At 41.8% G+C, this 69,969-nt stretch overlaps 6 protein-coding genes and 1 long non-coding RNA gene across 8 annotated transcripts in view; 2 read left to right on the top strand and 5 right to left on the bottom strand.

Moving 5' to 3' along the window:
• The window catches only part of LOC118242710, a 2,979-nt gene extending 2,787 nt beyond the window's left edge, over positions 1–192 (bottom strand). Inside the window, exon 1 of one of the 2 annotated variants that reach the window (XR_004776996.1) lies at positions 81–192. This is a non-coding gene — a long non-coding RNA (uncharacterized LOC118242710). Of the gene's footprint in view, positions 1–25 lie in introns of both variants that reach the window. The other variant, XR_004776997.1, reaches the window with a different exon arrangement.
• Positions 193–663: 471 nt separating this feature from the next.
• On the top strand, positions 664–6,788 carry ildr1a (immunoglobulin-like domain containing receptor 1a). Its single transcript, XM_027010002.2, has 8 exons — positions 664–880; positions 1,870–2,040; positions 2,972–3,121; positions 3,388–3,507; positions 3,667–3,813; positions 4,360–4,488; positions 4,870–5,597; positions 5,884–6,788. The coding sequence occupies exons 1-8, from the start codon at positions 832–834 to the stop codon at positions 5,920–5,922; spliced, it is 1,533 nt and encodes a 510-aa protein (XP_026865803.2). The 5' UTR covers positions 664–831; the 3' UTR covers positions 5,923–6,788.
• Positions 6,789–8,223: 1,435 nt separating this feature from the next.
• tmem39a (transmembrane protein 39A) lies at positions 8,224–18,538 on the top strand. The gene is made up of 9 exons (XM_035534777.1): positions 8,224–8,509; positions 9,768–9,972; positions 11,830–12,052; positions 13,351–13,434; positions 14,027–14,181; positions 14,991–15,318; positions 16,109–16,296; positions 16,577–16,697; positions 17,232–18,538. Exons 2-9 carry the CDS (start codon positions 9,860–9,862, stop codon positions 17,472–17,474), a joined length of 1,455 nt encoding a protein of 484 aa, XP_035390670.1. The 5' UTR covers positions 8,224–8,509; positions 9,768–9,859; the 3' UTR covers positions 17,475–18,538.
• A 279-nt stretch (positions 18,539–18,817) lies between these two features.
• On the bottom strand, positions 18,818–23,768 carry LOC113576893 (serine protease 23). The gene is made up of 2 exons (XM_027009245.2): positions 22,252–23,768; positions 18,818–20,855 (listed from the first exon to the last, which is right to left on the bottom strand). Exon 2 carries the CDS (start codon positions 20,839–20,841, stop codon positions 19,699–19,701), a length of 1,143 nt encoding a protein of 380 aa, XP_026865046.1. The 5' UTR covers positions 20,842–20,855; positions 22,252–23,768; the 3' UTR covers positions 18,818–19,698.
• A 27,376-nt stretch (positions 23,769–51,144) lies between these two features.
• Positions 51,145–60,616, bottom strand: LOC113576616 (coiled-coil domain-containing protein 81). Its single transcript, XM_035534517.1, has 14 exons — positions 60,024–60,616; positions 59,801–59,862; positions 59,411–59,564; positions 57,905–58,164; positions 57,389–57,563; positions 57,142–57,250; positions 56,027–56,135; positions 55,587–55,733; positions 55,335–55,442; positions 54,912–55,081; positions 54,757–54,835; positions 53,779–54,005; positions 52,252–52,377; positions 51,145–52,027 (listed from the first exon to the last, which is right to left on the bottom strand). Exons 1-14 carry the CDS (start codon positions 60,097–60,099, stop codon positions 51,889–51,891), a joined length of 1,941 nt encoding a protein of 646 aa, XP_035390410.1. The 5' UTR covers positions 60,100–60,616; the 3' UTR covers positions 51,145–51,888.
• A 76-nt stretch (positions 60,617–60,692) lies between these two features.
• hikeshi (heat shock protein nuclear import factor hikeshi) lies at positions 60,693–63,444 on the bottom strand. Its single transcript, XM_027008833.2, has 5 exons — positions 63,137–63,444; positions 62,568–62,805; positions 62,300–62,451; positions 61,774–61,892; positions 60,693–61,053 (listed from the first exon to the last, which is right to left on the bottom strand). The coding sequence occupies exons 1-5, from the start codon at positions 63,164–63,166 to the stop codon at positions 60,999–61,001; spliced, it is 594 nt and encodes a 197-aa protein (XP_026864634.1). The 5' UTR covers positions 63,167–63,444; the 3' UTR covers positions 60,693–60,998.
• A 236-nt stretch (positions 63,445–63,680) lies between these two features.
• On the bottom strand, positions 63,681–68,874 carry eed (embryonic ectoderm development). The gene is made up of 12 exons (XM_027009743.2): positions 68,619–68,874; positions 66,790–66,942; positions 66,559–66,651; positions 66,152–66,217; positions 65,854–65,979; positions 65,526–65,607; positions 65,355–65,446; positions 64,980–65,113; positions 64,774–64,879; positions 64,526–64,684; positions 64,326–64,399; positions 63,681–64,207 (listed from the first exon to the last, which is right to left on the bottom strand). Exons 1-12 carry the CDS (start codon positions 68,730–68,732, stop codon positions 64,081–64,083), a joined length of 1,326 nt encoding a protein of 441 aa, XP_026865544.1. The 5' UTR covers positions 68,733–68,874; the 3' UTR covers positions 63,681–64,080.
• Positions 68,875–69,969: the final 1,095 nt, after the last annotated feature.

Here is a 69,969-nt window from a genome sequence, read left to right as displayed (position 1 = left end):
ATAAGGAGAGATGCATGACCCTTACTGTTGGCAATATTTGATTGAGGGCAAGCCTTCAAGTGGATAGTTGATGAACCTACATGGAATTGAGGTGAGCCATCAGAATGGTGTTTTGTTTGAAGAACTGCACATCTACAGGAATATCCAGCAGTAAAGCAGGAGAGAGGATATGTAGTGACAGAAGATGTTGTGCGCCATCTGCTGGCAGAATAATGAGTTAGTATAGATAGATAGATAGATAGATAGATAGATAGATAGATAGATAGATAGATAGATAGATAGATAGATAGATAGATAGATAGATAGATAGATAGATAGATAGATAGATAGATAGATAGATAGATAGATAGATAGATAGATAGATAGATAGATAGATAGATAGATAGATAGATAGATAGATAGATAGATATTTTTAAAACTAAGACTAATTTTAAAGCGTAGAATAAACTATAAACTAACGACATACACAAAAACTATTACACAACAATATCCGTGGTTCGAAAAAGTGCGTTGTACGAAATTTAGTATGTTTAATGCTTTTGAATATAATCTTCTATTTTAAGATTACCTGTGCACGTTACGTCAAACGATGCACCTGTTTCGGGGTGGAGTTGAGCACACAACGGAAGCTTATACAAATGCTAGCAAGTGAGGTACTGGCAACCGAAGTATAAACAGGGGTCATCAGAAATAGTGATGACCTCTATTTCAGAAAGATAAATACTGTTCAACTTGTTACTTACTGTTAACGTTTCTTCAAGTGTAGTGCTTATATTTTCTGACATTTCTGGAGATTGAATCAACACATCTTGTCAATAGGCGCTGGAGACAATGAAGAAACTAATACTGCTACAGCTTGTTCTCGGTTTCCTGATCTCAGGTGGGATTGAATTTTCATATTTCAAATTCACTCGTTGTTACCCACTACACAGTAGTTTGATTGTACCGTTTTTATTTGTTTTCGAAACGAAGGTATTGATATGTCTATACTGTATGTAACGTCGTCACATACCGAAACCGAGCGCAAGACAAACCGACCTGGTATCGATCACGTGACCGAAAATTGTTTACAGATGATCCAAAGATGCGTCTTTTTCATTTATTTAGATTTTAATTTATTATTTTTTATTTAATTACTCTTAAACTTTTGCTACTGTATCTACTGTCGTATCTATTGTCAACACTGAGGTTTTTCAGCTTGTGAATGATTCATCAGCGGCCTACCTGTAAAACAGGTTTTTGAAGAGCTAGTCGCTGTAGGCTAGAAAACTCATTTGTAAAATATATAGACTACCATTCCCGAGGTACAGCGTTAAATAACTGCAGAGACACTGTCATCTCCGTTAAAACTAAGTTCCCTAAGTCTTTAATTTTCTAAAGCTTAAAATGGTCCAAAACAAACTAATTTAGAACGACCGATTTGAGATGTTTTATGTTGCATGGGGGAAAACTACGGTCGGCAAGAGGGGCGTTGTAGGGATATACTTCCGGCTTTCTTCTTTTAATCCCTTTCCAGTTCTACAGGTTTTGGTGTTGGTGTTGTTGTGTTTTCTTCAGTGATCTGTCTCTGTCTCTCAGTCTCCTTCTATCGAAAATATATTAATATAAAAGATTACAGAAATTGTTGCTGTTTATATTCCATTTTAAAAACAGCAACAATTTATGTAGTTAGCAGTTCATGTTGAAATATGATCATTTCTTAAAAGAACAGTGCTGTTCTAGGAAATGACCAGTACAGTAGTAAGATGCATTTACTTCTCTATATTTCCCAATAAAGAAACACATTTTAAACACATTTTTAGTATTTTTAGCATATTGTTTTAGCACGGGTCCATCCTAACGTTCTGTGTCCATCTCTCACACACACAGATGTATTGTCTGTTCTGGTGACTGTTCCCATGAGCCAGAGGAGTTCAGGTCTTTTTGTCTCTGTCACATTGCGCTGTGACTATACTACATCATCGAACCTTCAGAATGTGTTGGTTACCTGGGTCTACAAGTCCTTCTGTAAAGACCCTGTTCTGGACTATTATTCAACAGGTGAGAATGCAAACGGGCCAACTGTTTTCCACTGTGTGCATGATTTGGCTGGAACAATAGGTGAAAGTTGAAGGCTCCCAATTCCCAAAAAAGAACTAAAGGAAATGCGATGGTGTCTCAGGAAGGATTCACCACTCTTGGCTCTTTGGGTTTAAATCTTTGTTCAGTTGCGATCATCAGCCAGTTGTGATGATCTAATCACCCTCTTTCCTATTGAGAATACCATGTGCTGAAGCCACAATTAATGGAAACAGTGTGATGCTTATTTTGTTTTTATTTATTTTGTTTTTAATTGGTTTTTAGTTCTGTTTTCAGTTTTCATATAAAATTGACTTCAGTTTTAGTTCGTTTTAGGAATGTATTTTAGGTGTGACGCTTGGCCAAAACTAACTATTTTCACAATACTCACAATTTGTATGCTGGATACTACTGTCTTTTATGTATTACTGCACTATAACACACAGTTTGTGTTTAGTTAATAAATAACAATTTATTTGTGGTTTTGTTATGCTTCAAGACAAAGCAGGATCTTTTGATATTTTCCAGCTTAGTATTTGCAGATGCACCTGGATGTTTTAAAGGGAATAGAGTTGCACATCTTGCAGCTTGAAGTTTTTATGTTGGTAGGATTGTAGAGGCTACAGTTTACAGGCATGCCAGTTCAGCAGCACCACATCCTTCTTGCGTTCAGTTAGGCTTGCATATGCAAGACAAGTGACATAATCTTATTCAGCGGGAAGCCAAAGAATTATTCAACAGAAACCGAATTTGCTCGAGAAATCCCAAGAGGAAGTTACTGAAGTAATGTTGGGCTGGAACTTAAAGATATTTACCCTATCTACCCTCTCATAAATGATTTGGCTGTGAGTGACTGTATATGAATTCCTAGGCATGCTTATGCAAATGGGAAATAACATAACGCTCTATCTAGCCTATCAGGCTGCTCTCCAGCTGGGACAGGACCCAAGCAATAACTGTCCAGACAGCCAGCGGACCATCCGTACCGTGGCTCAGAAACAAGGTTCCAACACAGCCACGCTAGGTCCTGAGTACAAAAACCGCATAATCTCCATCCAGAACCGTAAGTCTGTGCTGGTGTCATTCTTCACCATTCCTCTAGCATAATAAAGTAAAAGCAGACAGCATGACGCAAAACAATGCAGGTGTTTATTTCAATTCTTGTAGCACTCTCCATGGTAATCTGTTAAATTGAAGGCTGTATTAAGGCTGTACTAGTGTGTGTAACATGAGAATATAATTATAGATCTTTTGGATTCCAAGTCAGTTTTGTCTACAATAGTAATGTCATACTGACTGGTCTTGTTCTCTCTCCCTCTTCTCTCTCAGAGGCTGATCTAGTGATCGGTGAGGTGATGTGGTGGGACAATGGTGTATACGTATGCTCTGTTGATGCGCCTGGAGATACAACCGGATATCCTAATGCAGAGGTTAAACTCATCGTCTACAGTGAGCAGTTTTTCAAATACAAGTGTGGTAGCCTTACTGGAGGGGATGTACCATGACATCCTCACTACATACCATGAACAAAGGCTGCAGGTTTTTTAACTGTTTGTATGTTGCAGTCCTTTGGCTTTGTCCTGAGCGAGGTGGGTCTTGTCCCTACAGACTGGCTGACAGTACTCTTCATGATCATTGGGGCGCTGCTTCTCATCATCCTGTTCGCTGTCTGCTGCTGCCAGTGTTGTCCACAGCGGTGCTGTTGCTACGTCCGCTGCCCCTGCTGCCCGAAAACCTGCTGCTGCCCTGAAAAGGGTAGGACTGAACACATACATACACACACACACACACACACACACACACACAAAGATTACCTGCATGCCCACATGCAGTGTTTATTGTCGGATCATCACTGAAACATCACTGTGACTTCAAAATGCATTTTTTGTAGTGGGTTTCCAGAACTGTGAATCACAGTGGGTGACTGACCATGCTTCATCCAGTGTGCTGAGAAGCACTAGAGCTCCACCTTGAGACCACCTGTTTCATTGCAGTTTCACAACTGGCTATCTGTTTGGGAATAACTGCTTGCATTGAAAGTCTAACCGTGCAAGGCATTCTCTTACAAGGCCATTTTAAAATGTTATGTACTTTTTTTCTTTCTTTTTTTTTAACCCCTTTCATGACTGAAGACTCCAAACTTATCAAGTGCTACCAGATTTTAAAGTTTCTTCTTAGTTTTTACAGCTATTTGTTACAACTGGTTACAAATAGAAAGAGGTTGTCGAACATGAACGCAACAGCAAAGCACAGAATGAGGTGGCATGTGGACCTACAATGACAGTTGTTTCTTGCCCTCAGTTGTCATGCAATACCGGATGATGAAGGAGGCTCAGAAAGCCATGAGCTCATGGACGGGCGGCCAGCCCATATATGCCCCGCTCAGTTCTCACAGCTCTGCTTACCCGATGGAGCCTGTGATGTATGCAGGTCAGTCAGTCAAAGCTGCCTTCTCTCATGAAATTTGTGTTTTGTGAATTCTGTCAATTAATGCCAGTCCTAATCATCTTTACTGTGAGAATTGTAAAGTGAAGCCAAGTTTGCCCTCCTGTGCAAATTGGTGTGCTACATACAAGTCCATTTCACTTTGTAACTATTTTATTTGCGGAAGGAAAGTGGCTAGTTTCAGGTTTACTTTTTAGTTTTGTCCCAAAATGGAAGCCTCATTCCAGTAGTGCAGTGTGTCCAAGTTAAGGGAAAGCCTGAAAGGTCATAGCTATTACCTGTAAATAAAGCTTGAAGTGCTTTTGGAGTTCTGTCAAGTCTTGCATCCTTTTTTTTTTTTTTTTTTTTTTTTTTTTGGTCTGTCAGGTTCAGCAGGGAAGATCCCCATGTCCCCAGTTCCCCCCCTGCCCCTCCCTCCTCCTCAGGGTGGCCTTGTCCATGTCGCCATGCCACCGCCAAGCATCCATGGCATGCCGCCTAGCATCCATGGAAACGGTAGCTCTCACGGCACCAATCAGATGTTAGACTACCTGGAGAACCAGATGCGCGGCCTGGACGTGAACAGCCCGCTCATACAATCGCAGCCGCCCATGCAGCACATGCCCCCGCCCCCCCAGCATATACCCCAGAATGTACCCTTCAGTGCTGGCCCCCCTAGCATGCTCTCTGGCCTGGATGACGGACCGGCCTCCCGCCGCCCCCCGCCTAGCTCTCGTGGTGGACGGCCCCCGACTCACTCCAGCAGCTCCTCTAGCTATGGACACCCGCGCCGTGATAACCGCCGCTACCCACCACCATCCAGGCACAACATGAGACGTAGCTACAGCCAGGAGGACATGCTTGACACCCGGAGCAGGGCCAGTGCGCCAGGGTATCGCCCTCGCTCCCACTCCAGGGACGACCTGTTCAGGGACACCCGAGACGTCCCCTCCCGGCGGGAACACGAATACTGGGCTTCAGCTAGTGATGACGACAGCAGCAGCAGGAGGGGAGGGCGCCGTGGAGCACGGGGCGGAGCATGGACCGACCACCCCCCCAGCTACACTGAGTATGAGCCGGGACTGAAGCCGACAAAGCGCCCCGACCGCTTCTCTGTAAGAGTCTAAAGTACCTTTCTCCTGACTATATGACAAGTGTTAAAACAAAGCCCTTTTCACTATCTGATTGGATGAGCCCGTTTTGCTATAATTCCTGGACCTGTACTTAAGCAGTCAGTATCACGGTCCATAACATTCAGATTTATTTTTTTTTTAAACTAACATGACATTCTGCGATTATGGCTATTGACTCGGAATGCTCTGAATAACATGCTTTTACATTGCATAGTACTCACATACACCTTTTACAATGAGCATTAATGGAGACTTCTCTTTCCTTCAGGACAAGAGCTCACGCAGTGGTAACAGCATAGTAATCTGAAGCTTTTCTCCCTTCTACCACTTATCCAGGAGCTACCATTAGACCGTCACCAACGACTGTGCTGAACAATGAACTGAATGTGATTTTAGTAAGAGCTTTGCGGCAGTGCTCGACTGAGCCGGGTCTTTTAGGTTTGGGTTGGAACCAAATTCGGTAAGTCTGTAGATCTCCAGGAGTAGGCTTGCACATCCCTCACCAGTTATGACCCAAATGTCCTCTTTTTTTGTTGTTTTTGTTTTAATTTGCTCAGCCACTTTATTTTAGGTTAATGAAAGAGCCACTGTTGTTGCTGTTGTTGTTATTATTACAAAATTAATTTTGCTGATGGTTTGCCTCCCCCCTTACTCTGTTTAATTTTAAGATCTATATAATATTAATTGGCCAGTGCATAAGCCTACATTCAGGAAGTAATTTTGACTCTTAAGGAGCATATTTTAATTTTTTCTTTTTACTTTTATGATGTACAATGTGTTTAACTGAGAATTTGTAAGTATGCTAGCCTATAAAAAGTATGGAGCCCTCTGGAATGATTGGTACCATTTGGTAAAGTTGGAATGATAGTGGAAAAATAACTTTTGTTCTCAAGCTTGATTTATGTTTTTTTTTTTTCAGTTAGATAAATTGGGAAATTTTATGACTTATAAAAACTTTATATAAAGATGTCAAACTTATTGGCACCTCTGTGTTAGTACTTTGTACACCAAGCCTCCACAAACTCCAAGCTTTCTTAATGCTGAATGAAGTTGGAGAACGTGTATAAAAATGGACCTTTTTGGAAGGTCTTCTGAGCTCCTTCAAAGTCCTTCAGAGGTTCTCAACTGTGAACTCACTAATTTATATTGGGGTTTAGGTCAGGTGACAGGAGTGGCCACTCTGGTATGTGGATCTTGTGTGAGTTTGGAGTTGTGTGCTTTTGGATCATTAAAGATTTCCACCACAAACCACTCTGGCACTTGGCAGGGGTGGGCACATTTTTAAATCTAAAGTCTTTGTAGTTACCTATTTACCCTGTGACGGACCCACCCATAACCACGACACCCCCCCCCCCCCCCCCCGCACATACAACACGCAGGCAAAATGCATATGCATCATTTTCACACAGGTGAGCCACTTCTCCAGTTGTGCCAGTTAGACTTTAATCACCCCCCCACCCCCCCAAATTTCTCTGGGTGCTAATGATGGTGACGTTTATTTGATGATTTAAAAAAAACCTTTTCTTTAAATAGGTTTTACCTCAATAAAAAGGTTAGATTTTCTCCCTCGTATTTTGAGTGTAAGATCATGTCAAAACACCACAGCCAGGTTTTTCATAGCCTTTTTTGCTCCTCTTTACAAAGAGTGCCAATAATTCTAGTGTGTGATTCCTTACAGGGGCCTACTAGAGATTAATGTAGAATTTGTACAGTGTATATAATTGTAATCTCTTAAATTTGTGGTATGTTTTATATATAAAAGCTTTATGGTGATTTTATAAGATGTCTTGTTTACGTCCTTGCATTTAGCTTGTGTTTTATTCTCAAAAATTAATCCTTTCAAAATGCTGTGAGTACACAAAATAATTTAATTTATGATGTTAGAGAGATCAGAATATCACGGTTTTGATTCTGGAGTCTATAAACAACACAAAACAATAAGAAAGTGTAAATGAGTTTCCATTCATTAGCCCATACTGTTTACATTTTGTTTAGTGAATCTTGTGCACAGGTCCTTACGGTCCATTAGACGGTATAGGGCAGGGTGGCAGTTTTCTTATGATAATAGAGTGCATCTCAGTGGGAAAGCGCTCAAGTGTCTGTTCTTAATTTACACATGAATAATTGATTCAAAGGCCATTAGTTTGTAATCATCTGTATGTTTTTTTTTTTTTGTTTTGTTTTTTGTAAAAGAAGATTTGTTTTTACATTGTTGAGCTGTCTGATATGAACTAAATAATGAAAAATCAAAAAGGAACACCTTTTTTTATTTAAAGGAGCGCTTACTGTAGTTTATATCTCGATGAAGGTCATTTCTATCTGCAATAAAGTACTTTTAAATATACTGTACTTTTTTCACAGTACTTGAGTTATAAAAATTGTAAACGACATAGTCTTACCAGTTAAGCCAAGTAGATCGCAGAGCGCAAAGAAATGAATTAACATTAAATAAGCAAGTATGCTACTAGTTTACGAGGCTGCAACAAGTGGTCATGTGATTGATTCGGAGTGCTAAAGGTTTTACACCTTGCCAGGACTGGCAAAGTTATTGAAGTGAACGTGTTTGGCTGATAAGATTGCGCCACTCAGCGCGCGCGTCGCGGAACCGATGACGCAACATGAGGGAGGAATCGGTTTGCCACGTCGGTCTCCGAGTTGAGAAGCCCGTGCACGGTGCAGTTGCTCAACTAGCTGGATAACTTTTCATCTTGTATTTTCATAATACTGGAAACATTATTTCAGCGTTTTACCGCCCATTTTAAACAAAGAGCTGCTCCTTATTAGACGACTCGGACCACATTTCTAGGAGAGAAACAAATGTTCGCTCTCGGCTCATTTTTTCACCACGATTGACTGATGTCTCTGCGTGCACACCATCCGTTTCTAATTGATGTGTGAGTGTTTTTATTTATTTTTGCTCCAACAATAGTTTCTTATGCTACGCTCTTATTTATTCATATTTCGACAGCGAATGTGAAAATGATACACATTTATATGCAAACTGTTGAGGCTAGTTAGTTCGTAAGATATCGGTGCTAGCTAGCTAAGTATCGTAACAGCTAGCTAACTAAGAGTACATGTTTTTGTACTCTTTCTGTATTGAGGATTAATGCACAGATATCTGGCTGTTTAAAGAAAAACTTACAGGTCATTAGTTGCATCTGCTGGTTTTTGCTACATGCTAAACGCGAGGAAGTACAACATAGCTCTAGCTACAGGTTGCATTAACCTGGAGGTAGGCTGTAGGTCTGGCGAAAGTAATGCGAAGTAGCTGGACGGATCGCTAACGCTAACTTAGTGTAGTTTACATTAGGTCGGAGGTATGTTAGGAAGTTCTGCTTGATGAAGTTGTTGTAGCTTGTAGCTGCGTGTTCTAGCTATTTACCTAGCAACGTCGACCGACTTTTGCCATTTTGTTTTAGTAACTAACATGCTATTTATGTGTACTTTAACGTGACAGTGGAAGCCTTCGTTTCACTGCGCATGTTTTCGCGAAGTTCCTCATTTTACTGTACACTTCAGTGGATGGTGAACCGCAATAGACTGTGATGTGATGAATGTCTTGACTAAATGACTATTCCAGTATGGTTAGAAATCCAGCAGATCTAGAAAGCCTACTTTGCGGTGGAACCTGCCTACTGTGTAATGATGGTCTTATTGATTCGCCAGTTTGGTCACTTCTCAGTGTTTCCAGTTCTCATGTTTCCAGTTTTCTTTTAATGTGTATACCGTGATGCCTTTTGCTCTGTTGCCCTCTGGCGTTAATAAAATCGTCTGAAGACAATATGCTTCGACATCATTCATCATACTACTTCTATTAGGTAGAGCAAAGACGTGTATTTTTTGCCTGTATTTAGGCTATAATATTACAAATGTCAATTCTGTCAAAAGCTTTCCAAAAAAGCAATTTCTCACAATAAACCCTCCAACTCAGTCACTTTTTTACTGCATTTTATTATTACTATGTCTAAAATATATTAAGTCTAATATATTATATAGGATGTTACATTCCTTGTTGCAGATAAATGCCTCCTAACGGATCATCCTGGTTGAGTTCGCTCGTCCATCTGATGGCACCAGCTGCACGTTTTGTCCCTATGTCCCCTTTGGTCATAACGTGCTTGCCGTATGTGGGCTTGGCTGTTGTTGCAGTGGCCGGGCCGCGCTGGGCGAGGCCGTGAGCACGTGGTCACTGGGAGGCGCTGCTGGGCTCGTGGTGCCGGTGGTCGCAGTGGGCGCCCGACATGCCTGGGGGCCGCAGGGGTCCGAGTAGACAGCAGCTAAGCCGCACAGCGCTGCCCTCCCTGCAGACACTGGTGGGGGGTGGGCTCAGCAACGGCACAGGCTCCAGGAGCAGGTATGTCCTCACACGCTGTCCAGTGCACCCGCATAGTACCTAAAGCCTGTGATGCACATGGTAGTGGAGTCTTATGTCACCTCTGTCAGTTAAGTATGCAGTATGGGGAAAAAAAAATGTCAACATGCTATGATTCATAGATGGTATTTCTATAAGTACTGACAGTATCCATGATAAGCTAAGAAATGCTGTTTGAGACATGTATGGTAAAAATGGCAACGGCAGAACATTGACAGAGACTAATGTTTACTGTATTTTCCGTTTTTCCTATAATTGTCAATCATCTTCGAGTTCTTGGTCTGTTCATGCACAGTACTGAATATGTGACAATGACAGTGCTGCAAAAGGCATGTTGACATTACTGGGTGTGAGAGCAGCAGCTGGGCTAGACTACTGTTCACAGTGTGGTGGGAAGAAAACCGGTACCCATGAACAAAATTGCAGACTGTGCAGAAAGTGCTTTTATCCTAGAACCCGTACAAAAGCTCAGATTAATTTGTCTGTGCAGCAAAAAATGGGTGCTTGGCTTGTTACTCTGCCTAAACTGATGTAGAAAGACCTGTGTTTCTTTTCTTCTTCTGTATTATTACTGTTCTTGTGCTCATGTTGAAATACCTCCATTTATTTAAGAAAATAATTTATTAAAGCAGAGTAGATTTATTGTCCAGGTTACATGGGCCTATATGTCCCTCTGTCGAAGTGGTGGAAGTGTTTCCTGCCACTGCTTGTTTAGCCTTAGAACTCTACTGAATGTGGCCTTGGTGTTAAGTTTTTGCTGAGCTTAGCGAAAGCTGATTCACAAAGATGGAATACAGAGGATTTTTTTTTTTTTTACAGGAGACATGCCGTTACCTTTAGACATGCTGAGATTTTCACCAAGCTGCCTAAAAATCTCCCAAATCACTGGCTTTGTGTTGGTTATTGACAATAGTTGTCTGCCACATTAGACAAGGTTCATAGGCCTGCATATAGTTGGATGGAAAATCTCATTATGACTGCTTTAGTTGTATAAAAGCTTTGCAGATAACTGGTGATTTGTTTACACAGTGCTATTAACAAAATCAAATTTCAGGTTACTCTAGTTTTTGAATGAAATAAAATAGTAGCAATGGTAACAATGTGTAGTTATGAAATAATGGTTGATTCAATGTACAGTGAATATTCAGTGCAACACCATAGATTTCTGGTTTTCAGGTTTATGAAGGGCAGTGTTTCATGAAGGCTACATGCCCTTGTGTACCATACATAGCCATAAATAGCACACAAGACTTACTGTGCTAGTAAATTCTCATCTCCCTTCTGTGCCAGGCTTATTGTGTTCATGCACATGTTCCCTTGCAACGAAACTGGAAGTTGTCAATGCTTTATCTGGTTCTTGAGTTTTTAAGCTGCATTTCTGAATGAGCAAGGACATCGGAGTTGCTCTAAATGTGCTTTTATTAAAACTCTCCTCCTGGATAAAGCCACTTGACCAGATGTTTGTTCTGTGCCACTTTAAAGTCCGTCACAACGCTCCTGCCTCACGGATTTTTGGAATGTAATAAATGCAGTAGCTTGTGAGTGGTGCAATTCACAAAATCCACCCATTTTCCACATTTTCACCAATCGGTGTGAGTTGCAGAGGCTTCCGTTTTACACACGGACAGACAAATGCTCACCAGAAAAACCATCGACACAGTTTGCACACGTCCTTTATTTTCAGAACTTTGTGTGTAACAGCTTCAGTGTTTGTCACCCAGCAGCAATGTTTAGTAATTGTAACGGACAGAAATGAACAGTAAACATTGGGGAAGTGTCTCACTAGCTCTGAGACACAGTGACATAGCAGCCTCCCATCACCCACCCTCCCTTTTACAGAAGCAGTAATTCAGTGGGTCTCTCAGCCCCACCCCTCACCACGCTGATCACGCCAGAGCCGGTCCGCCACTCTCGCATCCCCGACCTGCCCCTGGACAGCAGTCTGCTGTTCGAGTTCCTGCTGTTCCTCTACCTGCTCGTGGCACTCTTTGTGCAGTACATCAACATCTACAGGACGGTGTGGTGGTACCCACACAGCCACCCTGCTGCCTCTACCTCGCTGGTGGGTATAGTGTGCTGAACCTCTTTAGCCCCCTCTGCTCCTCTGTATGGGCGCTGTTGCCCCGCTAACACCAGGGGCCAGCCGCACCAACACGGCCTAACTAAGACGGTCATAACTAATAAACTGGTCATAACTAAAACTGTTTTTGCAATTTTACACATTTGGCACCAAGTAAAGTCATCCCTAGGCGTGACTAAGTCAAGTCATACCAGTGCTCGTCTATGTGAAACATGTAACAGTGCCGGTTTCTAAGTAACTTGAGCTACTAATAAGCAAAATTGCTACTCGTACTTACTGTGGCAGCTAATCTGCTATTGTCCACTAGTCTACCAACTGTACAGCAAAAAAACCTGCTAAAGTAATTTCACTAACAGTGAAATATGTAAATTAATTTTTTAATTAATTAAATTAACATAGTCACGCAGACCTCTAAGCAAAGCAACACAATAACAAAAAAGCTGTACTACTTTCTAGCTAGACATCTAAATGATTTCTATGATGTTTGCATCATGACCAGATTGCCATTGCGATGTTTAAAGCAGAAAAAGCATAGAATCGTGACTTTATGCCTGCCCCAGGCTAGATGTACATTTTACGCTGAGACTTGGGGGGGGGGGGGGGGGGGGGGGGAATTCCGACCACCTTGCCATTTGGTGCAAGAGTCTTAGTTACACCCAGAACGTTGTGACTAATTTAGATTTATACCAGGCATAAGCCCTGATGGTGCAACCGGCCTCGTGTTCCTGCTGATTCCCTGCCACCTCCACCAAACTTCTACGAGAAATGCCAAGGTAGCAAGTGCCAATATCAGAGCTATAAAAAGATGTGATTGATAGATTCTGGATTGGGACTCTACTCGAGCCTGTCCTGAGATGTGGAGTTTAGTTATCACTTCCAGAACCTCTGTTAGTAGCCCTTAGGCTTTTTTAAAAATGCTTATGTTGACACCATAGACAATGTAGATAAGAGTCTTACCACATAAAGGTGCAAACCTTTTCTTGTTAAAATACTGTAGTGTGATTTATTTTTGATCATACTTAATCATGCTTGCGTACCACTTGGAACTCAAATCATCTATATTTTGTGTCAACACTTTTGGCCTGAGAGTTAGGTTCACGGCAAGGTATTTAAAAAATAAATCAGATTGTCAATCTTGCAAATTGGTTACTTGTGGATAAATACCAAAGATGGTTAGAAGGTGACGTTACTTCATATTCTTGGTGAGATCAAACACATTACACTTCAGCTGTATAATTGGTAGTTGCTTATGTCTAAGTGATGCTGTTTTTTATTTCCAGAACTTCTATCTGATGGACTACCACCTGGCCATCTTCATCACTGTAATGCTGGCCAGAAGATTAGTGTGGACCGTTGTGTCAGAGGTACTTTCTAAATAGTGTATGTGGCTGGGCCTTGGTAATATCTGCCACATGATTTACAGATTATTAATTTGGACGGCGTGACACACGGTCATAGCATAAATGCACAGTGAGTACTGTGATTTCATAGGGTGTTTTACATTTTAAAACTGGCACAAACGTTTCGGCACTGTTGAAACTGAAATTATGTAAAAAGTAAGGTGTGAGTAGGGGAAGTTTTTGTGGGAGGTGACTAAAAAAATTTTAAAAAAAAGATTGGTGGGCTATTTGTTTTTAAACGGTTGTGTGTTTGAAAACATGAACCAGCTTTATTTGCTTTTGACTCTTTACTCCCATTTAAACCATGGCTACATTCAGAGCCCTAGTTAGTGCTCCAGCCAGGCAGCTGTGCAGATATGGGCCGCTTCTCAGAAATTTCATTCCAAAATCTCTTGGATGTTCCACTTTCCACCACCAAGCACCATTTCCACCATTGTTTTTATGATTCTCTGATGAGGGCTTGAGGTAAAGTGTCTTGACAGACCTAACAGCCATAATTTCTGATGCCTCCTTTTTGTGTGTGTGTGTGTGGTTGTTGCCCAATTGCACGTGGTAGGCATCGCAGACGAGCCCATCATCGTTTGCGCAGTACGTGTTCCTCATCGTGGCTCGGCTCAGCCTGCTCACACTCTGTGGCTGGGTTCTATGCTGGACCCTCGTCAACCTCTTCAAGACCCACTCAGTCCTCAACCTGCTCTTCCTGGGCTACCCGTAAGCCTGCTACTAATACTTCATTCAGCCCTCAAAAGCACACACCCTGCCTCCTTGCATGCATAAATGCACACCCCCTCTTTCTCTCGCGCGTGCACACACACGCACTCAATCAAAATTAAGCAGTTAGATTTCAGTGTCAATGTAGAACTTCAATTTGGCATGTCCAGAAGCCTCAAGGAAAAGCCTGCAGCCATGTATGCAGAGCTGTTGGCAAAATGTAAAACACTGGCTTACTGCTTAATGTCTGCTAGCAGAATACTTCGGTAGTTTACCTGCTGACCGTTTTTTGTGAGGGAAGACACATTGGCAGCGAAAATTGGGAAGTGAAAGAGTAGAAAGCCAGATTGCTGTTAAATTGTTGAACCTCCTGAGCTGAGCCAGGTTTTTATTAACAGTGGTCTGGAGTTTTTCATGTCTGGTGGGAAATATTCAGAATGTTTTGAAAACAAGTTGGATTGCTTTCATCATTAGCCTAAATGCAGTTGACATGCCTCACCAATGACTAAACACATTCTTGCTAGTAATAGGGGAATGCCAGAGACACAAGTTTGAATATTTGCTAAACAGGAGCCTGGACTTTTTTTATGCTCATTTCCACAGTGACATTGTAGTAGAACCTCACTGCAGGCTGCAGTTACAGTTGCATCCTCCTCAGTTCACTAATCTCACCTAGCTGATTTCTCTAATTAACTCTACCGGCTGTTCATCAAACCCAGCTTGTTGTGCGGGTTTACTCTCGGGCAGATGGTGTGGATGCTGGTGGGTGACCATCCTCCACCTTCATGCCTCCCCTCTCTGGTCCCTAGGTTCGGCGTGTACGTGCCACTGTGCTGCTTCCACCAGGAGGGCCGGGTGCAGACATCGCCGGCGGACTGCGGTTTCGCGGAGCAGGAAGGCGCTGACGGCTTGCTGCTGCGGCCCAAGGACTTCCTGGCGCTCTTGCGTGAGAACCTGAGAGAGCAGTTCTCGAGCCCCGCCCACGTGCCCGCTCACACCTGCCTGCCCTCACCCGAACTTATCCGGAGCGAAGTGGAGGAGCTGAAGAGCGACTTTAACCGCCGCATCAAAGAGGTGCTCTTCAACTCGCTCTTCAGCGCCTACTACGTGGCCTTCCTCCCGCTGTGCTTCGTCCAGGTAGGTCTGCTTGTGAGCACACAGACCACAGAGGTGTTCTAATAACAAAGGGGGAGGCCGTCTAAACCTCATGGGTGCGGCATCTCTCGTTCTGAAGTGACATTTCAGAGGTTTCACTGGTAAAAGAGCATTAGCTAGCTGCTGGTCATGTTGAAACTCAAATGAGCAGAGGTGAGATCATTGCTCTATGTCTGCAGTCCTGCGCTGCAAGTAAAGTTTCCAACCATTTCGTTTAACAAGCTTCAGAGAATTAAATTATTTAGGTATGCGTGTTTCCAGTTAATTTCATATACATGCTTTGTTGCTAATGGGATATCAGCTCTCTTTTTGGTCAGTTGCAGAAGTTAGTTGAGTGTTCAAAATCCAGTTAATCATAAAAGAAGCCAATAATGGTGGACTCCAGTAAAGTAGTGGTGGAACCTATTTAGTTACAGATATAGAGTAGGTGTACGCAATAAAGTTCTCACTCACTGTACTTGTTCAAACATATTTAGTGAGCAGCCCAGCATTCTTACATTAGTTCTCTGGAAGAGTGAACTAACGCAATATAAAACTAAATGTGAAGGACTCAGTATTCAACAATTTGGCGCTCGCACACACACAAACAAAAGTTGGGGTATGAACTCCATGAATGAGTCAGTTACACTAACTAGCTTGCAGGTTCTTCAAGTGCGTTGTGCTTCCGCACGTCGCCCGGCATAGGTCCTGGCATGATGTCTATGGTCCTGTCCTGAGGAGCTTTACCATACTGTGTGTGTGTGTGTGTGTCCGCACATCCCACCGATCACAGAACACGCAGTACTACGACATGCGTTGGTCCTGTGAGCATCTCATTATGGTGTGGATCAATGCCTTCGTCATGCTGATGAGCCAACTGCTGCCACCCAGCTACTGCGACCTGCTGCACCGCTCGGCTGCACACCTGGGCCGCTGGCAGCGGCTAGAGCACGGCTCCTACAGCAATGCGCCGCAGCACATGTGAGTAGAGGGCCCACACTGGGCACCAAACACTACACGCCTAGATACCAATTACCTTTACTCTGGGAAATGGGCGTAGAGTAAAAGGTTCTGGCACCTCATGTGTGTGTATCTGGTTCTACTTTTGAATCTCTACTAGGGGGGGAAAAAGGCTAAAAACATTGACCTAGATACTAACCAGAAGAGTATTTTTTTACTGTGCGTGGTGGTTTGTGGCGGCACTGTGTGCTGTTTGTGTTTTAAAAGTCAGGAGTGCAATTTTGTCTCTCTGGTTCCTCAGGTGGTCTGAGAGCACTGTGTGGCCTCAGGGTGTGTTGGTTCGACACAGCCGCTGTCTCTACAAGGCCGTGGGGCCCTGCAACGTGGCCCTGCCTTCTGACGTCTCCCATGCTAGGTTTTATGTGGGTAGCCCATCCAAATGCCTTTGATGCTTCTCATGCAACTGTAGTTAAGCTACAGTTTTGTGGGGTTTTTTTTTTTTTTTTTCACTTTTACAACAGGATCCTTATTAGCTTTAGCCTGTCTGTGGTTCACTTCTGTATTTTTGTGTCTGTAGGTTTCTTTATGAGTTAACATGGTTTGATGTTGGCATGTGGTTTTTGATGAAACCTGATGAATGTTTATGTGGTTTTTTTACACTTCCTGTAAAGCATGTATACTTCCTGTTAGGATCCAGGATATCTTGTATAAAAGGCCATTTCTGGGTGTTATGGTTCAGTTTTGAAGCCTCTAAGGATAAGAAATGGTTGCTCTTATGTGAGGTAGACTAGTACCTCACATTGAAAACATGCCTAGCACTTTTTATATTAGAAGCACGCACTTTCTCTCAACAGGCATCCCTTGCACTTTATCACCAGACATGCTTCAGCTGATTTGTCAGAGGTATTTGTTTGTTTATTTGCTGTTTATCAACCTGTCCCACTCTCCCTCCTCAGTTCCTGTTCCATAAACCATTGCGGATCCTGAACCTGCTGATCGGGATCGAGTCGAGCGTAGTGCTGTACCAGCTTTACTCCCTGCTGCGCTCCGAGCGCTGGAACCACACGCTCTCACTGGGCCTCATCCTCTTCTGCAACTACTACGTGCTCTTCAAGCTGCTTCGCGACCGCATCGTGCTGGGCAAGGCTTACTCTTACCCACTGGGTGGCAGCAGCAGCCTGGGCCTCAAGTCCCAGTGAAGCGCCCCCCCCCCCCCCCCCCCCCCCCCCCCCCCACCAGAGTGACCAAGGCTGGGATTTGCCCAGTGGACGGTTCCTGGAGGAGCGGGGAATGCCTGAGAAAAGGGGTGCAGAGGAAAGACTGTGAACTCCAGCAGTTTTTTTTTGTTTTTTGTTTTTTTTTTGATACGGTTCTATTTTCATGCAATGTTTGTATCTATTTAAGAAAATATTTTATTTTGTATACTGTTACACAAACGAACACGGGGCATTACGTTTTTTTCGGCGTGATGTCATTTCCTCCCCTACGAGAAATTTTTTTTGGGTGGGGGGCAGGGGGCAGGCAAAAAGGGGGGGAGTAGGGGGGAAATGAGGGAAAGGAGTGTCGAGGCCTTGTAGCATGCATCTCACATGATGTCTAAATTCTGCCAAAGATGCTCTTAAGAATATACAGGCAGCCAGTCAAGAGTGAGGCTCAACCAGCCAATCAAGATAGAAGCCTGAGAACAGAAGAAATCTAGTGTGTGGCCTGAATAGTGAATGCTGTTTAATTTGTTTCAATGCATTGCTGTATTTTATGATCATTATCTGTTCATAGACTGCTACTGGTGCATTTAATCAGACAGTTTTTTCTATAAATGTCAGACATGCTCCGTCAGGTCAGCCCTATTGCTTTTTGAAGCTTAAGCCTAAGTGACTTTATTTCATGTTCATTCATGTTTATCTCCGTGCCAAATCCCAGGATGCTGTGGCAGCCTTTTACATTTATGGCATTTAGCAGATGCTCTTATCCAGAGCGACTTACAAAAGTGCTTTGTCATTTACTCATAGAATACATCCTAGTACAGCATGTTAGAATAAACATACCAACGAACTAGAATACAGGGATGAATGCTGATACCTAGCAGTACTGGTTGCTGGTTTTTTGGTTGGTTGCATTTCTGGTTGCATTCCACATTGCTAATGGGCGTGTCTATTTGGATGCAAGGCGGGGCTCAAAGTCTGTCGAGCCTGCAGTATTTGACAGTGCAGCATTATTTCAAAATGCCATGGCATCCAGAATAAACAAAAACAGTTCCACTTTTCTCTTTGTGTGTATGTGTCTGACTGAAATAAAGGAATTTTTTTATTTTTATTTTTTATTTTATTTTTTGGTCTGTGGTTTTTTTTGGTCTGAATATAAGTGTCAGTGACAAAAAACAAAATGTTAAGGAATCTTGCTCATTCATCATGTATCTCAATTTTGTATCTAAAAGGTTTGAGTAACTCACCGGGAACTTATTCTTGAAGGTAACAGTGGGATAGTTCATATTTTTCTTAAAAAAAACAAAAAACAAAACATGTTTAAAATACTCAGAGACATGTTATGGCACAATCTTATTCAAGTGTATTTAATGTGTTTATAGTACAGTGTAACTTGCTATCAAAAGCTATTAATGACATTGAAAATAGCAATATAAATTCAAAGTGCTTCAGCGCTAATGAGTCGCCTCGATCTATATACTTAAATACTTATTTTTGCCATTGTACAGTGATCTAGTATCAGCACCATCTCCAAACCTTATATCAAAGATACTAAGCAGATCTATGATCATGTATATGGGCAGCATCCATTCACCAACAGCTGGTAGAACCAGTGTTGTGTGGTGACCATCCTATAAAGAACTGTCTTTGACCACTAGAGGGGGGTAACAATACAAAAAGACACTCGCATGGACACAGGTTATATACAGTAAAGACCCATGCATGTGTAACATCTGTATGTAACCATTAGAGATCACATTTGGTTAAATGCAGTAAATCACAGAAATACACAGTATGTTACAAAGGCTTAGTGTCCACAGAATTGCTTCAGTGCTTTCAATAGAAGAGGTCTGCAGACTGATAAGCACGTGGTACTGTCAAGAGTGGTGCTGTGATTTTCATGTGGCTTTTGCAATTTGGTCATAATAAACAAACTATATTTTTGCTTGCTGTCTTGGCAAATACAAACTAAAGTTGGATGTAGACTATGGAAAAGGATGCTCCAAGCTAAATAAGACCGTGCAAACTTTTTGTTAAGAAAAGTAACTAGATATATGAATTGGTAGAAATTAGCATAACTAGGAAATGTACATTTATATATGAATGGGGTTTTCCATGTTCCTTTTTCAGTGTTTACATACAGTGTATTAATGATCATTAACTTCTGTTTGAATGAATCTAACAGATGCACTTGGAGGAGGAATAACACTTTAGCATTAGTTTAGCCTTCTCTGCAGTTCACATAGTTCCCTTTGATCCAGTAGCAGATCTGGGCATATTTGAGGGGAGTGATGCGCACTGCCACGTTGAACTCTTGGGGGGAACCATTGAGGTCCACCCACTGGTGTCCCGAGAAGACTCCAATCACCTTCCGCTCCCAGCGGCGCCGCCTGCGGTCCCACATGCGTGCGTAGACCCCAGAGCCACTAGCGCCAGGCTGGGCATCACACTGCTGATAGAGTAGGTCGTAGGTCTCGTCCCCGGCCTTGCAGAAGCGGTACACCAGCTGGCCTGGACGGTCGTTGTCGAAGCCAGAGAACTGCACACGTTTGCCGGGGAGCTGTTTGGCAGCAGGGCTGACCCCCAGCTTCATGTGCTGGCGCTTGTGAGCTTTCTTTAGCTCCAGGAGGGCGTAATCATAGTCCATGCCAATGTCGTTGGCGTTGCCCTTGATCCAGCCCTTGGGCACATGTGTGCGCTTCACTCGGATCCACTGGAACTTCATCTTCTCTTGGGCAGGAGATTTCAGCTTGCCCGTGCTGTTGTTCACTTGGGAGTCTTTCTGCCGCGGCTTCAGGAAACCAACGCGCAGCCTCTGCGCACCCTTCACGTAGTTTTTCCCATCATGCAAACAGTGGGCTGCCGTGAGGACGTGCCGATCACCTACCAATGTGCCTGAGCATCCAGTGGACAGTTTCACTGCAGTTGAGAAGGGGTAGTTCAACAGGAAGTCCTGACCCACGATGCTGAAGCGCCCGTCAGGCCCAAAGATCTGGCGCTTGGCCCGGGACCGCCCTTGCTGCACAGCGGGGCCCTCGTGGAGGGTGTTTGGGTTGAAACCATAGATTCCCACGACTGTCTCAGTCAGCTGGCCACTGGAGTGCAGGGTCTCGTAGGACAGGAAGTGCCGCAGGTCCCAGTATGTAGGGGTTGGAGCCTGCTTGTGACACTCAGGGCTGCAGGAGGAGGTCACGTCCAGATGCGCCGGTGCAAGGAAGTGAGGGGGTGGTCGCTCCTCAATGTGCTGGGGAAGGACCACAGGCACACGCTGCAGAGGCCACTGTGGCCTCTGGGGGGAGCCAAGCCAGACATGCAGAAACAGGAGGAGGGTGAGGCGGAGGTCAGGGGGATGTGGAGGTGCCATAGTGGTGGCTGCACCTGTGGGAGTTACGGAGGCAAATGGGGAGGAGAAAATGAGCTTTTGTTCTGAGGAGTGCAGTCTTGTTTTCCTGTTTACTTTATAACATCAATGTTTAAACAAGCTCAAAAGCCAGAGTTCTTGGGCCTTTCTGTCTGAATTCAAAAGACCTGCTGTTATTTAACCTCAATTTCAAACTGAGGAACAATGGTCTTTAACTTGGAAAAGGTCTTGTGGGACATTAAAACCACTGCCCCTGCTTGTCTGAATACACTACACTCTTAATAAGCTATTCATACATTATTAACTAAAGTGAATGCTTAACACTTCCCTCTTAAATCAGTGTCTGTGCTGGCTTGGCGAGACTGATAAAATATGGTACTGACTGAGTACCGTGGTATTTTTAGCTACTGGACTATTGTGACACTGGGGACCAGTGGTCAGCTTGGCATTTTGAGCTGGGTTGGAATTTCACCACTTATACAATATTTGCTGGCTTTCAGGCAGGAGCAGTAGCAATAAATTAAGAAGTAACTAAATCCAAAATAAAATCCTCATTATCTGCCAGAAATCTCAGGTCAAGTTATTCACGTCTACATGGTACCACATGGATAGCTCCAGAGGATGGAAATGTTGTACTCATGTGGGGGTTTGGAAACTGCATATTCTACGCCTACTTCTAGTGTAAGTCAGAGAATGAAAGACCTTGGACTGTCCCTTTTAGGGTGGTCTGCTTGCAGTAGTTACATGAAAGTGATTATTCAGCAGGACAGGATTATATCTGCAAACAGGCATTTTAGATCCAAAGTCAATTCTCATACTAGCTTTTCTGGAAGTATCACAAGCTGTATACAGGAAAGTTACAGTCTAACACAGACCTCTAAATACAAGAGTAGTCAATAACAACATAGAACCATATTCTGTATAGAGCCATATTTAAACATATTATTTAAACACACACACACACACACACACACACACACACACACAAATATATATATATATATATAAACAAGGTTTAATTAAGAGTATCGGGGTAGTATGGTTTTTAACTCAACGCCTTCAACAATAAGAATGAACAGACGTACATCGTAATACTCAGATACTGTGACCAATGAACATATCATTTCTCACACCACACTCTGCTCTAATTTTAAAAAGTAATACAATCTTAGAGAGATGGACACGACCTTCATACATAGTAAGTTAGCCTATGAATTTGACCGACTCTCAACATCATATGCCAGTGCTGAAACAGCTGTTTCTGCTGCTTCAGCCAATTTCAGACGAAATGTCAGAAGACTCCTGCTCATAAAACAAATAAAACCTGCGTTGGTTAAATAACTACGCAAACTCTTACAACACACAAGTTCTGTGTTGCGTAGTCTATGAGGAAGTGTTAATCACTATTGTCACCTGTAGGTATCAGGAGTTAGAGCGGATCAATGAGAGGTCGGCGAGCAGGTGTCACTGAGGCGGCACGAGAAAATATTTGGAAAATCCACTTAAAGAACAGAGCAGTAGGATAGACACTTCAGGTTATCTTTTCTCCGTCCTTCCTCGGAACTCATCTCGTTAAATGTCCCCATAGAAACTCCCAGAAACTCGCGGATCTTAAGTCCACCCGAGTCCATGAGCAGCGTAATCCAGATGGTCGACCAGCAGAGTCGCAGACCACATCTTTAGGGTTCAACGCGACCACGTGACAGCGAATAACGAACACTTCGCACAGCCTGCGTCTCACGCGACTAGCCGGACTGCTGCTTTCTTGAAGTGGTGCTTGGCGTTTTATTTCTTTTCCTGCTTGTATGCACGTTTTTTGTTTGTTTTTTTGGGGGGTTTTTTATACGCATGCAGGCTCTTTTTGTTTGTGAAGGGGAAATACAGTAATTCGGAAAAGCAACAAGGTATGTGTTTGCAGAAGGAAAAAACAAAAAAATATAATTAGAAATTTATTACATTTATTTTGAACATATTACAACTGGCTGGATTATTATTTAATCCTAACATTATCAAGGGACGATGAGTGTTCTAAGAAAATGAAAGTTTCTCACTGTCACAAATTTTAGAGCTTCATATTTAGATCTATGTTCTGTGTCTAAGCATCAACGGCACGCAATATGTCCTTAGGGAATTTACTTTAGGTCTTTGCATAACTGAAAGGATGTTTTGACATGTTTCCAAGCCAGTTTGTAGTTTTGATATACAGTGCTTCGGGGAAACGGTGAACGCAATAAATGAAGTCAGGTACAAAACATTGTGATTGGAAAATGCCTTCACCGAGGGATTTGATAAAATCGGATATGCGTCTTCAGTGAAATCAGTGCAACAAAACGCAGGGAACAAGCTGGCTGTGACATTAGACAAGAAAAACACAAACAGGAAGAGGACAGAAAAAATGACAGCGATTCCTACACCCTGATCTTGACATTAACCCCAGTCCACTGGTGGGCGTAACCATGATCACATGAAAGACCAGTCTGTTTTGGACTGTTGGCTTGGTCGCCATGGCAGCATTGAAGACTGCAAGTTTGCATTGTCACCCACCTACTCCATCCAGCCTTAGTGTCTCCGCATTTCATGGCCTGAATGTCTTGGTGTTCATACAAGCTGCCTTACACAAATCCATCTGTAGTTAGATTTTCTGGTCATTTGAATAGAAATAAGACTAAAAGAAAGGTCTTAGATCAGTGTGAAGGAGTAGTTTTGCTGACATATTCATTTCCCTCTGTTTATTAAGAAATTATTTGTAACTAATCATGGCCTCTCTTGTTGTTTTTTACATTTTCAAAACTAAAATGCTTTCCATAGTTTCCTATATTGATACTTTTTTAAAGAGTAAATGCATTTCTGAATTAGAATTGAATGTAACTGTGTTACATTTTCTTTTAGGATGAGACCTTTATTGATAAGGGTTTGTGTCACAGGAATTTCAGTGTGTACTTCCAAAACAGTACCATTCTTCCTACAAATCTGTTACATTTTTCGTAGTTACTACCAGTTTTTGTAGATTATGCTAAATTAGTAGCAATGATATAACTGAATAAATCTTTGAAAAGAGGAGTATTTATTGTCAGTATTTTGTAAGAAAAAAATAAGAGGGGATCAAGTTCTCAATTGGGGGAGCAATTAGAACAGCCCACAGAACTGAGCATCAGACAGCTCTCTATACCTCATAAAGCCCGTTAATCAGCAGGATTGTGCTGGGATGATAAACGTCTGGTTATATGAGAAATTCTTCACATATCCCATGAAATTGCTCTCTTTGTGTCTCTTGCTCTGTGTGCAGGGTCAGACATGTTGGATGAACCTGAAAAATCTGCCCCTCCCATGAGTCATGTTATGAGTCAGGTCCATCTGGGAGAGCCTAAGAATCCTCAAGTGTGGATTGCGTGCTCAATAGCAGGCAGGTTCCACAAAGCAGCTTCTCTAGGTGGAGGGGGGGAAGGGTGAAGGGAAAAGCAATCTCTCTGTGATAACATGCACCTGCCAGAGCTCTGAAAACTATTGGGGCTCAAGATGTGGGTTCAGGAATGCATCCTTTCCTAGTGAAAGCAAAGGGTGTTGACTCAGTCAGGATGCTATCCAAGCAGAATCAATTCAGATTGGGAAACAAGATGCACACTTTCCGCAAACAATCTGATACCACTGCAGGTTAAGGAGTCATGTTTGCAGAGGAATGGTGGCTGTCAAGACAAGCTTTCTTGGAAATGAGTAAAGCACACATCTGATTAACTGAGAGAGACATGCAGTTCTTAGGGCTTGTTGGAGAATATTTTGGGCTTGCTCAAGCCTTGGATGTCCACCAAGAGCTTTCTCATCACGTTCACTGCATCTTTTCCTATCCTTCTTTGGCTTTTATGTTGCTACAGGCAGGCCTGGAATGCTGGTCATTTTTTCACACAAAACATATGGAAACAGTAATTAAAACAGTTAGTCATCATAGTTTTGCCATAGGTCATTGTCTTCTGGCAGTGATGATTGGACAAAGCTGTGCATTTAGTTGCTGGCTCAGCCAGTTACATGTGCTGTGTGCTTAGAGTTAACTGCATTTCAGACTTCGTAAGAGAGCATCTGACTAAGATAATGTTAGGGAATTTCCTTTATATGTGTTGGTGCCATAGCACAGATGCACTTTGTTTGGAGTTTGTTATGAAAGAATCCATTTGTTTTAGAGGAATGGCAGTCATCGCCCAGGAAACAGACATTCTCCAGAGTATTGCCCTGGTTAATTGGGGGATTTTTTTTTTTTTTGTGTATTCTTCTTCAAATTCTAACCATCTAATTTCAGCCTCCCATCCGTAATATTCCCTATATGTTTTTAGCTGGCTTTAGCTGACCCTGGCCGGGGTCCTGGTGATATCACAGCTGTCTCAATCAAAATAACTGGATCTGTGGAACCACAAAAGGATCACAGAGGCCCCATGGAAAAAAGGAAGCTCTATGAAATTCAGAGGAATGCAGGCCAAGGATGGAAAACTATATCTCTGCCAAATTTGTATCCCAAAACAAAACTCACAAAAAAACATTTAGGATAGCTTAAGAGACCACCTCAGGTTCATATTTTCCTGTACAGATATGTATTCTGGGGGAGAATGAAGTAAAATAAACTTTAAATAAATGTCCCTTGTTTGAGAGGGAAGCAATGTTAGAATGAATGCATTACATTATTCTGATCTAGCCATATAAACAGGGTATTTACTCTTAGTCTTCACTTGGTGTTTTTGTGTACCTTGTACATTTAGATCAGTTTTAAATGCCTTTAGTTCTACATTGGAAGATAGCATAATGTGCTCTGAGAACATTTGGGAAATCAAATCAAATGTCATTTGATTAAAATATCATTTATTTTTTATGGACAAGGCCAAAATACCTGCAGACTTATCACTCATCTCATTGGTATTTGATGCCTGTTTTGTAAATATGCTAATTATCCCCCCTCCCCTCAAAAAAAAAAAAAAGAAAGAAATATAAAAAGAAAAATCCAAACAGGGTGTGTCTCGTTGTGCAGGTGGGATCCTGTTGATGTGTCTGTGAATTTTACACTGACAATTCAGTTAACATGCTGAATTAACATTTCTGTGCTAGCACACCAGGAAGGGAAGCATCTAACCCAATCTGTACACATCTTACCTAACCTAACTGTGGGAGCTCATCAGACTGTAGGAGTTAATCTAACTGATATTTTCCTACTGTGAAATTTATGAAACTTCACACAAGATTGACCAGCTTTGTTAATATGGCTAAACTCTTGAATGCTTGCACTGAAAGGATGCACTAATGCTAGGATGGTCTTCTGGCTAAATGTGCTACTGTCAAATTTACATTTTTTTATATGCACAACACAGCTGTGCAGACAGAATGGGTATGGGCTCCTGAGATGCAGAGGCTACAGTTGTTTGGGTGGGGCAGTGAGTCATCTAAAGCTCTGCACAGAAAAACAAGGGCTGGTTAAGAAGCGTGTTTGGATCATGGCACACACTGACTTGGGCCCCCTTCCTCAGGCACTCTGACTTGGGCACGCTGCCTTGGGCATGTTCATCGTGCGGTTCACTTGTGGAAGTGCCCTGCAGTCCACCGGGACAAGGCACACTGGGATCTGTGTGCTCTTCATGTCGTGCGGTCCAAAAGCATGTGAAAGCCCTCCCCATGATCAAATGATTGCAGTTAACTCATTCAGTCAATGTGGCTGCATGTCAAGCTACAGAGAATGTCAGTTTGTGTATTTACCATTGCAGGGCTTGTTTGCTATGATCCGGGTGCTCTCAGTTTCAGAAAACAGTTGCCATTGATTGCGAACTCTGGAACATATTAAAGACCCCACTGAAACATATGGGAAATTTTCTTGACAATTGTCATCTCATGGCAGTTACCAAATCACTTTAGCTATCTGAAGGTCTGCTGATTTTTATTAACAGCCTTTTACCCCCTAAAAAGTTACCACACCTGACCTTTCCTCTGACTCCAGCTATGACTAATATTCATGGAACTTTCTGAAACACTGCGTGTTTCCCAGCGACATAAAAACAGGATGCACACCAAGCTTCATTGGATGATCATTATTTGGTTTTAAGGCTTTCCGTCCTCTCTTGCTGATAAAAATACATGCCAGTGGTTCCCCCAGGAAATGCGTGCAGTGGGGATTTGGAGTGGCATATGCAGTGATATTTAGTCAGTCATTAAAGTTTAGGTGTAATGTGATTGTAAAGTATACTAAGTGAAAAATGATAAGGAGATACAAAGCAATGACAAAAGGGCCTGAATATCTTGTACATTCATGCATGTCCTTTTGAATGGATCTATTATAATGTCACACCAGACTTGCAAGCTAAAGGGGGTAAATACCACATGGAATGGACATACAAGTCACAGAAAGCTGTCCTTTTGATATAGGAAGTACAACCAGTTCATTGTCTGCATTTCATCCCAGCTGTGTCTTTTTGGATATGCAGCTGTGACTTAGCATATTGACAGGTTGCATATTGAATGGTTAGGAATTCATTCATATAAACCTATGGCACAGCTAGAGTGTTGCGTGATTATAGGCATTCCACATGACTCCATAATAACAGCGTGAGAGTGGACGTGTGTGTTTTATATGCACGCTACTGTGATATATCTGTTAACACAGGCTCATTCAGGGAAGTGTTGCAAGATCAGCAGTGCTAATGGAATTCTGTAGTGCTGAGAGATGACAGCACCTGCAGGCCAGGGTGAGGTCAGAGTTTAAGGCTCCAGCCATTTTATAATGGCCAGTAAATTAAAGTATCCATTAGAGGAGCTTGAACTGCAGCACTGTGATCTTTTCAGAGGTCAAAAACATTGTGAGCTAGTATAAGGCAGCATAAAAAGACAATTATCTGAACCTGCACTGACAGCCACCAGTTCCATCTTCTGACAATATAGTAAATGAACCATACATGAAACAAGAATGAACAACACTAATAACATCTGTATTTTTTATGCTGCTGAACACACTGCAGGAATCTGTCTGTTATAAATGGACAGGATGCTTCCCCCCCCCCCCCCCCCCCCCCCCCCCAAACATAGCTTGCTGGAGTATTGTAGTTTTCAGTCGTGTAATGTACATTTGGAGGGATGTGTTCAGTTTGTATGTTTTAAATTGTGTGAAGTCATTGCATCATGTCAAATAATGGGATACACATTCTAACAAAAAAAGCAGGACCGTCACTGCAATATATAGCCAAATGGGAAGAAGCTATAATTTCTTAAGTTTGTGGGCAGTGAGGATTTATCTCTAAAGTTTCAGCACCAAGAAGGAATGCTGTGATGTCACCAGAAATCTGAACCTGAAAAGGTTTGTCATTTGGTTTCATTTGAGATTTACAATTTAAAAGTAATTGATATTAACATTAATTAATTTGGATGTTGATGGGTCAAATTAAGAAGAATTTTGAGACCTTTCACATAATCTATCTTTAAGATACGTGCCTATTTTATTTAAAAACAAACCCAGTAACTTGATCACCTAGCACTAGCAATTCACCAGCTTGTATTCCAGGACTGATTCTCCGACACAGTGGGACTGCACGCATACCGTTTCCTGCTGTAAAAGCAATTCAGATGAAGAGATCTGAGGGTCGGGTCCCAACTTGTGCAGCTTGGGCACGCGCTTCTGCGCGACGCGTGAAATGTGTCTGCTGAGGAGGGGCGTAAGGGAGTAGGGGTTTGCTTGGGCCTGGGATGAGTCAGCGATGAGAACACTGAGAGTTTGTGGAGGCGCACAGTGCATACTGTGTGAGTGCAGGCCCTTTTTACCGTGGGTTCCGGAGCTGGGTTAGTGTCCCACGAGCTGCGGCGGATGAGAACGGACGGATAGCCACGTGAGGGTATATCGTTAAAACCGCAAGGAACTGCACGGACTCTCGAGTTGGCGAGTCCAATTTTGTGGACATTTACAGTTCATGCCCCTTTTCTGGATCTTTTGATGAAACTTTCTTGTACTTATTTTTCCAATGCGACAAATAACGTTGACCTAATTCATGTGCCCACCTGTTTAACCCTCTTAAACTGAATTACTCTTTTACAGTCAAAGACATCACGTTATTTTAAAAACGTATTTAATAAGCCACTAGTGTATGTTGTTTACTTTTTATATACTATTTTGTTTATTCACAAACAAAAATGAAGCTGTCTACCATCCCTGTCCCAACTTATTCAGTAAAACAAATTCACTTCTCAAATCCTTAAAGATTTTACATACTAAGAAAAGTAACTAAAAATTCCTTTTCAGAGATGGACGTTTGATCGTTTTCCTCTTTGTGTGTGTATGAGAGAGAGAGCGAGAGAGAACGTATGATTCCTGTCATTTGTTATTTTATTTCATATTATCTTTTTTTGTTTATTAATGTCCTTGGATTTCCAACCTGCTGTATTTTATGTATTACACTCTGTCGTGTTTAAGTGCTACCTGATCTTCTGGTCTAACGTTGGAAAAAAATGGGCGCACGGCAGGCGGGGGGTTAAAGGCGCTTCCTGCGGCTAAGTGTTAGTGCCGCGTCATTCCTCCAGGGCTGCTGGGGTTTTCCCAGCTTCTTGCACATTAGGGATAATGATTTTCCCAAACCATTTCCTCTTCACTGTGTCATATTTACGTTCGTTTTCCGGGCCGGCAATAGTGGGGTTACCTATGGTGGTTTCCTACAATTGTGTGCGCAGGGTTTCGGGTGGAGCCGCATAGAGTTATAGACTTATTTCTGTCCTTGTAGGGGGGGGGGGGGGGGAGGAGAGAGAAGCACCAGCGACTTGGACTTGAGAACGAGCAAAATCCAAATCAGTGGAAGACATGGTGAAAATGATAAACAGGGCAATGTAAATAAGTGACTAGTTTAATAACAAAACACTGGGAACAAACCCAAAGGATAAGAGGTCAATTCAGGGTGATGGTGAGCACTGGCTAAATAAGGGGACTAAATATTAAGGGTGAACCTACGGGATAACAAGGAAGCATAACACTCAGACAAACAGGGTAAAAAACAAGGAAGGGGAAAGAAACCTAAAGGGAGCAAAGCGATAAGCAAAGACTAGACTACGACGTGGGTTTATACATCAGGAAAGAAACTTAGGAGATTACACAGAAATAACGTATAGAGGACAGGAGAGCAGAATCAACTTAACATGAATGGGGAAGGCAATACCGACAAACAAGGCAACATACACTAGAATACCAATAGAATGCATGTAGGAACCAAACCAGAGATAACACTAACAGGAGAATGACAAAAGTTAACAGAGAGAGAGAGAGAAACTTAATTTGAAACACAAAGAACGAGTACAGCGTAACCATAAGCGAGGCAGAACATCAAAGAAACATAGAAATGAGCCAACCTAAGCTGCAGTGACACGGTTTAAATATACAAAGCTAACAAGACTATAAACAAGGAGCAGGTGAAAGCAATGACGGGCATTGACATCAAATGAGGAGGTGGAGAAAACGAAACTAAGGACTGGAACACATGGAAGAGATCATGATGCCAGGGAAACAGGAGACGCTAAGGTCTGCGAACATGACAGTCCTAATAACTAAGCTTGAATACAAATACGAAGACCTATGCTGCTCATAAGCAAAAGATTTGTTAAATTCCTGTACAATTATAGTTTTATTTACAGTATGTTAGTTATATATAAACATTACATTTCAAGTTCAAGTTTGGTTTATTTGTCACATGCATAGTCATACACAGTATTACTCGCAGTAACTCGCATTTATATAACACTTTACTGATGGGCACAGTTTATAATGCTACATGACACCTACAGTCGTGGCCAAAAGTTTTGAGGCTGACACAAATTTTGGTTTTCACAAAGTTTACTTGTGAAAGTGTTTTTAGATCCTTTTGTCAGATGTTTATATGGTGTAGTGAAGTACACTTATAAGCATTTCATAAGTTTCATAAGTCACTTTTATTAACAAATACATCCAGTTTAAGCAAAAATTTCTGCAATTCACTTTGGCATGCTGGATATTAGCTTCTGGGCAAAATGTTGACTGATGGCAGCCCATTCTTGCCTAATCAGTGCTTGGAGTTGATCACAGTTTCTGTGTTTTTGTTTGTTCACCCTCTTTTTGAGGATTGACCAATGAAATTGAGATCTGGGGAGTTTCCTGGCCATGGACCCAAAATTTCAGTGTTTTGATCACTGATCCACTTGGTAATCACTTTTGCTTTGTCACATGGTGCTCCGTCATGCTGAAAAAAGCTTTGTTCATCACCAAATTGCTCCTGGATCATTGAGAGAAGTTGCTCTTGGAGGATGTTTTGATACCATTCCTTATTCATGGAAGTGTTTTTAGGCAGTTTTGAGCAAACCCACCCCCTTGTATAGGAAGCAACCCCACACATGAATGGTCTCAGGATGCCTCAGGATGACTACCGCCCTGTTACCCTCACATCAGTTGTGATGAAGTGCTTTGAAAAGCTAGTCAGAGACTTCATCACATCTTCACTGCCAGCCTCCATGAATCCACTGCAGTTTGCATACCGCCACAACCGCTCCACTAATGATGCAATTGCACATCTGCTCCACACCACACTGACCCACCTGGACAAAGGGAGGGGTAATTATGTTAAAATGCTGTTTGTCGACTACAGTTCAGCATTTAACACTATCATCCCCTCCAGACTCACTACTAAGTTGGAGGATCTAGGACTGCATACATCCCTGTGCGACTGGATCTCCAACTTCCTAACAGACAGACCACAATCAGTACAGGTGGGCAACTGTACCTCATCCACCCTCACCCTCAGCACTGGAGCTCCTCAGGGTTGTGTCCTAAGCCCCCTGCTCTACTCACTGTACACCTACGACTGAACAGCCACTTCCAGCTCCACCATCATTGTCAAGTTTGCTGACGACACCGTTGTCATGGGCCTGATCTCAGACAACGATGAGAGGGCCTACCTGGAGGAGATTAAACACCTGGAAAATTGGTGCCAGGAAAATAATCTCCTCCTAAACGTCAGTAAGACAAAGGAGCTGATCGTGGATTGCAGCAAGAAGCAGGAGCGGCACTACCAACCTGTGAGGATTAGTGGAACCACGGTGGAGAGAGTAGATAGTTTCAGGTACCTTGGTGTTCATATCTCGCAAGACCTGTCCTGGTCCCGCCATACCAACTCCCTGGCAAAGAAGGCTCGTCAGCGTCTTTACCACCTCAGACACCTAAGAGATTTCCAAGGTACTGCGGAACTTCTATACCTGCACTATCGAGAGCATCCTCATGGGGAACATCACAGTCTGGTTTGGGAATAGCACCAAGCAGGACAGACAAGCAATCCAAAGGGTAATGCGTTCAGCAGAGCGCATCACTCACACGGAACTTCCTGACCTGCAGACCATCTACTACAAGCGGTGCCAGACCAAGGCCAGGAGGATTGTGAAGGACCCCACCCATCCCAACAATAGGCTCTTCTCTTTGTTGAGGTCAGGGAAGCGCTTTCGCTCCCTGAAGACCAAGACAGAGAGACTGAAGAGGAGCTTCTTCCCAGAGGCCATTTGGGCCCTGAATCAGGGAAACTGATAAACTGTGGGGACCACCACCACCACCATGTAACATAACTGTATATATATTCAATTACCACCATGTAACATAAAAACTGTAAATATGTCATTTTACAAGATGGATCTGTACATTCTGTACATTGTGTACATACATATATACACAACCATATACATTGTGTATATAAACATAATATACATATATTGTACATACATTGTTAATATATTTTTGTACATATATAGAATATATATTTCTCTATGCACCCCTGTTTTCTTTTTCCTCAGTTTGGACAGAGCACTCTCAACCATTTCACTATGAGTTATATTGTGTATGACTATGTATGTGACAAATAAACCAAACTTGAAACTTGAAACAAACTTGAAACTTGAAACCTCACTGTTGGCATAACACAGGACTCATGGTAGCACTCACCTTTTCTTCTCAGGACAATAATTTGTCCAGATGTCCTATACAGTCTGAAGGAGGCTTCATCAGAGAAAATAGCTTTACGCCAGTCCTCTGCAGTCCAATCCCTATACTTCCTGCAGAATATCAGTCTGTCCTTGATGTTTTTCTTGAATAGAAGTGGCTTCTTTGCTGCCCTTCTTGACACCAAGCCATCCTCCAAAAGCCTTCGCCTCAATGTGCGTGCAGATGCACTCACACCTGCTTTCTGCCATTCTTGAGCAAGCTCTGCACTGGTGGTGACCCGATCCCGTAGCTGTATCCTCTTTAGGAGATGGTCCTTGCACTTTCTTGATTTTCTTGGGTGCCCTGAAGCTTTCTTTACTGCAATTAAACCTCTCTCCTTGAAGTTCTTGATGATTTGATAAATTGTTGATAAATTGGTGATATCTTACAAGCAGCAATGTCCTTGCCTGTGAAACCCTTCTGATGCAATGTAATGATGACTGCACATGTTTCCTTGTAACCATGGTTAACAGAAGAAAACTTCAAGCACCCAGTTTGCTCTTCTAATTAGCATGACAAGTGGTCAGCTGCACTTTCTCCTGAGCTAACAAGAAGATCACATAATCCCTTCATGACATCTTTAACAAGCGTTAGGTGTGATAAAACATAAATATAAAGTAAACATAAATATTATTTCAAGTGTCAGATGTTGGTGACATTAGGATGTGTCAGTATACTTTGTGGGATGAAGTGATATGACAACTGACTTTGCAGCTCAGTGCTTTTTTGTTACGTCAGGGTGACCGATTGCTGATATGACACAATTTGCCAAGGGTGGCTGATCATAAAATCTAACAAAAGTGAGGACTTCAGAAAGGTTTTCTGTAATATCCCCTGTGCTGTGGACACCAAAGTTGACAAAAGCAGTTTTTATGACAGCATACACTTGTTGGAATAAGCATAAATGTTTATGTGTGTTGTCATGAAGAGTTTACATATCATGCAGCCTTCTAAACTGCAGTAAAGTGTCACCATTCATTTTTATATTACTACTATCTTTCATATAACTTATAACAACACTTTAAAAAATATATTATTCCTCTTAAATACTTATAATGTGAGTAAAATATCTATTAAGGAGCTTTTAGAATTTGTACATGCTAGATTTATAACATACTTAAACAGGCCTATTGTGTATAATACACTGCCTGGCCAAAAAAAAGGTCAGCACATGGATTTAACTAAGCAAATAGGTAAGAGCCTCCCATTGGATAATTACTGCATTATGTTTCAGCTGGGAACAAGTTATTTAACCATAACTGATGCAGTGAGTAGCTTCTCATTTGTTAAATAACCATGTCAAAAGACACATCATGTGGTCGTGGAACAAATGTTAACCTGTTTCAGAAGGGCCAAATTATTGGCATGCATCAAGCAGAGAACACATCTAAGGAGACTACTAAAATCGGGTTAAGAACTGTCCAGCACATTATTAAAAAGTGGAAGGAGAGTGGGGAAACATCATCTTCGAGGAAGGTTGGAAAAAAATCTTGAATGATCATGATCTGCGATCACTTAAACATGTGGTGAAATCAAATCGTAGAAAAACAACAGTAGAACTCAGGGATATGTTTAATAGTGAAAGTAAGAGCATTTCCACATGCACAATGCGAAGGGAACTCAAGGGATTGGCACTAAACAGCTGTGTAGCCTTAAGAAAACCACTTGTTAGTGGGGCTAACCAGCAAAAACGGCTTCAATTTGCTAGGGAGCATAAAGATTGGACTCTGGAGCAATGGAAGAAGGTCATGTGGTCTGATGAGTCCTGATTTACCCTGTTCCAGAGTGATGGGCGCATCAGGGTAAGAAGAGAGGCAGCTGAAGTGATGCACCCTGTAAATGACTACTGTAAATGCCTGTGGGGGTAGTGGTATGATCTGGGGTTGCTGCAGTTGGTCAGGTCTAGGTTCAGCAACATTATGTGCCCAAAGAATGAGGTCAGCTGACTACCTGAATATACTGAATGACCAGGTTATTCCATCAATGAATTTTTTCTTCCCTGATGGCACGGGCAAATTCCAAGATGACAATGCCAGGATTCATCAGGCTCAAATTGAGAAAGAGTGGTTCAGGGAGCATGAGACATCATTTTCACACATGCATTGGCCACTATAGAGTCCAGATCTTTGGGATGTGCTGGGGAAGTCTTTGCGCAGTGGTCCAAATCTCCCATCATCAATACAAGAGCTTGGGGGAAAATTAATGCAACTCTGGACAGAAATAAATGTTGTGACATTGCAAAAGCTTGTGTAAACAATGCCACAGCGAATGTGGCCGTAAACCAACTAAAGGTGATCCAACGAAATATTAGAGTGTGTGACCTTTTTTTTGGTCAGGCAGTGTATATGTAAGTTTTATAAGGTTTTTCCACACATATTACTTATTCTGTCCTGATTTCTCATGCCCTTACTGGTCTGTATGTGGCAGTTCGGTGTTGCTGACATATGTTCACTTGTAAGCGTTTGTTTATCTTGAGGGGAAAGAAAATTCTTGTGAATAAAATGTGTTTCTAATAATGCAGTACATGACTACAAGTCATCACAATAAGATATTTGGCCATTTTTCTCTTCCAAAAAACACTGGTGTCATTACTATGTAACTTAAGAGCTGACTCACTTTGGGAAAGGACAACTCCCTGAAGGCCTCCCTATTCTACTGTGTAATACTTCATTAGAATAACTCAAAGGTTCATTCATCATAATCAGAGGCAGGATTCCGTTGAGCTCAAATGTAAACGTTTGTCACTGCACGCTAAGACCATATGGTGGAGAAGTCACCCATAGCAATCATTTAACTGATGAATTGTAACTTCCAAGGAGTTGGGAAATAAAATATACTTGTTCTATTTTTGAGATGTTTCCGTTTTTATAACTAAATTATACCATTAGAACCACAGATAACAGTTGAATATATAATATGTGTGATTGTCATAGGACAATGGCATTTCCATTGTGTACTGTACATTGGTCATGTTGAGCAGCTTAAAATAAATCCATTCAGTTTGAATTATTTTTCCATTAAAAACTAATTATTCATGTTTACAGGTAATTTGATCTTTGTTATGATATCACAGGGAGAGCTGGTAGATGCCAGCATGGAGTTAGTAGGTATGACTGAAAGGATTTGGCTTCTGCAAGTTCACTGGTCATAATACAGAGATGTGGAATTTCAGACAAGCACCCCCTTAAGGCCCCCATTTGCTTGACAAGTGGCAATAGTTTATTACTATCCCAAAGGCCTCCTTACCCACAGCACTATGTACCACAGCTCTAGGCTCTATTCAATATGAATGTATAGTTCTTTACATTGCTCCTTCGTTCTTACATTGTGCCAGTCTGAATAGTTATATTTTGATAGAAGTCAGTAACACTATGGCACAAGTCACACTGTAACGCAACAGATGGAACCCAGATGCTTAGAATGAGTCAATACAGGTTTATTCAGAGAGAGACGATACAAACCCATAGTCATAACACAAAACCAGGTCAAAATCAAGAGCAGACAAAAACTATGCAAACAGGGCAGACCAAGGGGAAAACGAGATGACGATCCAAAGTGTCTACAACCAAAGAGTAATCCGAGAAGGTGAACAAACCAGAGAGGGGTAGAGCATAGGAGAAATCCCAAAACATGTCAGTAACTGGACTGGAGAGACAGACAATGTAACCACTTGGTATGCATGGATGGGACGTAGCAATACTTCACAACAGGTAAGGATAAACAGGCAGGTTAAATGAAATTAGAAACAGGTAGATACAGTCAGTAATCAGGCGACACTGAATGAAGGAGCTGACTATGATTGGTGGAGGTGGATGGAGTGATAGGTAGGTCACGGGCAGGTGGTTGATTGGTAATATAGTCAGGGGCAGGGAGCGTGACACACACAAGTAAAAATAACTGTAGCAGTAAATATGAGGCATTAGCCACATTCATGAACACTTAATGAATGCATCAAAATACATTACAAAATATAGAAGACCAAAAGTTTTCAGTTTCAAAATAGTGTTTTTGTCACGGACTGCTCCTCCCCCAACGAGTCACGTGGTATGGCCTGCCGCATGTAGGGGGTTCGTTTGTTTGTAGCCCCACCCTCTGTGAGGGCACACACCTGTACAGGGTTTAAGACTTTAAGTGTTTGTATGCCTATTTAAACCGCTATCAGTGTGCACCTCCCCGTTGGTCATTGTAGCCCTGTAAATGTCGAATGTCTGTGTAGCTGTTATGCCTGTGTATATTGTCTGCAGTTACGTGTGAGTTATTCATGTCTATTGTAGAGTTGTGTTATCCGTGAATGTTATATGTGAGTGCCACCGTTATTGTTTATGTTGTATGTTAATAAACGTCACTGTCATCGACGAGGGAGTCTGCGCATCCTATTCCACACCCATCAGCACTCAGGTCGGGCAGCGGCTAGCGATACAGAATGACCAACCACCACAGGATGCCAGCTCCCGCAGCTAAGGATGGACTTCCTAGTGGGAAGTGTGTAGGCACCTCCCACACTGCTGCCAGGATCCCAGGATATTGGGGAGAGGACTGGTGTCTGCATCCACTCCTGAGGTGGAGGGGAGCAACCCCAGGAATTTCTTGGGTGGGGCCTGAGGCTATCGGGGCTGGGCCAAGGAGGACTAATGTGCCTCACAACAACCTTAAAGAGGGCGGTTGGGTGGAAGAAGAGTGCATATAAATGAAAAAAGAAAAAGTTGACTTGTATGCCAGTCAAGTACTTAGGTGTTAGGTGATAGGCGTTACTATCTCAGATATTAAAAATTGGGTAGGCTCTCTTTGTTCTAATAAATTGGGGCAACATGTGTTAGTAATAGCACCCTATGCAACCAGCATATGGACTAAATATGCTTTATTAGTATTACCTTCCTTTGACCTCACTCCACCCTCTGCAGTACGTTGAGCATTCTTTTCACAAGGCACCATGGCAACAACCAAGATTTTTTTGTTTGTTTGTTTTGTTTTCAAAGTTGTCTAGCTATATGCAGTAAATATTTTCAATGATATAGTTAGCTTTTAAGTTTGCTAATTGGTTAATTAACCAGCAGAATTTAATAAACAATTTAGAACATTTGGTGGTGTTGACAGTGTAAGCTGTTATCAAATATTCGGTCATTATAAAAAAAAACATTGCGAGGTGGTGATGTGTAATGTGAGTGTGGTGCTGTATAATGTGAGTGTGGTGCTGTGTACTGTGTGTGGTGCTGTGTACTGTGTGTGGTGCTGTGTAATGTGACTGTGGTGCTGTGTATTGTGAATGTCGTGCTGTGTAATGAGATTGTGGTGCTGTGTTCTGTTAGTGTGATACTGTGTGCTTATTGTTGCTATATAAGTGCTGCGCTGAAAAAAACAATTTAAAAATACACCAAAGCTTCTAAACATTTTCAGTGCAATGGACCTAATGCATGAGCTAAGGATCTGTAGTGGACATTGGTGGAGGGCTTTTTTTATTCTCAGATGAAATGCAAAGTTTGTCTTAAGTGCAGTTGTTTCATTTATGTTCATTGCCATCTAATGAAATTATCTAACCAGCGCCAGTATGATGGTGTATGTATATAAGACTCCATATGTCTTTTCACATCTGCCCATTTTTAATAAACATGGATGCCTGGGTGTAATTCTCCATACTGACCCAGTCTGCCTTGTTTGGTTTGGCACATTGTTTCAATAATAAACTCTGAAAGTTTTGTTGAGGCCGTCATGTTCCATGGTGTCATCGTCAACTAGCAACTGACACATATTTGCTTGCGTGCATACAACATATCTAATTTTTGTCCTTGCGAGCATTTTTTCATGTTGATTATGGTGAACTGTATTTTAAAGGAGTCAGGTTTGTTATGTTTCATTAGAATTTCTATGCAAGTCTGTGCAGCCATTGTAAATTCACAATTACACATGACAAATGGGCACGTCAGCACAATGAAACACATACATACACTTTGATTTTGAGTTGTGAGCGTATGTCTTGTACGGCACATCAGAGGATATAGAGAAATTCTGAGGAAAACATTCACACTGCCCAGAAACAGCCCTTCAACTTGCTCCAAAGTCATACAGTTCAGGGCTCTGAGTTCCAACTTGCATCGTACTTCCTCAGTGTTGAAGCTTTGTGCCTGTCAGAATTGGGTCTTTACAGCACTTAATCTTTGACAGGGGTCTGGGTGTGTTCCACATGACGCATTAGAGCTACAAACTTTACATGAATTAAGTCATTATGCCGAAGACATCCAGTTTGGTCCCAATGTCTGACCTCATCAGTGAGATTGCCTGGCACAGTTATTAAACTCTGTTCTACTTTAATTCAGTTGTGTGTAGGACCCATCCTGAGCCCATGGAAACCATTCTGCTAGTGATAACCTGAGTGTCTTGATTCAATAAGCACAAACTTGTTGGGCTCTTTTTAAACTCAAAGGTTAGTTGCATTTGAACTGTCTGTCAGATAAGAATAATGAATTGTAGTTAAATATTGCTGTTTGGTAATTTAGTGGTTGTCAACTGAAATTGAGAAGGATTCTGAGATTAGACAACTGGATTAAAATAACTATGGTAAATTTGTTCAGTGCTGTTAAAAATGAGCAGTTATTGCTAATTATTGTGATGTTTTGATGATGTGCTACAAGATGCTAAAACTGATGGCAAATAAAATGGAACTCCTTGACTGAGACACCTAACAGCTGTCCAGAATCACTTTTGGCAATGTAACACAGATGAGTCAATGTGTTCAGTTGAGAAGATACTGCCCTTTGTCCTCATAAAGCAGAGTGCTTGAAAGCCGAGCGTGTGTTTTGAATCCAGACACAGCTTGTTGTCCCTTCGCTAATGGGATCTGTGTCTCCACCATGGTTTGCCACTAAACAGACAGGGTTTCAGAAAGCCAGGGGCATGCATCAGAGCTTGGGGATTGAAGACGCTTTCTCGAGGGGATTTGACCTCAAGGGAACAGTGAAAGTTCACAGAAGGCCTCTGCAGCTAAAGCAGTCAAAGATTAGTGGACAAATGCAACTTAGAAAATATATAGTTCTGTTTGAAGGCATCATAAATCAGATGGGTGATAAAGGCCAACATGGGCAGTGAAAGACAAAAGTAAAAAAGAAAATTCAGACAAACCTATGGATAATAGGTAGACAGGTACACCTATTAAAAGTGGCACATTTTTATTTGTGGTGGGGGTCAGAAAAAGGGTCACAATAGCAGATAGGGTTGCAAGAAAAAGCTCACATAATCAACTGGGTGGGGCAGAGCATTTTAAGATTAAGAACATCCATGAGCAGAAATGCACTGGCTGTTCTTCAACATCCTTGAAGACTTTCCAGAAATGTTGAAATGAATTGTAGGCCATCAGTAATCCAAGCCAGCAGAATTGTTTTGCCTTGTGGTAAGTGGGGACCTTAGGAAACCCCATTATCCATGGGAGGTGTGGGAGGTAGAGCTCACCCCCTGGACACAAGAAAGATGAAAGCAATTTGGTTACCCTCTAGGTCATGAGACAGGAGAAGCAGAGCTCATGAGTTATTGATCTTGTGAATATTGGGTGGGCAGGGGATGCTTGGATGTGTTAGGAAGCATGCACTTCTGCTAGAGGAGGCACTGTGGAGACACCGTCAGGAGACTTGGGGAATAGGCCATTAAGCATCCTTCGAGATTTTAAACTTTTGCATTAAAGGCATCTGGCCCCTTGGTGCTGAATACCATTCAAATAAGTCAAAATGATACAGTTAAGAGTGCAATAAGATGTGGGCTGGATCATGACTACACACCGGATTGGCATGTTTGTTCTTATTATTGGAATGTATAATCTACCCAGTCAAAACAAGTGTGCAGTTGTTTGCAGAAGCAATTAATTACATATTTAATGAAGTAATGTTTGTGATGGTTTGATGAGAACATAAACATAGAGGTTTCTTACATGTACATTCAAATTAGCATGATATTTTACATCCAGACTGCAGTCTTGTTCACATTTTTAACTTTTGGGTCTGGATGTTCACTTAAAGACAATGATGTCTTTTTTATTAAACTGGACTCTACAGAGATGTAGTATTAGTTTCAGTCATTGTGAGTTCTCTGGATGACATGTGGACCGAGCCAATGTGGGTTTTTACCACTACGCAAGCCATACTAATGCATGGTGCCCCAGAGATCAGGGCCCCCCTTGCTGGCCATAAGCAATTTGCTGAAAAAAAACAGAAAAAAAACCCCTGATTAAATGCATCCATTCTTTCATTGTTCGACACCAGAGAGATACCGTAACACACTAGCTAGCTAATCAGGACTCTTGTATGCCACCATGAAATTCTCATATCCCAGCGGCACCCGAAAATGAAAGAAAATTAAGGAAAAGAAATCAGGATGGTTGAATTCTGACTGCAATAAGAAAATAAAAGGAGATAAGACAAACATTGTACAGGGTGGTTAAATATTGTAATTTGCTCTAAAAAATAAAATATCTTTGATTAGAGTCCCCAGACATAACTTTGCTTGGGGCCCCAGAAATGCCAAATCCGCCCCCGGACCCTGCAATGATATCTGCTCCCAGTGTGGTTTTATTGTTGATCTGAGTGCAGCGAATGTGATCACTCTCACATATGTCAAGGGAAGGCTTGATTAGAACAGTATTAACTTCATGTCTAATTTTCCAAATTCACTGTAAATCTGTGTGAGTATATTTATGTGCCATAATTGTGTGTGCCATAATTTCAGGGAGACCAACAGTATGTAGTTGCTTTATTAAAGAAAGATAGTAGCCTTGTTACATACTGTAGGTTATGGACTATTTTATACTATGCTATGTTATATGTTATATATTATACTATACTAATATGTAAGCTTATGTTGCTTGTTATAGTGATATCCTTTATACAAGGTTCCAATTTACAGTAAACTCACCACATTTAATTATTAATACCTGCACTTGCAGTCAATGGCCATGTTATTTGGTGCACATATATTATATACATGTTATAGCTGTATGCCACATTTCTTATCCAGTCTCTGCATCACTTGTCAGTGGTTAGTTCCTACCACAGATCTGCCGCTGGCGGCCCATTCTCAACACAGTACTGACACTGTAATGGTAGTGCTGGACTGAGAGTCATCTGCTACCCAAAAAAATACAGAGTCAATAGCTATTCTGTGGTCAGTGTTGGAAAATGGTGAACACAAACTGTGCATGGTAACACAAGTGTTATAGTCTGTAACTGTTACAGTCTCTAACTGTAACAGTATTTGAATGTTACCGTATATCTGTTGCACTGATGTATACATAAATACAATAAATGTGGTGCTGAAGGTATGTGCTTTTGCAAGCTAGGGTGAAGTATTTTGAGTTCTAACACAGCTGCTTTGTAACTGAGAAAACTGTGTTCTTTGTGATATTTGAAGTGGCCAAAAGGAATGCAGCAGTGAGTGAGAACTATCTGGAACATTTTCTATTTTTTGCCTTATTCATACTTTTATATCAATATCTTTTGAGTTTCATAGCAGATATTAGTGTTCCTCTGGATGTACCTCTTGCCAAGACAAGCTTTCAGAAAATGTCAAAACATGTATTTTTTGACAAGTTATGCTCATACTAAATTTCATGCTTCCTCTTCACGTTCCATAAATGGGCTGATTATTTTTGAATAAGCATGTCCTTACAATGTCTTAAGTTTGCTTTAACTGTATATACTGTTATATATTTGCATACAGTTATATATTCGCAAAATATAAATAAAGATTATTAAAGTTAACTTCTGTAACAACTGTGTATTTAGTACAAAAATACATTGCATGATCCAAATTTTCCGCAATTTGCATAGGTCTGTGACTGTTGATCAAAGTTTGTATTCTTAAATCAACAAACTGCAGCAGTAGATAAGAAGTAAAGATATGGAAGCTGTGATGTCTTGTTATGAGAACAGGACTCTGTATATCCTGTTGTGAATCCACCAACACAAAAACTATGATTAAATATAGCAGAGCATGTTTTGTGTTAAAGCTTCATGAGCCAACTCAGATAACTCATTTTAATAACTCCCAAGAGCTCTTAGATCAAGGCACACCCTGCTATTTTGGCATTTCACTTGTCAAGGTAAGAAAAAATGATGATGTAGTTGTTTTTCCATTTTGATTGGTATAAGGTATAGAAGATACTTTTTTAGTTCAAATGGGTGCAAGTTTATTAAACTCTGGGCTTATTTTTTATTTAGTAAGATTATGGCATATTATTCAGAAGCTACCAGGAATTATTCAGTAACTCCACTGAAAGTATTTTGAAAGGAATGCCGTTAAATGGGTGAGGAATGGTAGTCTGTCCCCACTGGTCTGGCACTGCACTCTACAAGTGGGGATGTTACAGAAAGAAACATGTTTGTCCACTTTTTACATGTCTTACATTATTCACACCCCCTAATATGTACACTGCCCCCTGCTGTATGTTCATTCCAGTGTACTCAAACTCAAGCAGCTGAAACTTCATTGAGGGTTATGGTTTAAAAAAAGGGCGATACCTTTACATGATAAAATATGACATCATCCTCTTTGTAGGCAGGTGTATGTTCAAGCAAGGGCATGCTCCTTCTCTCTACTGGATGGAGATGATGTATGTATGTGCTGTAAAGTCATGAGTACTCTTGGATGTATGCTCTGTAAAGCCATATGTAGTCTTTCTATTTGTGCAGGTGTATTCTGGGAATGTATTAAGGGAAGGATGTATACAAGGGGTATGTATAAAATGCTCTACATGTTTTTCAGTGCACACGTTTCAGGACTTGTTTTAAGGACTAGACTGTTATATGCTGTGATAAGACATGAAAACACCAAGAGGGTGTGACGAGGTTCCTAATCAGTAAAATAAATGCCAAACTGTGGAGAGATTTATTTGTGTTTGATCCAAATTGAGTTAAGGACCAAGAATACACAATATTTTCATATCTTGGCAGTTTGGAAAAGGAATAAACAATGCAGACTTTAACTAGGCTTAGAAGTTATTCTTTGAAAAACAGAATCTATCTAAGTTTCTGAGGTGTCTGCGGGGTTTTCGACAATTCTGTTTCAATGAAAAACTCTGAAAAACATTCTGACCTTGAGAAATCAAACAAATGAGGACTCTGGACATTCCGGATCCTTTGTGCTCGGAATAATGCCAGTGAAACATAATATTTAAAGAATGCTGTTAGAGACATAGCAACAGAAATTTGCTCCATATCTCCCAGGCTCAAATCTTCGTTTCACGGTATGGCCCCTCCCCTGAACGTCTCCTCGTGTGCGCATGTGTGTGTGTGTGTGTGTCCGTCAATGTGGCCACACCCTCCCTGTGTCTCACACCAGCTCATTGTGTTGTTATCATTTATGTATAAAAGTCTGTCGTTTGCACATTTGTGATGTCGATGTTATATGTAAAATAAACGCATGTTTATGTTTGGCGCGACTCGTCCCCGCATCCTGCTTGAACCTCCATCTTTACAGAAACACCGACCAATGAAGGATCCCTGGGAACGGGAGCAAAAAAAGGAAGAGGAAGAAAGGAGGTAAACGGCCTCACAAACTGCGCATTGAGACCCTCCGTCATCCTGGCCTCACTCCACACTTCCACCACGGGGGAGGAGGCCACTGGACGATTTTGGGGGGGCCCCCGAGTATGGTCCAGGGTCAGACTCAGTCCTGCAGACCCCAGCCAGACTCTGAGGATTGGCACGTGCAAGTGGACTTCACTGGGTCCTACAAGCCCTACATAGACTTCTACGAGGGTTACATGGATTATGGAGATAACGGGGAGTGCAGCAACGTTAGTCTGCGGTCGGATTTGGGGTTCGACTATGGGGAGGACCCATCTATGGAGGCGGAGGAAGTCCTCTCTGGGCATCCCCCCAACATCAGTGATGTAGAGTCTGCAGACTCCAAGAGCGATGAGCCTCCGGCACTTAAGATACCGCCCAAGGCTCCACCTAGGAGGTGCCGCTTGGGAGCGAGCAAACCATCCAGTGCGGCACAAAGAGAGGCAACTGCGTTCGAGGAGGAAACTCCTTCCACTTGGGCATACAGCTCCGGAACTCGTGTGCCAGTACCTAAGCCTCGTAGAGGCAAGTAGGAGGCGTCAGCAGTGCCCACCCCAGAGACAGACAAAGCAACTGGTTCACCTCCTGTAACAGGTGAGCGGAGGTCACCGCCCCCCAAACCGGTGAAGGGCGATCCCCCACAGGTGGGTGGCACCCCAGCCCAGCCGACAACTGGGGGACAGGCCAGGGTTCCTGCCGGCCTTTCCGGACTCTTTACCAGTCCGTTATATAGTTTTGTATCCTTCCCTGTCACTGTGTCTGTCCCCATCATGTTGGCTGTGCCAGTCACTTTGTACCCCTTTGTATCTATACCTGTGCCTGTCAGTGTGTCCGTCCCCGTGTCTGTTGTCATCCTGATCCCTGTCCTTCCCCCCGCTGTCCTGCTTGCGCTGGCCCGTGTCGGGTCGCTTGGTCCCTGGCCTCGCCATTTGGCGTTGGCCTTGAGGCCGCAGCCCGATAAGCTGGAGCGCCGGGAGTCGCGCTGTTGGGGAGGGGCCCTGTCATGGTATGGCCCCTCCCCCGAATGTCGCCTCATGCGTGTACGTGTGTGTATGTGTTCGTCAATGTGGCCACGCCCTCCCTGTGTCTCACACCTGCTTCTCATTGTGTCATTATCATATATGTATAAAAGTCTGTCGTTTACGTTTTTGTGTGGTCGGTGTTTGACCCAGTGAGTGTGTGTGTTTAGATGTGGATGTTATATGTAAACATAAACGCATGTTTATAAACGCATATTTATGTTTGACATGACGCATCCTGCTTGAACGTCCATCGTTACACTTTGCATGTAAACTAAGGAAGCGGATTACAACAACATTCCACTCAAAATCCATAATGGGATTCTTTACTCTGGAGGCTGCTGGGAGGAATTTAAGTAACAAAGTCTAGATATGGAGTGCCTCTGGATACAGGCATCTGGACAAAACAAGCCAGCTGTTTTGGTCATGTGACTTGGTGATGGGATAGGGACAGACTAAGTTAAAGGGGAGGGAGATATCTGTGAAAGGGGTAAAGTCTATGGTAAAAAACCAAAATTTAAAACTCAATGAAGGAAAAAATGTTGACTATTTTATTTGTCAGACTCATGATGTCCTGCTTTAACATGTTGCAATTACAATATACTCCAAATGCAAATGATAGATCCAGAATCAACCCTTGTTCACTGTGCATGAAGTGATGATGGAAAAACACATTTGGCCATCAAACAACCAAGCAACCATTTGCCTGATTAGATATGGTCCCTTTAAACATAAAAAGGCAGTTATTCCTTTATAGTGCAGTCAATATAGATGTACTCTCAGTTTAAATATCCTCAAATTGATAGTCTAAACTTTAGAGCCAAAACAATTACAGCAACAAAATTGTCACTGTCCATTTACTTACAAACTATACTACACATTTACCAATTTTTTACAGTGCAGGCATGCCTACATTTAGGATTCTGTAGCAATCATTTTGCTACTGTATTTTCAGGAAATGTGCCCCTGTTTAGAAAATACTCAAATGTCAGTAGTGGTGAGATAATCTGAGGTTACCACACAAATGAATCAACTGTAAGTCATTACAAAATTTTTTGTGGTTTGGCTTCTCTGATTCATGCCAGCTAAAACAATTTGCTGGCAACTATCATTTTTCAGTAAAAGCAGAAAACATGGCTGTAAGAAAAGAGCAGTGAAAATTTCACACTAGAGGCTTAAGACCCTTAAATAGGATTTCGCATTGCCATTTCCCAAGAGATGAAGTTCAGAAACAGGGAACACACAGTTTGTGCCACTCACTTGGAATGATTTGTTTGGTAGTAAAACCTCAGAGATGAACAGCTGATCTGATGTGCACAGCCTGTGCATGATATCCTCCTCACTCTTCATCAGTGGTCAGTTACTGACCCCCAGACTACTGTTAGCTGGACCTTTTTGGGTGACAATACAGCGCACACACAGAATGCACACAAACACAAGCTGTGCATGGTGACAGATGATGATAGTCCTTAACCTGTGTGTGCATGTTTATATTACACATATAGGTGTAATGATGTCCAAAACAAATTCTGCTCATTCTTGGAAATTAGGCTGGATGTAATTAGGCTAATATATTAATATATCGCACCTACTCATTCATAAATAAAGTTGGCAATATAAAAGGTGGCAATATAAAAATAATTTAGATGTTTGGCTTGGAAGAGACTTGTTTTGAACCAGACTTAAATACCTCATTTCCAAGCATGGCATATGTAAGCATGTTCAGACATCAGCTTCCCTAAAGCTGCCTCTATTAATGATCAGAACTGTGAAACTCTTAATGCAATTTTCATGGACACCTGGTAAATGCGGTGGGTTTGTTTTGTTGGTTTTTGCTTGTACCAGTGCAGGGATTTGATTTGTGACTGTGCTCCTGGACAGTCCTGGATGTATTTTCTTTAACCAGGCCTTCCTGTATGACCTACTTTACACTGGAGTGAAGCACGAGTGGGCAGTTGGGCGGGGTAAGATAGGTTTAATTCAGGCTGTTGTTCCTGTCCAGCCCAAGCTGCTGAGTGTCTCTCAGCATGCTGAGTGCCTGCTCCGCTCCTCTGGCTCTGACTGTACAGCTGAAGCGAGCAGAGAGAAAGGCACTGAGACGCCAGCCGAGGGGCTTTAGGGGCCGGCAGGAAAACCCCCCACATCAGTCTCTAACCTCATGCAGAGTTTGATTGCATTTATGACACATAAAACACAAACAGTTTTAATTATCATCGGCGTGGTGAAAATGCTGTTGTTTGCATTTCATAGGAAAGGTATCAGCAGGTGATTGTGTTCCTCTAACAATTTATAAAATGCACATTTGATTGCTTAATTATTGGTCTCACATCACTTTTCTGAATAACAGGTCAAAATGTCTAAGCAATATCTAATGTTTGTGCATGTACTGGAAACCTGTATATTGGAACTGGCTAGAGATTTATTCTACTGGGAGTTGGGACAGTGGCTGAGAGGGCAGCATGCGGTGAGGGGGGAGCGGTGTTGAAAGCCTTATGAGGCTTATAAAGGCTTATGAACACTGAAAGTGTGTTGTCAAGTGGGGGTTTGAGAGAAGTGAGCATTTTGTGGTTATGGTGTTGTGTGTAGTTACTGAGGCAGAGCATGGACAGAGATGGAACATCTGGGGGCACGAGCAGCCTCTGGCCAAGAGTGGCAGCCAGTAATTCTGGGAGGTCAATTTGATCTGCTGCCCTGGGAAAGTGGAACGGCATTCCACTCTCCCTCTATCTCCGTTCTGTCCAACTGCTTATCCAGGGCATGTTGCATCCATGAAAAACATGCACATGTGCACCTGTTGGCTTTGTCCTGCAAACTTGATTGTCCATGACACATTATGTCTCTGTGTGTGTATGCATGTGTGCATTCTTCTTCACGTGTGGCTCGTCAGGTGACTGGAGGAAAGTGCTGAGGTCATAGCACTCATTTGGCCGAGACACGCACAAATGTAAAGACCTCCACCTCCGTTTAAAATGGTCTCCAGGCCTTGGATTTCTATTTCTCTCTCTTCCCCTGTCCTATAGAGATGTAGCTTGCATTGAAAGTGACAGTTTTAACCTCTAAAGACCCATGTTTTCAGCCAAAGTGTAGTTTATGTCATTGAGACATTTTATTATAGGCCTATCATACTGCAAAAGAATAAATTATGAGGTGAACGAATTATGTTCACCACATATTTTGTAATTGAATGTCTTAAATCTTAAATAAGTGGTGCTGAAAATATGAACCTTTTTTTAATTCATGATTTTTATCATTTAGTTCAATGTTAATCATTTTAATCAGACACCTCCTGTCACTCACAAGCCTCTCTACCAGTCATGACACTCATCCACTTCCACAATCACCTACTTGTTGATCATTACATCCACCTGCACCTTGTTACACCCTCCTTATTTAAGCCAACCAGATCCTCCAGTCTTTGCTTTGCATTGACTGGCTCTTATCTGAGTATGTGTCAGCTCTATGACCTCAAGGACTACTTCATCTTCCTTGGCTCCTGTTTTGTTTTCTTGTTTGGTTCTTCATTAAAACAGCCATTTTGTTACATCTCATTTGTGCTTTGCTCCCACACTCAAAATGTCACTAATCTAGTTTGAATCTAGCTTCAATAAATCCTGAAACTATTAGAACTCTACAAGGTGGACAATACAAGGTGCAAATTCATAGGTAAATTATCCATATCCTCAAAAAAGAATTTAGCAGGACATCTTTAGAACATACAAAATAAAAGTGGGATCCCATGATATGACTGCACTGTCTCAAGACATATTAAAGCCTTGCTGTTAGACAACAAGGTTAGAGACAACAGTTGTTAAAGGCAACAATGCAGATTGCTGTTTTCTCTGTTCATTCTGTACACAATGTCTGAAACTACAGCATGGTAAAATGGCTTTCTTTCTTGCCAGGAAACTTTCATCTCAAAGAGCTTTGTTTTAGGTGGTGTTGCACAGTGTTAAGATGTGGTCATGGGAGCCAAGGGTTTTTACAAGAGAATGAGATACGAGGGGCTATGAGCAGAATGGGATCACACGCTTAAGGGTGTAACTTCATCTGGTCTCCATTTTTACAGCAGCACTATTCCCTGGGCAGAAGGACAGACACATACATCCATGCACACACACCCACACCCACACACACACAAGATTACATAACCCTGAAGCAATACGAGCAGACTGCAAGCCACAGTATGCTTGCGCAAACATCCAGCACTCCCATTCATTCTCATGCTCACAGTCACTCACTCAGGCTGAGTGTGAAACGCAGCAGGGGTGATAAAGTGCGCTGGGAGTGTTCCAGAGCTGTGGATCGCTGCACTGTGTAAACACCCACTCCTCTCGCACATCCCCCACTTTGTCTCATGTTCTTTCTCCCTATAACTCATTTTTCTCTCCCATCATTCACTCCTCTGTCAGCACCCTCCACCAATACTACCCCTTTATGCTTGCCATGGTGTTCTTCACAGGCCATCAGTGTCTAACTTGTATGAGTAGGCTACTTCTGCTCAACTTTAGTCATCTTAATCTCTTGTACATACATACAAAACTCTAGGCAGCCAGTCATTTTAGCTCTCTTCGGCTTCTGTCTCATTCTGCAACTGCATATCTCTTTCTCAGCTGCTTGCCCCTTGGGGAGCTAGTATATCAGAAGTGTCTTGCAAACACACATCTCATAATGGCGTAATTGCAGTAATAGGAGCAGTAGCATGTGACTTGTCTGTGATTAAGCCAAGCGCATTAATCTCTACGCCTGTATGAGAAAACAGATGGTTATTCGTTTTAGGGCTATGCTAATGCACTCTGAACTCTGTAAACAGATACATACACACTTATAAATGCCTAGGTGGGCAACCAACAGGGCCAATGCAGACCAGTGATTCTAGGGCAAAGCTCTGAGAGCAGTCTTCATGTCATTTTGATAATGACAGTCATGACCTTCAGCAGGGCCTTTAGTAGCTGTTACTGAACAGGTGCCAGGGCTGGAACTGAGAACTGAGTTTTAGGGGACTAGAGGTGTCCAACACATCTATTAAACATCTATTAAAGACTGATGAGCAATTTTGTGCATGTTTTTGGAGCTGTTGATGTGTGTTATGAATTGTTTGTTTGCTTTTTATTGGACACCAAGTGTCACAACAGCTAGAGTTTCACTCCAGCCTGGCAAAATTGCCAAGTCATTTACAGCATTGTCCAGAACAACTTACAACAGGGTTTAGTTGTCTCCATGGAAGAAAACCTGAGTCTGAGGGTACCTTTATACTAGAACCCTGTCAGAGGGAATACATACAAAGAAAGTACATACGAGAAGGTTATTAAGTAAATAAGTGGATGATTATTGATTCAAGTGCCTTGAAGTGGCTGTGGTTTGTTCAAGTGCTTCTTGATACCTCCTGGAGGGTATCACTCAGATTACTGTCAAAATCATCACATTTATTCATTATTAAGAGTAAAATCAGAATAGTGTACCTAGACCTCGCAAGCATTTTAGAGTAGCTGAACTGATCTAGGATCAGTGTTCCTGGGTAATAAGACTGTATTTATTGGGATAAGCATAATTCTTACTCTGCATCATATTGTCAAAAGTTGAAGAACAGCAGTAGTCTTTAATATACTAATATGCTATAATATTCTAATATACTAATAGATGCTTCCCATAAAAATACCAAATACCAAATGTTGGAAGCTTTGTAAATTTTAAATGTATAAAATAAAACATATATATTTTATTATATATTTTATTTTCAGGACTACATTTGCTCAATAATGCATTTAGTGCAAATATCAGCTTCAGAAAAAATTGTAAAATTATATCTGTATGATTAACTTCAACTTTTACAATTGTGCAATGAGATTATGAGTGAATGCAGCAGTTCAGTGAAATGTACCCATTTCATGTCATCACCAAATAAAAGCAGATTATTCTCTCCTATAATTTATTAAAGCCAGCTGCATGCTTTGTTCCTTGCCTCATTGCAACCACCTTAAACTGCCAAATGGCTTTCAGCTGCTTTCCAGAATCCCTCAGACTTCATATTTTTATCAGATGGATACCTTTCTAAAGCTCAACCACCAGCCCTTCTAGAGATTAGAAGTATTTTGTTTAAATAGAAATAAAAGTAGTCTATCCAAAATCCAGTTGTATTGTGTGTCATATATTTCATGTTATGTCATGTTGGTAGCCATTAAGAGGGAAGTGTAACTTTCTATGAACTGAGAGTTGACATGACCATGATCATGAAAGACTTCAGAGACAGTGGGTGCTAACAGCCCCCCTCCCTCCCCAGCACACCAGAGATGAACAGATGAAGCAACATTCAAGTTTTTCAAGGCTTTTAGGTTTTAAGGTAAAGACTTATAGTTTTCAGGATCAGTCAGATCATGTCAGAGTCAGAGAGCCATTTGGTTTTGGTTATTCTAGATAACCAATCTAGATATTCTAGATGGTTATTGAATGGTCCACTGCTACACCATCTAGATATTCTAGATGGTTATTCAATGGTCCACTGCTACATCATCAGCTGGGACCCAGGGATGTAGCGTGACTCCTTCCAGATGTTGCTCTGCCCACAGTGGCTGGTCTTTCTCTTGCACTGGCAGCAGCGGCGGTACTGCTCACACTGGTCCAGTAGCAGTCTGCTCCCCGCCCTGACCACACAAACACATTTAATCAGGACCTAATTATAATTGAATATATAATTAAAATCAAAGACACCGGTACTGAAGACCAACTAACACAATGACAGATACACCCAGAGTGGATGGATGCTCCATGACACACGCCTTCTCAGGAGTCTTTTGAGCTCTCCCGTCATGTATCTTCTGTTATCACGTTTCTCAGGATTTCTCATCCATGTTTCTGAATGCCTCACCTGAGGAATGCTCTCTCCTCCTGGTCCTGGAGACACTTCTGGTTAGCACTGTGGCTCCATGACTCCTCCAGCGAGGCCCGCAGGTTCCGGAGCCTCTCGTAGCGGCTGACCCGGTCGGCGATCAGCCTGTAAAAGGTGGAAGCGAAGCAAGATGAAATGGATCTCACAGCTGTAACTTCTAAGGACTTACGCAGGCGGAGGGATCTGAACAGTCAGATGAGGACTGAGATCTGGGTTTTTGCTACGACTTCATCTGCTTGAAGTGCAGCACAATTACCCTTGATTGTAACAATTCCCTCAAATTCGCCATGGGACTCAGTTAGTAAGAAAGAGTAGACACAATCTCTCTCTGATGAGTAATTACCTCATTTATCTGTTTGCGCAGGAAAAGTGGGCCTCTGATCAATATGAACAGCAATGACAGCTGGCTCAGAACACACTCAAAGACACTGAGGTTCATTTGATACAGTGCAACACATGCAAATATGTCAGAGAAAAGACAAAAAGCTCACTGTAGCACCAGAATTGATCCTGGCCCTTAAATATGTGCACATTGGCCAACGATTCAGTTTCCACTATGTTTATGTGAAGAGTCCCCTTCCAAGAATATGTCAGAACAATGGGTTCCAGGGAAGTATTTTTTTTTTTAGGTGGAATGGCTCATGCAGTGAGAAGGGCTGTTGATTTTCCCTAATGAATGCACACACTCTGGAAGAATTTTATTTGCACCAAGGTTACAATACAAATGAATGTGAACACAATGTGAACCTGCCAGGGAGGAGCCCAGGCCAAACCAATTACATTCCAGACTGTATGTGCGCCGTGTGCACTCACATATGACATGAACTTGCTTTTCCTGGTGGCCTAATAATATAATAAGTGCGCACATAGGCGATGCATTGATGCAGCCATTCCCATAGCCCGCCATGTGCTCTGCACATTTCTGGCTGTTCACCACACCAGTACATCCAGTGCAGCACATGCTTTTGGCTGAGTGCTGCACGAGCTGGATCAGAGCAGAACAGCAAAAATGGCAAACTTCCTTCAGACGCCCTCTTTAAGTTCCCAAACCTTGAAAATATGTACTGCTGTCATACAGCATGGCATATAATTGCCAGGTACATCAAACCTACTCGTCTTTGATCAATTATTCATGTTCCTGTTCATAGACAGAGCTTATTACAGACACTAGGTCTGGTTGATACATTTGAACTCTAGTTGAACTACAATACTTTATATAAAAGGGGTTTCCTTGCAAAAATCCACACAGCATTAATATTACACAACCAAGGCTGATACAAAATAAGGTTGTGAAACAAAACAAAAGATTAATGAGGCATCAGCTATTCTGAATGCTTTAAATAAAATCCCCCTTCATAAAGTATTTATGTCATATTTGCTCTTTTCTTATTGAGCGCAAACAGAATTGCATATAAAATGGGACAGCGAGTGCTTCACTGTGCATTAAATGCATGTTACTTGAGCGTTATATGAGCGTTATGCTCTCACGCCGTGTTGTTCACTCACTCCTTGCGGCAGCGCTGCAGCATGTCTCGCTCCCTCCTGTGCTGGTCGAGGTGCTCACACAGTGCCAGTCTCTTCCTGGCACTGACCGCTGCCAGCTGCTCGCCATAGGTTGCTCGTGCCCTCTGCCACTGCTTGGCCTGTGCAGAATGGATATCATCTTGCACGCCAAACACAGGGCCATCCGAGTCGGGCTGCCGCGCGGGGATCCCCATGCTCCGGTTCTCCAGCTGAGGTGAGAGCACACAGAGCCCCCCACACACACACACACTTAGCTGATGCTCACTTTGAAGTGACTCATCTTGGCCAAGTGCAGACAGCATACCTGAGGTAACTCAATAAGTGCCTGTGCCCTCAAGTGCAATGGTATTAGTCACCCTTGAACTCTTGAGTCAAAGCTAAGACCCCACATTTAAAGATTACTGAGTGATTAGATTAGAGGAACATTTACAGAATGTTATAGCATCACTCTTATTGATTTTATTGCCTTTTGGAAGTCCCTGTGCATTAGACAGATGAATTAAACTGAATTAGACAGATGAATCAGCATTTGCTGGATGTCCTATTGTTGTTTCTTCAGTTATCTTGCTTTCAGTTAACTTAATTTGTAACACCCTCTGCCTCTGTCACCTTCTGCCTCAGCCTCTCCCTCCCTCCTTCTCTCTCTCTGCCGTCTTTCTCTCCCGCTCTGCTTCTAACTTGCTCTCCCCCTCTGACACCCTCTCCTACTCCTTCTGCCTTTCTCCCTCCTTCCTGTCGATCTCTCTCTTTTATTTAAACCCTGACTCTCCAAAGCTAACTGAACTTCATGTCATTCTAAATATAAAATATATGTACAACACTCCACACAGATCATCTCTCCATCACACAGACCATATTTCCATCACAGTCCACATATCCATCACACAGACCATAGCTCCATCACAAAGTTATATCTCCATCACACAGACCACATCTCCTTTGTTATGCTCATTCTCCTACTTGGGCACTCAGGGCCTTCTGGAGGATCTTGACATTGCTCTTTTTCTGGTGAAGTTCCTGAGACCTCTGCTTAGTGATCCTGAGAAACACATGTCATTTGTTAGATTGCAACCCCTTTCAAAAGCTCCCACCCACACCCTCTCTCACACTCTTACTCGTCTGTGATCTGAACCTGGTGCAGCCGCTCAATCAGGTCCTGGTCTTGGCGGCTGTGTGTGCAATGCTGCCTCCTACTGGCCACCTGTTCCATCAGCTCCTGCATGTAATGCCTCTGCATTGGGAGCCTAGGTGGAGTGACCAGGCGATCCCTGAAGATGTACGAGTCCTGACAGTGTGTGTGTGTGGGGGGGGGGACGGACGACATTACGTATGATAATAACATGGATTAATTCCAGCATTCTCCTGAAGGAAAATACTTGGCATGTTTAACATGGAAACTACCACAAAAAGAGAGAAAGAAACCAGAAAAACAAAAACAAAACCAGAAAAAAAGCAATAAAGGCAAGAAAATTTGCAGTGTATCAATATTTAGCTAGAGAATTGCATGTGTATGTGTGTTTAGGGTTGAACTGACTCACCTCAACCTGGGAGGGCTTTTCTGCCTTCTTTGCTCTCAGTGCTTCAGTGATCCCCAGATTAAAAGCTGCCATTTTCTTACTGTCCTCCCGCTTCTGCTCCTCTCTAGCCTATCAGTTCCACAGAGTCACCACGAAGACATGGAAGTGCTTGTGTGCGTGTGTGTATATGCATGTTAGTATGCATGTATATTGAGGCAACTCTCTGTTGGAGTGTGTGTGTGTGTGTGTGTGTGTGTGTGTGTGCAGACCCACCTGTTCTCTTTGTAGGAATTGCTCCACTCTCTGTTGCTCACTGAACAGCAGGGCTTTCTCCTCCTCCTGCTCCTCCCGTCGCCTCTCCTCCGCCAGATACAGGGGTATGTTACGCTGGGCTCGCTGCATACATAGATAACAGAGCTCCTACAAAATCACACACACACAAACACACACACACACACACACACACAGATAAATCACATACAGTGAACTGTCCAAATATAATATGGACATCTCAAGAACGATAACATTTGTACATGTCACAGGCTCAACCAGAAGGTGCTCTAAGTGCTCTAAACAGCACTAGAGTATTTGAGCTGCCAGCTATAGGAGGACCTTGTAGGGCTGGGTCACAATGAGCAGAATATTTACGTTCCATAGATAAAAAAAAAATACATTTAATTATTTTATTTTTTTTTAATGTAATCAAGGTTTACCTGTCCGGCTCGGGAGTGGTTGGTGCAGATCAGATTAAGGCGGGTATCTGGCCCTTTCACTTCCTCTTTGTCAACATCGCCCTCTGGTGGTTGATGGGACATAGCATGCCTAAAAACAAAAAGCATTTCTATCAGGTTATATGCTATTAGATGAGTGATGGAGTGAGTGCAGTTCATGCAGTGACATGCATTTAGCTTTGTAGAAAGAGAGAGAGAGAGAGAGAGAGAGAGAGAGAGAGAGAGAGAGAGAGAGAGAGAGAGAGAGAGAGAGAGAGGAAAGGTTCTCCTTCATTCATCCTCATGAGTCACAACTAAGAAGCATGTGAAGACAAACAAATGCATCAAGCATGCACTCACATGCTGGACAAAAACAAATAAATGCAAAATATATATTTCTTCAAAGAAAGCAGTGCCCACTATGAACTCTGAACACTGGATGTGGTTTCTCTCATGTTTTTTTCAAAGTTTTTTTTATTTTTAAATGGCATCAATATTACATGAGTCCTGTGAATCCTGAGCACTAGTGAATGGAAGTCATTGTGACAGCATGTACCCCACTGAGTGGTAATTTAAATCCATGCAGTGTCCCTTCTCTGAGAACCAACACAGCTCATCTTGGCAGTGAGAGCTATCAAACGTCTCTGTAATGTTCCCTTTTCCTACTGTGATATGGAAACGTGCTGATAGACAGTAGTGTTCCCTGCAAGGTTTTGGGTTTCAGTGCTGGTAGGGGTAGCTCTTTTTACACTGATCTGGGATCAGAGTTGTTTTTTCCTCCTTAAATGTTTGTTGCTAGTTTGGCAATAGGTGTTGAGGCTTTGGGTCAATCTAAAAGTGGCATCTAGAGAGGGCTTTGGTTAGTCAAGCCCTGCTGAACTCAGGTGGCTATGTGGGGGCCCACTGTAGCTGTGAGAGGCTGGTTTGATGACAGTTGAACACCAGAACCCCAAGCCCACATGCAGAGTCTGCATGACTGATGTAGATACCTAAGGCATGCAAGATAGTCTCGCATTCACACCTTCTCACTGACTGGAGCTTAAGCCAGTTTATTTATGTGGCTGCAGGCTTTTTTATCACTTCCTGTACACTTACACTAATAACCAAGTCTAATTTACCTTTCCACAATATCTGATGGACCCTTGGCCTCTGGGTCATTTGTAGTGTTGACTGTGGTTGTTTTGGCTGTAGGTGGCCTGGACTTGGGTTGTGCTAAGAGCTTGGTCTCTAAAACACAACACCACAAAATAAGTAGTTCAAAGGCTTGCTGTTGTTTCTGGACCTTAAAGTCTTAAGTGCTGTTCAGAAGAAGGCCTCATTAGGGGCCAGCATTTCCTGGAATGAGTTCTACATGTATTTTCTCACTTCTCCCTTTCTCTTTCTCTCCGTCACAAGGCTCAGCTGCTGGGGTGAAGCCCTCATTCCCTTCTTCAGGTGAATTGACTGAGGAGAACTTGGGGAGCAAGACGGCATTTCTGGTTGCTGGTCGCTGGAGGCTTGAGAGTCTCCCTGAGACTACAGAGATGCTTGTTCCAGGTCTCTGAAAAACAACCTCTTGGTCTTACTCAGATGCTACTTGTGAGGCTGTAGGAGTGAATCAGGCTGTAATAATGTGCCATGATTTCATGTTAACCGATGAGTTTATCCCTTGCGTTCTAATCCCCTACCAACACCCATAGCATGCACACAACTGACAACTGCCTAATTTTTCTGATTATCTAGGCACATACAGAACCATATCTATTTCCATGTATTCAAAGTTATTACATATGCAATTGCTGTGAGATATTGAATATTTAAGCCACAAGCCACCTTACGCATATACAGACCAGGATGACACAGTTCCTGCTTATAATATAAAAAACCTGACATGCAACTCACGTTGGTCAGAGCCCACAGAAGCGTCCCGGTTCCATCCATGGCGGAGATGAAGTCCTGGTGGAACCTCATCTTGACCTTCCTGTGTTGAAAGGTAAGAATGCCGATGCCTTGGAAGGTAAGCAGGACGGTGCGGAGCGTGGACACGGCACGGAGCAGCAGGAGGAGTGTCTCCCGCACGCAGCCCTCCACGCTGTCCCGGTCAAAAGGGCTCTCTGCCGACACGGCTGCGAAGTTGAGCGGCACCACCGGCACGTCCCCTGCTGTGACCGTCACAGAGGGTAGGTCCTGTTAGCATGCTAGAGGAGCCCTCTAGTGGTCGCCTGTCCTATTCCCTTAGCAAGCAGGCTGCTTGCACATGGATCGGACAGGCCTTGGCACTACAGGGATTAGTGTTTTCGCTACTACAACTTGCATGAGGACTCATCTTGTTAGCTATGTACTGAGCCCTATGGGTGCTGAACTGAGTGTATTAGAGGAGGGACAACACTAATCTCTGCTGTGCTGTGGCCCTCCAGAAATGCAGCTGGATTCAACTCTTAACATGACCGTTTTAAAAACAATACACAAAAAACACCTGAAATAATACTTTTTCCCCCCCTTTCTGGCTATGCTAGAAAGATGAAGTTGGCCAACTTTGCTGAATTATTGTGATATTTTCATTGAATATCTTTGGAAAAAGGTGTTTCACTTAAACATGCCACAATGGCTGTCTCACTTGTAGTTGCCATTGAAATTTCACTGGCTAAGGTAGCATGAGTGACATTTTACTAATAATGCAGTAGACTGCTGAGAAGGACCCGTCTCTATACTGAAATTCATATTCATTTTGCTAATAGACGTACATTACAAAACCCTACAAAATATCCTCAGAAGGAATAATTAGGCACATACACATCAGTAATTCCCTGTGGCCATATTAATGAGCAATTTTGGTTGGCGCCACTCTCCATTAAAATTGTGTCCTATTACAAGAATGTATGAAGTAGCCTATAGCAATGGGTTGATATATAAGCTAATATATATTTGAATGGGAAACTGGAACGTGGCCATCCTCAGATTTACACGTAGCACTATAGATGTAGGATCCAAAGAGGTGGCTTGAAGAAATGTGTCCTGAAACAATCCTTTTTGTACACTAGCTACATTATCTTTGAACAATGAAATCAGAACGCTTACTGATTCACAGCTCTAAAATGAGTTGATTTAAGTGTATAGGCCATAGTCATTTTAGCACAAAAAGTAGCAAACAATATTTATGCAAATGATTAATTACTTTTTGTAGGTTGATATGAGATGAAGAATCTAATTACGTTGTACTTCTCAAACCTGTTTATGCTCCATAGAGTGCCCCACCTGGAGGCAGCCATGTTTAAAATAGATTTAGTACAGAATCTCCCGGCCACTAGGTGTCAATATAGTGGCTGTTTGATAATGTGAACAAGAATAATTGGAAAATCTTCTTATTGTTCCTTTATAGACTGGTACTTTAATATGTGGTCTACTGACCTACGGCAAGAGGTTTGGTCTGATTGAGGCAGTAGGACTGACAGAGTTTCTCGGATAAAAGAAAGACCGGTCGCTGGATGAGGATGTATTTGTTGCCCACTTCCAGCTTCTGCTGGGAAAAGGTGAATGATCCAAGACCAGGAATGCACACCCCCTAAAACAAACCGATAACCACGATTATTTTCCAAACAGGCTTATATATTGCATTTTCGCCTATTAACTGCAAGACTCTGAAAAATAATATTAAAAGTACTTGTAAGCACTGATTGATATTTAATATAAATTTTAAGTGCGGATGGTACTAGTGACCAACAGTAAAACGAGATGCCGATACAACCCGTCAAGTTCTTATAACTTAGATGTTATGTCCATTCAGCAGAATATCCTCACCTTTTGCATGGACATCTGTCGCTCGATAAATGACGACACGTTTGTCCAAATTTTAACCACATCTGTATATATATATATATTAAAAAAACATCTTGCTCATGGCAATTCTTCCTTTTGATATAGCACGTCTTCTTTTCAAACTTATGGAAGTAGTTAATTTAGTACTCGTACATCAAAAAGTATACTTAACTGTTTAACATGTAAAACTACTAGAGGCCATTACCGTTTTCGGACAACTGGGAGAGAGTTGGGTAGGCGTTCCTCTCTGCCCCCGAAACCACGGAAAGCAGTGTGGTCATAGTGCAAAAGAGGCCAACAGTTGTGAAAAAAACAATAAACAGAAACTACTTTTAAAGTTTCTGGTTATTTTTCCTTAATATAATTGACTTTTCACATGGTAATCTCCAGCCACTACGTCGAAAAATCTGGATGGGCAGTGCGCACCTTCACAAAGCAACTCGCTGGGGTTGCTATGGGACGATGTTGCTATGCGACGTACCTCCTGCATTGTTACAGTTTCTTTAGGGGACAGTGTCATTGTAACATCACACGGTAATATTTTCAACCGTACACAATGGGAATAGACTAGGTCGGAAAAACTATGCAGTTCGCTGCGGATTCACCCGACAGCTTCAAACATTTGAAACAGCATATTCAGTACTTTACAAGAGTAATAATTTTCTTAGGAATCATCAGTTCACACAACCAACAACTTATCAAATTAACTGTTACCTTTTCGGTTTGCTTAACTATATACCTAAACAGTGAGCCTTCATTTGCTTAGTGATGAAGTGAGAATGATTCCCATGCTAACATTCCCATGCTAGCATTTTTGTCCAAGATAAAATAAATAAATAAATAAAACCCCCCAAAAACTTATAGAAACAAAAAATTGCAATACACCGATTTAATATGCTGTTACATTTCAATGTGGTCTGAAGTTCTGAAACATCCGATTGCAAATCTGCTGGAAAAAAATATCCAAAAGCACTTCAATAATATTGTGTGTTTGCGGTTCAGCAATGGCTATAAAAATGTTTTAAGCTATCGTGTTAACGGTACATCACAAAATGGCTTTCACATTTTAGTGTACGGTAATAACCTATTGCCCATCAGGAGTTCCATGTAAGCCTGGATTGAATGCATGTCAGTGAATTTCTGCTCTTCTGTTAGCTAGTCATTCAGTTAACAAAACACATCATGTCTTCCAGAAGTTTGGATTCTGCACCATTCGTCTCTGAAAGTTTTCATACCTGAAAAGGGAGGAAAAAACATTAATCCAATGTCAATTTGGGAACATGGATATTCAAGGCATACACAGATTATTTGTTATATTAGTATATATTAACTAGTAACTTTACTATAGTAAATAATCCAACAGTGTTTCCCACAGAATTTGATTACATTTGTGGTGATAGCTGTCTGGTGAAGGGCAGGGGGTTGTGGTGCTTGCTAGAGTGGTATGTACACAATGCAAGCCTCAATAATCCAACTGTATTCTAACATTATTTTAGCTATCCTAACTAGCTAGGTTCCTTACATGCTTTCTAATAACTTCTTTTGAACAATCTGCTCTCTGAAACAATCAATATTGTGTTAAGATAGACCAATTTATCAGGGTTAACTTGAATGCATCAGTTTTGGACAAAACTACAATGCTTCCTCCCAAGTGTTTTGATACAAAGTGTGGACGGACAACAAGGGCTACTCACATGCAAGTATACTGACAATGTGTTTGTGTGTGAGTGAGTGAGAACAGGGCAAGCAAGAGCTGAGCAAATCAATGTGCTGCACACAGCTCTACAATGACATAAGCTTTACCCATCTTAAATAGAAAGAAAAAGAAAGAAAAGCAATACGTGGCAGTCAATGATATTGTGGCAGGTAATTACAAATAAATCAAGGCCAAGTGAAAGGGTGAGGAAACCTCCTTGGCAGTATTCTGTGGTAACCAGTTTTAACATAAGACTCACCACTTAAGAATGGAGCTGGCAGGAACATACATTTCTGAGGGGTTTGGTGTCATCTGAGACTGCAATTGGGCAAAGGAGGAGGTGTAGTTGTATAGACTCTCTAGCATCTTCTGAGTGAACTGTCAGGGGTAGCACAAAGAAAGTTAAGAGTAACATGAGACATTTTGTTTTAGACGGCATTTCTCTACCAATTATTAAGCACTGAGCACCGATTTAGCCTAGTTTACATTTATGGCATTCAGCTGATGCTTTTAACCAAAGCAATGTACAATTATGACTGAGTACAACTTGCACAATTGAGGGTTAAAGGCCTTGCTCAGGGGCCCAACAGTGGCAACTTGGCAGTGGTGACACTTGAACCAGCAACCTTTCGATTACAGGTCTGCCTAGTCTTGTAATAAATTATGTTAATTGTGATTCACTATATATAACCAATTTTTAATCTACATTTAGGGCTAATCTTAGTCTGCTGAACCAGATCAAAAATATTTAATGTGTGTTCTGTTATTGCCGCTTACTGCTTTACCTGTGTGAAAGAATCCATGATGGAGACAGCCGCGTTAGAGACTGGTGTCTGCTGAGCCAGCTGGTCAAGGGTCTCCACAGAAACGCCCACCTGGGCTACTGATGGGGCTTGAGGAGCTGCCATCATGCCAAATGGATGAGCTCCACCCTCACCTTTACAAGGCAGTGATGTGTAGGGGAGTAAACTTCGCCAGGTAGGTAAAAAAAACATTTGATCTTACCACGGACAGACAGATATCAGACAGAGAAAAAAAAGAACAACAACCTACCAGCTTTTAAGCCAGATATTTTAAATATGGCACTTGGTTTTTCGTTGGTTATGAAGCCGAGGAGTTGCCACACCTGCCCAACGTTGGGGTCAGGGAAGGAAAAATAGACGGCACCGCCCATGCCTGCAGGGAAAGGCACTGTTCCCAACATGAAGACAACGACGTGGTTCACATTTTCATAGTCTGGCAGGTTGAAGACAAATTTGTCGCTCGCAACTTGCTGAGCGTCTGTCTGAACCTATAGTGGACAAGTGGCATGAATACCATAGTGAAATTAAACAAAGTGCAGGTTGTTTGCACGTTGGAGTACAACTTTCGTCAAAACGATTCGAGATTTTCCAGTAAAGACCATCATAAACTAGTTAGCTAGTCAGCTACAGACCCCATCGTTTGAGCTAGCTAGGTTGAAGCTCAGTTAGCTAATTGGCTAACTAGCCTGTTAGCACAGCTAACTATTCATTTTAAACTACTTATCTAATATCTAATTCTGGAGTCGCCGTAAACGTTAAGACGTTGGCCTGGGAAGCTCACACTATGTTGACACCAATTGGTCAACATTGATTACTTACCAGTCTGCCTGCAACTAGACAGCCAAACATGATCAATACTGTTAGGTTAGTTAAGTGAAAACTTATTCAGTTAGCAGGTTAGCTCGTTTGCTACCTAAATAACTATTTTAGTTATTTTAGAAATACGTGAATATCTTCAGACATTATTTTATAGCCGAGCTAAAACATTTTCACTAGTTATTGATATCTGCTTTTAACAGTCACTGGCATATGTTCGCATAATACTGAATATTTTGCGGTTGCTAGAAACTTCGAATCGACAGAAAGCACATGATAGGCTAGTTTCCGATGTGTATTGACCCCGGAAACAAAACATAGGAGCGTGTTTTACCAAGTGGTATTTTTAGTGAATATTTGAAAAAGTACTGGATAATTAACTGTATTGTATAATTTAATAAGGAAATAAATGTGACGATAAGAAAAAAACCTACGTTTCGTTCCATAGTTTTTTCTCTGTAAGGTTTCGATTACGTTTAAGTGATTGCAACAAAACTATTTACGTTCTTCCAAAAGATACAGAACGTCATATTAACAAAACAAGGGAAACTGTTAAAAAATAGGTATTTATTAAAGACAGAAAAGGTGACAAAAAAGCAGAGGTGCAACACATCTGAGGTAACCTAACTTAAATAAATGGAAGCACTTTACTTGCCCCAGTTAATGTTTTCAGGAGATATACATGTGTAGATTAGTATCCAAGACTTCGTCAGAGAACAGTTTTGATTATCCTCAAAGCAATTTCCGAAGAGAAAAAGGGGAATTATGCAATGCCAGGAACTGCCTGATATTGGGGAATGGTCACTGATAGGGGGCACCACATTGAGCAGCTTCCACAGCCTAAGGATATTGGACACAATGAGCATCCATTGTCCAAGCTCCTCGGCCAGCAGGACCCCCCCATGTGAAGAGCAGTAATTTCAACCCGTTTCAGGAATGATGACTCATCAGCGTAGTCTGTCCCAGCGCCAGATAGAGGCATCGTCACACACAGCTATGAGAATACTGCTGTCCCTGCTGAAGCTGGTCTGTCTGATAGCTGATGTGCATTTTGGTATGGTGAGGGTGGTGCACCTATAGAATGAGAGAAACAGAAGAAAAACAGACTCCTAAAATAACCTGACAAGAGAAACAGGATTTTGAGTACAAAATGTGGGCAGCCATGTAGGAAAGTGATGAGGAATTATCTTACTTTGCTTTATGAGGGTCTTCTACTTCCAAGTCCCAGACATAGAGTTTCCCGACCTGATTTCCTAGAGCTAACATCTGTAGCAACAGCAATTATGATTACTTGTGTGCACTAAACCCAAGTTGTTCCATAACTGGTAAACAAGTCTTATGTAAAGACTTAAATTCAAGAGTATTGTACTGTGTGTAATCTTTAATAAGCACCTTCTGCCAGAAGTCCATGGAGAAGCGCATGTACCAGATGTCACACTGGCTATAGTCAAAGCGGCCCAAAATAGTCACATTGGACTCATTGGGCTTGATATGGTCAATATCATCTTCCATCTTCCCAGGTTTCCAACACACAATAGCATTTTCACAGGACTAATAATGGGAACAAGATTCGAGGAGAATTAGTGTTAATGGAAGAAGTCTTAAATATCTCAGGATAAATATTATACAATGCATATTACCTTAGACAGGATTAGATCCCCAAGCCAGCGCACACAATCAACATAGTTTCTATGTATATCTCTTGTGGAGAAGTCTGGAAAATGGATCTTCTGAGATACAAAAGGCCTGAAATACAAAAAGAGTTGGACACAATGAGACTGTATCTATACTAAAAACAAAAATCTTTTAAATAACTAAAGTCCCTCAAGTAGAGCATGCAGTCTACCTGTTGGTCTTGCTGGGGTTGTACTCATAAGAACCTCTTATTGCTTTCTGCATTCTCTCCGAGTTGATCCTCCACAACTTGAGAGAGTGATCCATTCCACAGGACATGATCTTCTCACCGAGGAGGTCAAAGTCCTACAGCCAACAGGATGGTTTAGTAACTAGCATAAACATGCGCTGTCCACATTATTCTCCATTTTTCCTGACCTAGAAATGACTGCAACTGAGCTACAGGTAAAGAGAAACTCACTTTGGTGAGCCAAATGAAATTTTTGAACACAAAATGATGGCCTATTCACTGGCACAGCAATTTAAAAAAAAAAACACCAAAAAAACGTCCGTTCGCAAACACTTATTTCATACTTATTTCACTCACCGCACTCAAGACCTCATCTCTGTGGCCCTCCACACCACCAAATATGGCTACGAGAGTGTCCGTCTGAATGTTCCACAGACGCAGTGCATGGTCTGATAAACGAGACCCCAGTTAATGGCCTTTCTGCAACTGCCTCATTTAGTATTAACTGTGGCTGAGATGTCTCCCTACCTTTGCTTACTGACAGCAGAAGATTGGGATCTCTCGGGTGAAATTTGAGCTCATTGATGGCGTTTCCGTGCCCTACATAATGCTGCAAGTGAAGCATAAATAATTATCATCACAATGAAAGCCTAGCATGTACCCAAGCCTAGTTCACAGCCAAGCCTTTCACTGCTACCTTTTAGTTTTTGCTTGGGCATGCTCATGGAGGGAAGCAAACAATAAGTCATAACAGTTTCAACAAAAGTTATATTTACCATGAGCAAACATGTAACCAACTGATGAGCACATGAACACAGAGAGCCTAAACCATTGATGCGCATGCCATCTGACTTACTTTAACGCATTGCATAGTGATGTGGTTGATGATGCGGATAATGCCGCGAGAGCCAGCCACCGCCAAGAGAGGGTGACTGGTGCTGGTGTCATAGGTCCATGCGCAGGTATAGAAGTTCTCATCAGCCTGTAGATCAGTCAAGGAAAAGGGAAGGGGGCTTGGCTTTGGATTTTAAATAAGTCATTGGGCTGTAAATTATATTTCTTCTTGTCCCAGCAACAAAGGTCCACTAAAGTACTGCAATTTGCATCAAGTGGGTTTAACCTAATTGTAAAGAAAATGAATAAGACAAGGATACATCTGCATCTACGTAAGACTGCAGGAGACGAATTTCTCCTTGAGAATGACATTCGTATAAGGTGACCTGTAGAGAAAAAGAATGTACAGTAAAACAACCACATTCAACCCTACTGAGGCAAAGAACAAACGATAGGCTATCTGGGCATACATATGAAGTTTATGTAGGTAGTCTTTGCGAAATGTCCTGATGAACCACACCAGATTGGTGCTCTGTTTCACATCGGGCTGTCAGGCACTTGTGGTAAGCATTTAGTATTTAGGGATTGTAGCATCTAAAAAACTCACTACTTATTAACAATATTCAGACTACTCCAGTTATAATGAGTAATAAAAATTCATATAAATGGCTCAGACACTGTTTAATTTTTTAGCCTTTAGACTAGGCCGAGAGTTTCAGCCACTTACTCTGTTGCTTCCCACTGTGGCAAAGACAAGGGGGTCGCCCTCCTTGCTATGCCAGTTGAACTGGACACCAAACAAAGGCTGGCCATGGTCCTCCTAAAAAGTGTGAAGCATTCAAAAGCATTACAGCAAGATCTTCAAGTGTGGACATGGGATGGATGCACAACAAATGTCCTTTTCAATAAAGTGGAAGCCAAGGCACATCTCTAGGAGGGGCTTGCAGCTACGTCTTACCCTCAGACTGTTAACACACTTGAAGGAGTATTTGCATTTCTTCGACTTCCACTTGCCTTTGCCCCAGCTCTTCCTGCCCGGGGCATTGGCGGTGTTAGTGGGAGTGTCTGGGCGCTCGGCGTTCGTGCCGCTCTCGATGCTTGCAGCATCGTCCTGCAACATGATATTTAATTAGATTTGTTCATGCGTCAACCAGAAATCATTTTTGACATTCTCAGATATTAAGATGATATGCTAAATAATTTGTTTAGCCTGTTGTCATGGTCACATTACAAAACAAATTGGAGATTAATTTATTGCATGCAGTGTGAGACCATTAGTTACTAAATTGTAGTAGTTGTAGTAAATTGTACTAAACTTGCACCTTTGTTTCTTTAATTTTGTGTTGTAATTTTATTATTAATGTCTGAGCCTCATAATTAGCCTAATTTAAGTCATACTATCTTCATGTAAGAAAATGCTCTGTGACAAAAATGCATTTTGCATAAGTATATAAGTCTAACCCTTTGTACTATAGAAAACCTTGAATACTTCTGCGAGCAACATTTTTCAGTTTATTTTTTAATAAAGATCTACTGTTAAATAATTATTAAATTTTGGAAAAATTAAAGTTCATGTTGTCTTAAATTAAAAATACTGGCTGGAACAATCAGTGTAAGTGCCATTTCTATTTTAAAAGAATATGATGACTTAAGGGGGTTGGATATTTTTATAAGTCATGGCAAATACATACTTCATGACAAAAAAAACCCTGAAACTCAGTCGCTTCCATAAAAATTGGAGTAGTTTCTTATCTATGTAAGCCTATTCACAGCTTTATTTAATGTATATCACCAGCTATACTTGCTATCTGATATTATCTCTTTAAAAAAAGAAAATGAGGTTTACCCTGTGTTGGTGTGACATTAAACAGCATTCGTTCTGTACTACCTTATGTCCTTATACGGACAGACAAAATTACTTTTTTTTTTTAAACATATAAATATAGCTCAGCATGCTGGCATACGCGGAAGTGACGTTACAGTTGCACTGACGTGAGCAAATGTGTCCCCATTCTACTCTACAGCCTCACGCGCCTTGAACGCGGTTTGCCCCCTTTTACGTCTCGAGTGTGCATTTCAAAGAGGACCTTCTCGAGGACGTAAGGAGAAAAAAAAATGGACAGGGCCTCTCTCCCAATACAATGGAGTTGTTCGGTTTTTCTTTCCACAAACAGTATTCACAACAAATGCAACAGTAGCGGTGTCGAGGTGCTATCAGTCTGATTAGCCGCTGTGGCTGTAAAACGCACCCACTGGATTAGCCTAGCTAAGCTAAGATAGTTTGCACACTGATACTGAATACGGCCTAGGCGCTATAGCCTAGCTAGGTGTTTTAGCCAGCATCAGATCGCACATCAGGTAAACGAAACAAATGTTTAAACCTTTCATAACCTCTTACCGAAAATGGTTAAGGGACGGTGAGATTATAGTTATCAGGATTCAAAGCTAAATGTCATAAATTACTAACCGGTGATTGAGGCAGATAGCTAGCTAACAAGCTAACAACAGTAGCCAGTCTCAATGAAAACAGAGCACATGCGGTTGTCAAAAGACACGAGAACAGACGAAGATAAAATATAAACCACAAACCTTCAACGCTGATGAAATTATCTAGGTAGGTAATTAACTTGGCACACTTTCGGGTACAGTATTGGGTACTTTAACAATGACAACTTTCAAGTTGGATAGGAGCTAGCTAACGCTACCTTACATCAACAATGGAACAAGCGACTTGAGAAATCTGTCATCGTATTGCTCGACAGGATCACAGTAAAAAGATTCGCTCACGTTTTCGTCTCCAGAAAGGTCAGGGTTACTGTTTTCATCGCTGCTCAGTTTCTGCTTTTTTGCCGGCATTTCGTTTCCCGCCTCGGCATGAGCCTCAGACATCTTCCCCCTCATCTTCTTCCCCGGGTGAACACTGTAGTCACACTGCCAGAAAGCAGGTGGTGCCACACTGTTGCAAAGTGATTCAACGTGCCACTAAATTTTCGTACACTAGGGGGGGGCCTTTTACAAACAATATTTATTCGGTCGAGCTCGCGTATTGCTGAATCACCGTTGCTGGTTTACAAAGTAAAGTGTTTAGTCGTTTCTTTAAATAATTTAAAGACATCATAGTGTCTCTTGTCACAGCACATAAACCGGTCTGCCAAGACTAATGTTGTGCCTAAATTGAGGATTAGTTAGCCGAGAATTACGAGTAGTTTATCCTGAATTTCTAGTCAATCCTTTCAGGTGGACTTGGACCTTGGTGCAAACGTAGTTGTTGTTCTTCCTCATGCCCATATTTGAGCATGAGGAAGAGTGTTGGTTATGTAAGCACGTACATACGTGAACTAAACTGTCACGTATAAATCACATTTACCATTTAGCTGACTTTACACAATATGGGCGCGCTATATATAAAATATTTTTTTTAATAACAATAATAATATATTATCTGAAGACTGCTCTGTTGAACCTATCCATAGTCCTCCTTTTTTACACATAAGTAAGAGTCTAGTCACTGATTCTCTTATATGGACTACAAAGCATGTGTATGAATTCATGTGTATTAATAAAATCTATGTAAACTGAATCAAGTTAATTTCAATCTGTGAAAGTATCACAACACCAGTAAAAGCATTTATGATGAGGTTGGGCATGTTTCTTCTTTGGAATGCAACCAAGTATTTTCATGCAGGTCTCAACAATTCCAAGTCTCATAGTTCTTCCACCCTATTGAAATCTTGGTTGAAATGTGTCCTCCTTTCACAATGTCTCATTAAACTGTACCAAGGAATTGTATAGTGAGTGTGGATGGTTATGGGTGTGTGCAGATGCTATGATCCTATGAGTATTAGCCAGAATCTGTGGCACTAAAGAAAAAAATGTGATTTTTTTTATAGCCTAATGTAGGCAAATAACTTGTCTCCTTCTGCAATTTTCTCAATTTCTTTTGAATATTTAAAAAATGTTACTGCATATATTTGTCTTATGTGCAAGTTTTCTCAGAGTTATAATGAGAATGTGATGTATGAGGAAAAGATGTGTTTCTTCCCAAAACATATAAAATGTGGAAAATTGTAAAACAAGTTTCTGTGAATGTGTTTTAATAATTTTTTTCTTTAGTGTCACAGATTTTTTTTTTCTCTCT

The sequence above is a fragment of the Electrophorus electricus genome, chromosome 16 (genome assembly GCF_013358815.1).
Source record: "Electrophorus electricus isolate fEleEle1 chromosome 16, fEleEle1.pri, whole genome shotgun sequence".
Classification (NCBI taxonomy): domain Eukaryota; kingdom Metazoa; phylum Chordata; class Actinopteri; order Gymnotiformes; family Gymnotidae; genus Electrophorus; species Electrophorus electricus.
This window is presented reverse-complemented; position numbering and strand designations above follow the sequence as displayed.

Bases quoted from the DNA above. Each gene is read 5' to 3' on its own strand.
- LOC113576616 (XM_035534517.1), bottom strand. From the start codon at position 60,099: ATGACCACACTGCTTTCCGTGGTTTCGGGGGCAGAGAGGAACGCCTAC. The intron at 58,165-59,410 runs GTCAGTAGACCA...TGACGGTCACAG, and splicing joins GACCAAACCTCTTGCCGTAG to CAGGGGACGTGCCGGTGGTG. The intron at 54,006-54,756 runs GTAGGAGAATGA...CTCTCACCTCAG, and splicing joins AGAAGGCCCTGAGTGCCCAA to CTGGAGAACCGGAGCATGGG.
- LOC113576893 (XM_027009245.2), bottom strand. From the start codon at position 20,841: ATGGCACCTCCACATCCCCCTGACCTCCGCCTCACCCTCCTCCTGTTT.
- tmem39a (XM_035534777.1), top strand. From the start codon at position 9,860: ATGCCTGGGGGCCGCAGGGGTCCGAGTAGACAGCAGCTAAGCCGCACA. The intron at 12,053-13,350 runs GTGGGTATAGTG...TTTTATTTCCAG, and splicing joins CTGCTGCCTCTACCTCGCTG to AACTTCTATCTGATGGACTA. The intron at 13,435-14,026 runs GTACTTTCTAAA...TGCACGTGGTAG, and splicing joins TGTGGACCGTTGTGTCAGAG to GCATCGCAGACGAGCCCATC.
- ildr1a (XM_027010002.2), top strand. From the start codon at position 832: ATGAAGAAACTAATACTGCTACAGCTTGTTCTCGGTTTCCTGATCTCA. The intron at 2,041-2,971 runs GTGAGAATGCAA...CGCTCTATCTAG, and splicing joins TCTGGACTATTATTCAACAG to CCTATCAGGCTGCTCTCCAG. The intron at 5,598-5,883 runs GTAAGAGTCTAA...TCTTTCCTTCAG, and splicing joins AGCGCCCCGACCGCTTCTCT to GACAAGAGCTCACGCAGTGG.
- eed (XM_027009743.2), bottom strand. From the start codon at position 68,732: ATGAGGGGGAAGATGTCTGAGGCTCATGCCGAGGCGGGAAACGAAATG. The intron at 66,652-66,789 runs GTAAGACGTAGC...CACACTTTTTAG, and splicing joins AGTGTGTTAACAGTCTGAGG to GAGGACCATGGCCAGCCTTT. The intron at 65,447-65,525 runs GTAGGGAGACAT...CTCGTTTATCAG, and splicing joins TCTGCTGTCAGTAAGCAAAG to ACCATGCACTGCGTCTGTGG.
- hikeshi (XM_027008833.2), bottom strand. From the start codon at position 63,166: ATGTTTGGCTGTCTAGTTGCAGGCAGACTG. The intron at 61,893-62,299 runs GTAAAGCAGTAA...TACCCCTGACAG, and splicing joins TCATGGATTCTTTCACACAG to TTCACTCAGAAGATGCTAGA. The intron at 61,054-61,773 runs GTGAGTCTTATG...CTCCCTTTTCAG, and splicing joins GCCAGCTCCATTCTTAAGTG to GTATGAAAACTTTCAGAGAC.